Source organism: Urtica dioica, chromosome 3, assembly GCF_054948205.1.
Source record: "Urtica dioica subsp. dioica isolate 48M chromosome 3, U.dioica_male_clone48M_v1_H2, whole genome shotgun sequence".
NCBI lineage: Eukaryota > Viridiplantae > Streptophyta > Magnoliopsida > Rosales > Urticaceae > Urtica > Urtica dioica.
Window position 1 is genome coordinate 2,944,513 of NC_142758.1, and position 72,089 is coordinate 3,016,601.

Below are 72,089 nucleotides of genomic sequence, written 5' to 3' on the forward strand. Positions count from 1 at the left end.
AGACCCTGTTCCTATATCTCTCGGTGTCTGCTAGAGCAGTAAGCGGGGTCCTCGTCCGAGAAGAAGAAATAATGCAATGGCCTATATACTACATAAGCAAGGCTCTCCTAGATGCAGAAACTCGATATCAAGAGATAGAGAAGTTAGCCCTTGCTTTGACAGTGGCGGCAAGAAAACTTCGACCATATTTTCAAGCGCACCAGATCATGGTAAAGACGAAATACCCAATCAAGAAAGCCTTGCAAAAAGGGACCTCAACGAGGATGGCAATATGGTCTCAAGAATTGGGGGAATACGGAGTAGAATTCCAGCCAATGGTTGCAATCAAGGGACAAGCTGTCGCCGACTTTATAGCTGAATTCACGTATGACGTGAACCTCCACCAATGCGAAAGAGACGCTGAAAATCCAGAGGCATCAAAGAAAAGGAAAACTACCCCGGACGGGCCTATGTGGTGCCTCCACGTGGACGAAGCATCTAACATCCGCGGATCCGGAGCCGGAATCGTATTTGTCAACCCAGAAGGAGAAAAATTGAAATACGCAATCCATTTTCAATTCAAAGCCTCAAACAACGAGGACGAATACGAGGCCTTATTGGCTGGGCTCAAGATAGCTCGAAAGCTCAGGGTAGTTAACGTTAAAATTTACTGCGATTCTCTGCTTATCGTTAACCAGATCAAAGGCGAGTACCAAGCAAAAGAGGAAAACATGGTCGCGTATCTCGAAGAAGCCAGACTCCGATTAAAGAATGTCTTGTGGTACGAGATCACCCAAGTCCCCCATGACTCAAATGCTGAAGCAGATGCTCTGGCTCGGATGGCATCTGGAGCTGACAACGAAAATCTCGAGAAAATACCTGTAAAAACCTTGATGCACCCATCAATCAAGAATGAGGAAGTGAACACGATTAAAAGCGATCCAAAGCCAAACTGGATGACACACGTCGTAGACTATCTTCGCAATGAAATCCTTCCAGCAGATTGAGCAGAAGCTAAGAGAATTAAATACCAAGCACAAAGGTACAATCTGCAAGGAACCATACTATACAAAAGAGGATTTTCACAGCCACTCCTTCGGTGCTTAGACGAGGACGAGGCCAATTACGTCTTAAGGGAAATCCACGAAGGAATTTGCGGAAACCATTCCGCAGGACAATCTCTGACGCTAAAAACCCTGAAACAATGTTACTTCTGGCCCACACTTAAGAAAGATGCATTCGATCTTGCTAGAAAATGTGACAAATGTCAGCGGTTCTCGCACATCCCAAGACGACCCCCGACACCGTTGTGTCCGATCCTCGTTGCTCGACCGTTTGCCAAGTGGGGGTGGACATAATCGGAAAACTACCTATGGCATCAGGACAACGAGTCTACGCGATCGTGGCAATAGATTACTTTACCAAATGGGTAGAAGCAGAGCCTTTGGCAAAAATCACAGAAGCCAAGACAACCAACTTCATGTGGCGATCGATCATCTGTCGCCATGGTATCCCTGCCTCCATAATCACCGACAACGGTTGTCAGTTTGATAACAAAAAGGTCAGGGAGATATGCGAACAACTAAAGATCAACAAGACATTCTCATCACCACGCCACCCAGAGGCGAATGACGAAGTTGAAGCGGTAAACAAGACTATCAAGGAGACATTAAAAAGAAGCTAGAGGAAAAAAAGGGTGCATGGGCCGACGAGCTTTCCCTCGTCCTTTGGGCCTATCGAACAACAGCTCGAACTGCGACAGGTGAAACCACATTCTCACTCAGCTACGAAGTTGAAGCTGTCATCCCTGTCGAGATCGGGACTCCAACTTTTCGAATGGGACCCTTTGATGAGGAAAACAACAATGAGGCGCTCAGAATGGAGTTTGACGTAATTGAAGAAATGAGGGTCGAAGCGTTCACCCGCATGGCCGCCCAAAAGAGAATCATTGAGAAGCACTACAACTCAAAAGTCAAGGCCAGACGTTTTGTTGAAGGAAGCCTTGTCTTAAGGAAGGTATTCCAGAACACGCAGGTGTACGGAGCTGGAGTACTTGGGCCAAACTGGGAGGGGCCATATCGAGTCTGGCAAGTGATACGCGACGGAACATATCGCCTAGAAGAAATGAACGGAACAGAGATTAAACACCCATGGAATGCAGAGCACCTCCGCCAATATTTCCAATAGACAATGGCGCCGAAGTATCCATCTTTCTCAAGATGGCAAGCACCGCCGCCAAAACTTTCGATTTATCTCGTTGTATTTACTTTCCAAAAGTGGCCGTAGAGCCCAAGAATGTATTAAAAATGAAATCGAATATCGTGACCATTTTCAAAAAACGGATTTTTGAATTTACATAGCTTCATTAAATTATATAAAATAAGAGAGCTCGTGGAGTCGATATCTCTCTCACAAAAAATAAAGTGGAGCTCGGGGAGTCGAGTTCTTGTCATAAAAAAAATAAGAGAGCTCGCGGAGTCGATATCTCTCTCATAAAAAAAAGTAGAGCTCGGGGAGCCGAGTCCTTCTCATAAAAAAAGAGAGCTCGCGGAGTCGATATCTCTCTCACAAAAAATAAAGTGGAGCTCGGGGAGTCGAGTTCTTGTCATAAAAAACAAATAATAAGAGAGCTCGCGGAGTCGATATCTCTCTCATAAAAAAATAGTAGTGCCCGGGGAGCCGAGTCCTTCTCATAAAAAAAAGAGAGCTCGTAGAGTCGATATCTCTCTCACAAAAAATAAAGTGGAGCTCGGGGAGTCGAGTTTTTGTCATAAAAAAATAATAAGAGAGCTCGCGGAGTCGATATCTCTCTCACAAAAAATAAAGTGGAGCTCGGGGAGTCGAGTTTTTGTCATAAAAAAATAATAAGAGAGCTCGCGGAGTCGATATCTCTCTCATAAAAAAATAGTAGTGCCCGTGGAGCCGAGTCATTCTCATAAAAAAAGAGAGCTCGTGGAGTCGATATCTCTCTCACAAAAAATAAAGTGGAGCTCGGGGAGTCGAATTCTTGTCATAAAAAAAATAAGAGAGCTCGCGGAGTCGATATCTCTCTCACAAAAAATAAGTAGAGCTCGGGGAGCCGAGTCCTTCTCATAAAAAAAAGAGAGCTCACGGAGTCGATATCTCTCTCACAAAAAATAAGTAGAGCTCGGGGAGCCGAGCTGAGTTTCTTTTCATAAAAAATTGAGCTCGCGGAGTCGATATCTCTCTCGCAAAAAAAAATGTAGAGCTCGGAGAGTCGAGGTCTTCTCATAAAAAAAATCGAGTGACGTCAAAATCTTGTACGCACATTGAAACCTTACGCGGAGACAAATATACAAACAACCAACATAAGCACTAGACATAAAGATAAAAAGGTCACAAAATGATCCGGAAGTTTAATAATACATACAACTGTCGATGCAAAGTGGGAAAACGTTCATTTGTCAAAAAATGAACCCAGAACTGGGGCCCGCGAAAGGATGGCGAGTCAAGAAAAACGTACGGCAGGCTATGCCTTCAACAGAAAAATATCGACAAATGACTGTTTGCCCAGAAGCACAAAATACAAGTTCGGGAAGATTTTAACCACCATACAAACAAAAAGCGATGATAAACTCAAGCTTCCGTAAACGAGTCATCATCCTCGTCACTACAGTCATCTAACGCCGACAGTCGCTCCGCATCCACCGGAGGGACTTCCTCATCAGGGAAGTGGGCAACTGAAGCACGAAGCGCCCTTTCGGCAACTAAGTGATCCCGCTCTGTCCGAAGAGTGTCTCGTTCCCTTCGAGTGGCCTCCAACGCGGGCCGTAGACGACTGAGCTCAATCCTTTGATCACGAAGCTTCGACGAAGATGTCTCGGCCTCCGCCCTAAATTTGTTGATCAAGGCGATACCTGAGTGTCTTACGGTCCTCTCCCGGGCCTCGCCGTCCTCTCTTGCAGCCTTCACACGGGCGTCGCCGTCCTCCCTAGCAGCACGGACAGCCGTTGCCGTCACCCTCGACCCCCTCAACAAGTCACCAAAGTTGCGCTGAGTAGCAAACACCGAGATGCAACACTGAAAATATATGTATAATTATATTAGGAAAATAATAATAGCATGCGAAAGGAGAGCCACGTGCATGAATCTGGCACGACAAAGATCCCGAGCAAGTGCGTCGATGAGAGAGTCTCCGGGCATTCGATCCACTTTAGCTATCTCCGGCGGGGAAATCAGCCTAATTTGCTCCACAACCTTGGAAGCTATCGGGTGCAACTCCCGAGTCGAAGGCGCCATCAAAATAGAGGACGATCGGCGATGAACCATCTTCCGCCTTTTCGAGGAAGAACCGCTACGGGGCTCGGCTGCAAGCAAAACGTCGTCCCTCCTCCTCTTCAAACCCACGTCCTTCTCCTCCAGCTCAGGTCCAGTACCCCCTGCAACACAAAGTTTCGACGTACCCGGTTCGGGACGGCTTCCCTCGATCGGAGCTTCGGGCTCACGATCGCCCCCGACCATGAGAATCATTGTACCTACAAGAGACAAACAATACACACACACAGACTAAAAAAATAGTGAAATTAAAGAGTTGAACTGGAAAAAAAATAGCAATACAAAAGTAGTTGTACTTTTATCTCATTCTCTCCCTCTCAACGTGTTAAAAATTGTTGAACACTGAAGGAGAACCAACTTTTTCTTTTCTCTACTTTGTATTACTCCCCTTTTCTGAGAGGGACTTTCTTATATTAGAGCAACGTAATGGGTATTTTCCCATAACAGCATGAGGTTAAAAAGCTATATATAAAAAAAAGATGACATTGGTAATACCATCGTGTTTCACCACAGGATACGTAGGAAGAAGCGGAGCCGACACCGAATCGGAGAACTCAACAGGAGGGTCCGGAGACACCACCGAAGACTTCGGCTGCTTCGTAGAGGAAGACTCGAAGATCACGGCGACGCCTTTTGAAGCTCCAGAGGCGAGAGAAGTGTCGGCAAGGACCGTTGGAGCTGTCCGGCCCCTTGCCCCAGTGAACGCCACATTTGACCCGCTCCAAGATCCCGACCAGTCGATCGCCCCACCAACGGATGTCGTAACCACCGCATTCCGATGGCCCCTCGATCCAATGTCGTTGTGAACAAATGACGGCATATTTCCGGACGCCATTAAACCTCCTACGCCTCCAAGGGGCTCGTGTCCGAACCTGAAACGTATGGGAAAATCGACCGCCAAAGCCGTCGTCCCACTCAACGATATACCATCCGACGAGTTTTTAACAGCCAGAGGGTCGCAAGGAGCGGAAGAACAACCCATCTCGCCTGGAAATTTTCCAATGCCTCCACCTCGCAAATCGCCGGAGAACCATTCTCTACCGATTCCGGCCACTCAGTAACTCCCCTCGCTCAGACTAGGAATGCTCGGATCAACAAATTCTGACCCACGTGATACGGCTCCGGCGACGATGACCTCGTCTCGAGCCCGCGAGTCACGACCAGGAACGGCACCGAAGGTTGAGTCCCCGATCAAAGGAGAGACTGTCGACTCTTCCCTGCTCATTTCGAAGCTTTCCAATAGGAACTCGCGAATGTCGATATCTCCACTCAGAGAGAGGGAGAAATTGTCAATGTTCTCTTCAAGAGAAGTAAAGATTTCAGGGGTGAAGAATTTTTGAGGTGACGATGGTAAAACTTCAAGGGAATTATGTGGACCAACGTCATCAGGAGGAACGGAACCGCTGGCCTTTGGATGGTTGGAAGCCATTGATTGAGATGGGAATTTTATTCTCTTACTTTTTCTCTGGTTTTTGCTTCCACAAAACCAAGCAGAGAAGAAAGTGATATAAAAAACAAACAAAAAAGAAGAGAGAAGAAGTGATGTGACGATGGATAAAAATAGATAAAACAAAAAAAAAAGTCTCACTCAACAAAGACAATATTGCATTGTGGAAAGTCTCACGAACGGTTAATATCCGTACCTAAGACTTGGGGGGTGTTGTTATATGGTCCAAGAAATAAAAAAAAAATGTTTCAAATAGGATACGTAAGCCCCACCAAATCTCTTACATCTCATGCTTAATTGGCTTGGGCCCCATAAAATCAAGGGTAATTTAGCAAAATAGCCAATTTAAACGTTGGCAATTGCTAAATAGCCAAGGTTTGGTAAATATTAGGTAAATAGCCAATTTTATATATTTACAAATGTAAATATTAAGTAAATATTCAATGTCATATTAAGTCACGTCATCATTTATGGCTATTTACCTAATATTTACCAAACCTTGGCTATTTAGCAATATCAAACGTTTAAGTTGGCTATTTTTCTAATTTTTTGTAAAATCAATTCATTTCTACACAAAATTCTTATATACTCATACCTCACATATCACACCATACCTGCCCTACAGAACTTTGAACGACGCTACACCAAAGTAAACCCAATATCACAAGCTTCTTCATGATGATTGTTTAGAAAAATATATACAAAAAATAATAAAGATGTCTCAAAGCAAATGGGAATGAAATCTTGTAGCCTATAAATACTACACCATCAGAACAAAGGAAAGGTGGCAGGACGGAAGAGAAAACAAAAAACACAGAAAATAAAGAAAAAAGAAAGAAAAAAGGAAGAGAAGAGGAAGAAAAAAATAAAAGATGTACAAATTTGAAAGCAAAAAAAAAAAAGAATTATAAGTCTAATGCAAATTCAGGATTCACATTTATAAGAAATTAGAGGTAAAAGTGAGGTCGGAGCGACGGAAATAAATTTTCCGCGCCCCCTCTAGCTCGATTAACAGAGGTAAATATGAGGTTGGAGCGACGGATATAAGTTCTCTGCACCCCCTCTAGCTCGTTTCCTCTCTCTCTCTCTCTCTCTCTCTCTCTCTATATATATATATATATATATATATATATATATATATTTTACAGGCAAAACAAAAAGGATCGAATTGTGATAACACTAAGAACGGGGATGAAGAGACGAATTCCAAGGCAAACCACACCGCCCTCCTCGAATTCCCGAAGGCATCCTCGCAGTCGTAACGCTCAAGATATTTTAACTCGTTACGATGTTCCCGGAGCCGTAGGAGATTCTACGCTCGTAACCTAAAAACGAGACACGTCACAAGCTCGACACCTCGACACGTGTCCCGTGAATGTTATCCGAGAAATCGCATTAACAATGGTGATCAATCGGAGTCGTCCAAAAAACCAGAAAAACTTATCTTATAGATCAAAGCATTCTACATATTTTTAGAGAATGGATTTTTTCAAAATAAAAATAAAAAACAATGAAATCGGGAAATGAAAAATTGGAAAATAAAAACTCCAAATCGTTATGGTTTGATAAAAACTCCTAATCGATCTAGGCTCGCGTTGGCCTTCTTTGCGTTTTGGCGAGATTTGAAACCCTTGTTGTCATCTCCACAACTTTCATTTTCTGCGGCCTTGCTCGTGGGTGCCTCTCCCTCGGCCGTTTGTTGTTGCACTAGATTTTCATTTGAGATAAAGTTTCTTCTTTCAAGTACTCATCGTACCCAATCTCGCCCGGTTCGATTAAAATAGATATGAGACACCGCATAGATTCTTGGCTAGGTGGCAGGTAGTTCTCTGTCGGCGGCGTCGTGGTCTCCTCGACCGTTTTGGCTGATGTGGGAGGGGCTTTGAGGAACCTGATTGAGTAGTTCCATTATTGAGCCTGAGATATCCAATTCGATGATGAATTTGAAGAAGAAGAGGAGATTTGTGTGAGCTATTGGAATTGGTTCTTCTTCTTCCTTGATCTGGCTATGCTTCTGTAGGTGTTCACAGCGGTGCTGACGGTGGTCGATGACGCCATGGATTCTCTTTCCCTCTATCTCTCTCTCTCTCTCTCTCTCTCTCGCTCGATTCGATGAACGAAAACGAAGATGAATTTGGAGAGATAAAGAGAGAGAACTGGATAACGTGACGAAGTTTTATGGTGTTGTTTGTTTTGGCGGAGAGAGAGAGAGAGAGAGAGAGAGAGAGAGAGATAGATGCTATTTTCTATTTTCTAATACTAATATGATACCATTAGATTTTCCTAAAATATCCTTATTTTGAGTGTCACGTGAGAGCCACGTGATTACTTAACCGAGGGTTTTTTTTTTAAAAAAAAACTTGACGAAAAGACTACACTTAAAAAAAAACTGAAAATTAGGGTAAAACATCGAGATTTTAATGTACGAGGGGTGAGTTCTCGTGACCACCACAATTCAGAGGATAACGATGTCTTTTTTCCAAATATTTATTAGTGGAGAAGATTAGGGACTTAAATTGTGTAATAAAAGCACTCATTTAAAGAAAACTTGTTTAAAGGTCATTATAATTATCTATGTTGTAAATAATTGGTATGCTCAAAGGTAAAAAATATAGGGTAAATTAAAGTAAAAAATATGGGGTAAATAATTAATTACCCTACACCTAACTTATTGACTAATGTACACAAATTTTACTACAAATACATGATGATGGTGAAGGGAAAATTCATCCCTAAAATTCCTACAAATTTACTCTCTCATTTACTCTCCATAATCTTCTCCTCTAAATTCTCATCTCATTAGTGTTTAAAGAGTATTCAATTCAAGTTATTCATTTGGTTTTATAACACGTTATCAGCACGATCACTCTCGTCAAGATCAATTCGGAGGTATAATACTCTAAACACTAAAACTCGTATAACTATTATTTATTGTATAACACCAGATTACTATACACAGGAGGCTCTGCCACCTTATGGTAATATTATGTGATTTACAATATTTTTAACTTCGTTAATGTATAACATCATAATACTATATACATGGAAGGCTCTGCCTCTTTATAGTAAAGTGATGTGAACTAGATTTTTCTTATAATTAATATCAATTTGCTATATATAGGAGGCTCTGCCACCTTATAAAAAAATGTTATTAATTGCAAATTTATTTTAACTGCTCTAATTAATATTTTACTTTGATTGGCTATATATCATTTCAATACTCGAACATATACATATTGTTTATTACACATTGTTATACTTAAATACAATAATTTTTTACCACAAAATTAATAAATACCCAACGGTAATATAACGGCTATAAACGGTTATATTTTACCTTATAAATACATATCTATTCAACTCATTTTTAACCACACAAAAATCTCAAATTTTTCTACCTCATACATATTTTTCTCTTCTCCTACTATTTTTCAGTACAAGCTCAAAATGTCTCGCTTACTACTACTCTTTATTGCCATATTTATTGTAATGTTTAATGCTTATACTTTTACCATAGAAATTTCACCGAAATAATTTTATTTCGGTAGTAATGTTTGGATTCATGTATTTATTTTTATTCCTTACAATTCTTGTAGACTTATATGTCTTTAATTATTAATCTAAGAAATTTTATATTTCATAATAGTTATCATCATGGCAAATCTCGTCAAGCTCGATTTCAGTCCTCTAGACATCACATGCCAAAACTACATGCCTTGGAAGGTGGATGTTGAAATGCATCTGGAATCTTTGGGTTTACTGGAAACAATTTCTGAAAAAAACACCTCGTCAAATATAGACAAGGCAAAATCTTTAATTTTCCTTCGTCGACATCTTGACGAGGGACTTAAAAGTGAATACCTCACCACCAGAGATCCAAGTTTACTCTGGAAGGAGTTGAGGGATAGATATTTTCACCAAAAGGAGATCATGCTTCCAGTATATCGTGATCAATGGAACGCTTTACGATTCCAAGATTTTAAAAAAGTCAGCGAATATAACTCTGCGATGTTCCGAATAGTATCTCATCGGAGATTTTGTGGAGACGACATGCTGGAAAAAACATTCACCACTTTCCATGCATCGAACGTAACCTTGCAACAACAATATCGTGTTCGAGGATTTACGAAATATTCTTAACTAATCACTTGTCTTCTAATCGCAAAGAAGAATAATGAATTGCTGATAAAGAATCACCAATCTCGTCCGACAGGTTCAAAAGCGTTACCTGAAGTAAACGCTGTCAACTCCGAAGAACCTGAACAACGAAACTATATTCCGGGTCGAGGACGAGGTCGAGGTCATGGTCGTGGTCGTGGTCGTGGTCATGGTCGCGGACGTGGATACGGACGTGGTCGGAGTGGTTATAATCATAACCATTCTTACAATACCACGAAAGATTATCATAAGACGCAGCAAGATGAAAAGAATCACGATTATCCCCACAAAAAGGGAAAATACCCAAGTACTTCCAAGGGTAGTGAAGATGTTTGTCATAGATGTGGCACAAAAGGGTCTAGACTTTGCCGTGTTTCTCAACATTTGTGCAATCTATATAAAGCATCATTGAAGGGGAAAGAAAGGAAGGTCAACTTTATTGACCAAGAACCTTTAGATGACTCCACTCATCTTAATGCTTCCGACTTCGATGGTGATCTTGCGCACACTGTTGCTGATTCTGCTGCTTTCATAGAAGACTGCTAGATTAATGATGCATGTATGTTTTTCCCATGCTGGGGAATGAAGCAAAGTCTAATATTTTACCTAGCTACTTAAATATAAATATGTATAATATGTGTAATATTTTTCAAGACTATGTAACACATTAGTATTATATAATATATGTACGTCTTTCTCATTAACTTTATTTTTGTTTTAATCTGAAGTTATCATATGGAAAAAGCAAATTGTGAGGCGAACCAAATGGTTGGTGCTGGAGAAATTTGCATACCGGATAGTGGAACAACGCATACTATTTTGAATGATAAAAAGTTTTTCTCAATGATAAAGCCAACGAAAAATTTTGTGAATACAATATCAGGTCCTGTAGATCTGATTGAAGGTATTGGTAAGACAAATTTCACACTGCCAAATGGAACAGAATTCAATATAAATAATGCTTTATTTTCACCGAGATCCAAACGAAACTTGTTGAGTTTTAATGACATATATTCTCATGGATTTAATACTCAGTCTATAACTGAAGGCACCATGAAATATATGTGTCTTACGACATCCAAATTCGGAAAGAAACAAATTTTAGAAAAACTACCTATGCTCCCTACTGGATTGCACTACACATATATAAATGCGATAGAATCAAATTCGGTAGTCATTGAGTCTTCAATTTTAACGACATGACATAATCGTTTGGGTCATCCTGGTTCTATTATGATGCGAAGAATTATTGAAAATACACATGGGCATCCATTGAAGGGCCGGGTCATCCTGGTTGTAACATTTTCCCATGTAAAGCTTGTTCTCTTGGAAAGCTTATCATAAGGCCTTCACCGGGAAATGTTGAAATAGAATCACCTAATTCCTTGAACGTATTCAAGGTGACATATGTGGGCCTATTCACCCACCATCTGGCCCATTTCGATACTTTATGGTATTAATAGATGCCTCTAGCAAATGGTCGCATGTTTGTCTGTTATCAACTCGTAATATGGCATTTGCGAAATTACTTGCTCAAATAATAAATTACGAGCTCAATTTCCTAATCATACAATTAAGAAAATTAGGCTCGATAATGCTGGTGAATTTACATCCCAAACATTCGATGATTATTGTATGTCAGTTGGGATTGATGTTGAGCATCCTGTTGCTCATGTGCATACACAAAATGGTCTAGCTGAATCGCTAATCAAGCGCCTCCAGCTTATTGCTAGACCATTGATAATGAGAACAAAGCTCCCTGCTTCAATATGGGGTCATGCAATATTACATGCTGCTGCATTAATTCGCGTCCGACCAAGTGCATATCATAAATACTCTCCTCTGCAACTTGCATTTGGCCAAGTACCAAATATATCTCATCTGAGAATTTTTGGATGTGCTGTTTATGTGCCTATAGCACCACCTCAAAGAACAAAGATGGGACCTCAAAGAAGGCTTGGAATTTATGTAGGATATGAAAGTCCATCTATTGTTAGGTATCTAGAACCTCAAACTGGTGATGTTTTTACAGCACGGTTTACTGATTGCCATTTTGATGAGGAAAATTTCCCAGTATTAGGGGGAGAAAGAAACTAGCTGGAAAGGGAAATTACTTGGTCTGTATCAACATTATTGCATCTTAACCCTTACACAAAAGATTGTGAAGGAGAAGTGGAAATGATTGTACATTTGCAAGATATTGCAAATCAACTTCCTGATGCGTTTACAGACACTAAAAGAGTGACTAAATCATACATTCCAGCTGCAAATGCTCCTGCGCAAATTGATGTACCAAAAGGACAAGTTGAAAATAAAATCACTCATGAAGTCACAACACGCCTGAAGCGTGGAAGACCATTCGGTTCCAAAGATAAAAATCCTCGGAAAAGAAAAGGAGCAGAGAGACAAAAAGACCCCAAAATGGAGGAATGTATTCCAGAAATACAAAACGAGGAAAATCGAGAAATTTCAATTAATTATGCCAATACATGTATACAATGGAACCGAAATGATGAAATCAATGATGCATTCTCATATAGTCTGGCATGCGATGTCATTGATGAAAATGATGGAGATCCCGAACCAAGGTCTGTTACTGAATGTAAAAATAGACACGATTGGGGGGAATGGAAAAATGCAATTCAAGCCGAACTTGACTCGCTTAACAAGCGCAAGGTCTTTGGACCTATAGTACTCACACCTGTAGATGTGAGACCTGTTGGATACAAATAGGTATTTGTACGAAAGAGAAACGAGAAAAACGAGATTGTGAGATACAAAGCTCGACTTGTTGCCCAAGGTTTTTCTCAAAGGTCCGAAATTGATTTTGAAGAAACATATTCCCCTGTAATGGATGGAATTACATTCAGATACTTGATCAGCCTAGCAGTGGATGAGAAACTAAATATGCATCTCATGGATGTTGTCACAGCTTATTTATACGGATCGTTGGATACTCAAATATATATGAAGATCCCTGAAGGATTCAAGATGCCTGAAGCTTCTAGTTCAAAGCCTAGAGAAAAATATTCCATCAAATTACAAAGATCTTTATATGGGTTAAAGCAATCCGGACGAATGTGGTTTAATCGCTTAAGTGAATATTTAATACAAAAAGGTTATGTCAATAACTCTCTTTGTCCATGCGTATTCATTAAGAAAACAACATCCGGATGTATAATCATCGATGTTTATGTTGATGATTTAAACATCATTGGGACTGATGAAGAGATCAAAGAAGTAATCTCTTACTTAAAGCAAGAATTTGAAATGAAAGATCTTGGGAAGACAAAATATTGTCTTGGCTTACAGATTGAGCACGTGAAAAATGGAATATTTGTGCATCAGTCAAATTACACGAAAAAGGTGATAAAACGCTTCCATATGGATAAGTCAAATCCTTTAAGTACTCCAATGGTCGTCAGATCCCTAGATGTGGTAAAAGACCCATTTCGCCCATGTGAGGAATCTGAACAGATTCTTGGTCCTGAAGTACCATATTACAGTGCGATTGGAGCCCTTATATACCTTGCTAATTGCACCCGACCAGATATAGCTTTTGCAGTTAATCTATTAGCAAGATTCAGCTCAGCTCCTACAAAGAGACACTGGAATGAGGTCAAACATGTGCTTCGTTATCTTCAAGGAACGATTGATTTAGGATTATTTTATCCTAACAAGACAAAACCAGTTTTGATTGGTTATGCAGATGCAGGTTACTTATCAGATCCACACAAAGGGAGATCTCAGACTGGATATGTGTTTACGTATGGAGGCACTGCGATTTCTTGGCATTCTCAAAAGCAAACGCTCGTCGCTACATCATCAAATCATGCAGAGATTATAGCACTACTTGAAGCAAGTCGTGAATGTGTATGGCTGAGATCAATGACGCAACATATCAGAGCCACCAGTGGTCTTTCAACAATCGAAGACCCCATCACACTTTATGAAGATAATGCCGCATGTGTTGCTCAAATGAAGGAAGGATTCATCAAAAGCGACAGAAAAAAACAAAACACATCCCTCCGAAGTTCTTTTCATTCACTCAAGAGCTAGAGAAGAACAATGTTATCAATATCCAGTATATTCGTTCTTGTGATAACTCATTTGATCTCCTCACAAAGGCGCTCACCACTTCAACTTTCAGAAAACATGTTCATGACATTGGAATGCGTAAATTGCAAGATTTGTAGAAAGACCGCATCAATGTTTGCATCAGGGGGAGCTTTACATAGCTGTACTCTTTTTTTCCTTACTGAGGTTTTTATCCCACTGGGTTTTTCCTAGTAAGGTTTTTAACGAGACAACATGAACACGTAAATGTATCAATGAGCATCCCAAAGGGGGAGTGTTGTAAATAATTGGTATGCTCAAAGGTCAAAAATATAGGATAAATTAAAGTAAAAAATATGGGGTAAATAATTAATTACCCTACACCTAACTTATTGATTAATGTACACAAATTTTACTATAAATACATGATGATGGTGAATGGAAAATTCATCCCTAAAATTTCTACAAATTTACTCTCTCATTTACTCTCCATAATCTTCTCCTCTAAATTCTCATCTCATTAGTGTTTAAAGAGTATTCAATTCAAGTTATTCATTTGGTTTTATAACAATCTAGTGTTTTTTTTTTTTTTAGCAAATTGCATGAATCGATCCGGGTTGGGTCAGACCGAATTCAAAATCCGAGCCCAAACGAAGCCCATTCCTCGAAATAAAGGGAAAGCCGTTTCTTAAACCCTTTCGAAACAAATATTTCCCCGACCACCTGGCGCCGCGCTCTTCCGATTCTGCCGGAGGAGAAAAGCCTAACGCCGCTTTCAACACAACCGTGTCTTTTCCCGTTCAGTGACTCTCTTACTCTTAATTGCTCTTATCTGCCATGGCTTTTCATATATAGCTTGATGATTATCCTTTCGTCGTCGTGGTTTTCATCTGATATGGTTTCTGATTGGCTCAACAGGTTCCACAGGATTTAGATTACAGTTGATTCAGCTCGTGAGCTCTTACCATGGCTCGTTTCCAAAACGTAAGTTACTAATTCAGTGTTTTGTTGAAGCTTGTTGAGCGTGCCTGGTATAATATTTTCGTTGCTTTTTTTTTTTTGGAAACAGAATAAGAAAAGGAAGGCTTTTGTGAAGCCAATTCCGAAGAAGGGTGAGCAAAGTGTAGACCACGTCACAGGGGTTAGAATCCCGAGGAGCTTCGTCTTCGCAAAAGGGAAGTTGCCCGGGACTCTTAAGCAGCTTCAAATGGATTTGAGGAAGCTTATGAATCCATACACTGCTCTCAAGCTCAAAGTGTGTTTTTTTATTTTTTATAATTCCCTTTTACCTTATTTAGTTTCTGATTAGAACAAATGCCTTGTGTGGTTACATGAAAGCGTATGCATTTATTTAATTGTTTTTTGTTTTTTTTTTTACTTATCATTAGCAAAAGATTAGGGAGATAAGAAAAAGAATCTGAGCTAATAGCAGAGAAGTGTGGGATTGCCTGAATGGAATTCTGGGTATACCATAAAAATTGTAGAACTTGTCAGGTTTGGGGAACTTTTAAGAGCCAGTGGATGTCTATTAGGTGTATTTTGGATATATGTTGAAGACTTTTACGTGTGCTTAGAGTTGACTTGTGTGTTTGTCAATGTCGATTGACAACTGAATATCACATTTTGATTTTCGCAGGAGAAGAAACGAAACAGCATTAAAGACTTTTTGAATGTCGCTGGTCCTTTGGGTGTATCACATTTCCTCATACTGTCGAAAACTCAAAGTTCTACATACTTGAAGGTTGCGAAAGCCCCACAAGGCCCAACTCTTACATTTAAGATAAATGAGTATTCTTTGGCCATCGACGTTGCTAAATCACAGTTGCGCCCAAGATGTCCTCCAGATCTTTTCAAGAACCCCCCTCTGGTAATGCCTCGCTCGTTTTATTAGTGCAAAATAGGATAAACAACAAAGATTGATTCCGGGCTTTTGAGAGGCCTTTACTCTCTCAGATCTTATTTGAATAGCCCAACAACTTCGAAGTATTTCATATTATCGACCCCTAGTTATCAGCTAATTGTTACAAATCCGGTATTCCTTGTGTCCCATCAGTTTAATGTTACAAATAACTTGCATGTGCACCTTATCTCCTGTAAATTCTTTTATTTATATACTTTTTTGGCTCGAATTTCTTTTATCTATTTAGTTCTATGTCTGAATGGAACCTTGGTTTGTTCTGCGCAGATTGGTCTTTCTGGTTTTGGGACTGGAGAGAGACATCTAAGATTGACCACTGTAATGTTTCAGAATATCTTTCCGTGCATTGATGTGAATACCGTGAGTAGTATTGCATATACATAAAATAATTAAAAAGTGAGAGACAGACTTGTGTAGATGATTCTAATGAGGGTTACGTGTTCACGGACCAGGTCAAACTTTCTTCCTGCCAGAGAATCGTGTTGCTCAACTACAACAAAGATACGAAGCTCATTGATTTTCGGCAGTATTCCATAAGGTTGCAGCCCGTTGGAGTGTCCAGGAGAATCAGAAAGTTTGTGCAGAAGCACCATGTCCCGGATCTGAGAAATCTTCAAGATGTTAGTGATTTCGTCACAAAGTAAGAATTTCTCTTGTTTCCAATTAATTACTTGTACTACAAACAAAAGTACCCATGTTCCATTGCTGCCCCGTGTTCTTGATTTGTGCTTACTCTTATTTCTACATGCTGAGCTATAGCTAGTTCCATTTGTTAATCTATTATCCATGTCAGTCTTATATGCAGAGACTACTTGTTTAGCAAGCATTTATTTAGGCCAATGTTGAAAATGCCCTCAATTTGTTTTCTTGTATACCGTAATATTGTTGTTTTCTGGTGGGTATTGGCCACGGAAAGCAAATAATCCAAAATTTTGATAATTTTGGTGAATATTCAGTGTTCCGGCATAAAGTCACAGAAAACCCAAAATTCCAACAAAATTTTGGCCATTTTCAATACAATGAAATTTATGAATTGGTGTTTTACTCCTGCTTTGTATTTCCTATTTCTTTGGCTTTTGCCAGGTATTAATAAAAGTCCCTGTCTCTTTAAAAAAATTTTGATTTGGCGTTTTTAATTTCATTAAAGTTTCTGTCAGCATTCTCATTGGCAACTGGCCTTTCAATCCTTGGACTCTCGGCCATTTCCCAATTGTTGAAAATGCTTGCTATTATAGGATGGATTGGTTCCTTATTATAGCCGTTCACTTTTTTCTTTACGCTTCTGTATTTGGAAAAAAAGGTTTCTCTTATCAAAAGTGTTGTCATATTTGCAGGGCTGGGTACGGGTCAGAAAGCGAAGCAGACGACGAAGCAGCGACAGTGACTCTTGCTTCTGATTACGGAAGGATTAACCGTGCTTCTTCCAAAAGTGCTGTCAAGCTTCAGGAGATTGGGCCTAGGATGACTCTTCAACTCATCAAGATCGAAGAAGGATTGTGCTCCGGCTCAGTTATCTTCAGCGAATATGGTAACTATTTCCCATTTATTCTCTCTGTCATTTTGGACAGCATTTATTGGATAATCCGGACTAAGTTTCTCTTTCCTTTACCCGTATTAAAAGGTGACGTCGACAAAATGAACAAGGGAAAACAGGAAAAGGAGGAAGAGAGTACGGACGATGAAGATGAAGACGAAGACAGTGAGGACGAAGAGAGCGAAGAGGATTTTGCTGATGTTGACGAGGACTAGTTCAGTAGCCTTGGCCCAAGCCAGAAATTTTAAATCTAGAAAAAAAAAACATTGTCCTAGAGAGACTAGTTCTCATTACCCTGTATCATTAATTTTCCCGAGTCATAATTTAAGTTATATATCCTGAGTTGATTTATTAAATTTGTACTTTTTCCCTGCGTAGATGAAGAATGAAACAAACATATTGAATGACAAAAACAAATATATTGCATCTACAGTGTAGAAGTTGACGCTCCATGAAAAATCTAGACAAAACATAAACCTGGTGAAAACAAAATTAGTTTATTACACAAAACCACAAGGCTCAATCAATCAAGCAAACAAAGCACAACTACTATTAGCAACGGCTGGTCTTTAGTCAATACAGTGAGAATTTCTGTCTTTCAGTGAGTCTTCTTCTCTCTAGTTTTTTGTGTCCTCGTCCGTACCTGTTCGTGGTATTTTGTTTGAGGCTAGCGGTCTTGGTCAGTTTGTCTAGTTTTTTTTTCCGGTGAAGGTTTCTCCTTTGTTTTCCCTTGTCTTGTTATTGTTGTTCCCTTTCGTCTGGATTTTAGTCCTTTTTTGTGGTGTGGGAAACAGTGAGTGAGTGAGGTGAGATACACAGGGTTGTTTTTCTTTCTACTCGGTGTTCAGTAGTGTGGCTAGTAGAATGGAAGGTGATGAGTTTGAGGAAGAACTGGCTTATAGAACCCTAGTCTTGTCCTCGAACTTGGTACTTTGCGGAGAAGTTTGAGGAGGAATGTGCGAGGCAGAGCCGTGTCCGAGTTATGGTGTACCACTCGCCGGAAGTGTATATGTACATGACCTGGATTAGGGGACAATTCGAGAACCACTCTTATTTCGGCGACTTGGAACATTTGATTGGCATGGACAAGATTTTGGAAGTCGTGGTGGGTGAAATCACGGCGGCCGGAAATACTTTCGCGGAAGCGTGTTCTTTAAAAAAGAACGTAGGGTTTCGCGCCCTTCTGTGGCCGTTGCTGCGATGGAGAAAAGCTCTGACACATGCTTTTTTCATTGTTGAGTCGCATACAGGAAGGAAAAGTTATCGAGAATATGTATCCCTATAAATGTGCGGAATATAAATAATTACGCTACGAGAGCCAATTAATTATAAGATTATATTAATGATATAAATTTGTTAATTAAATACTAAAAGGTAGAAATCAATTAATCATGCAATAATAGCAGAGAAGAGATTTTTTGAAAACTTATAGGTTGGACATTCCGCTAGAGATTATTTTGCTCGAGTCTTCTGGATACAATTCTGAACTCTGATTCTCAATCTTTAAGCTTTCCGAATCCGGTTCTCTTTCTCGTTTCTGAAACTCTGACAACGACGATAGGATCTCCATCGTTCGGATCTACAAAGATGACACCGTAATCTTCCAAGCCGTAATCGCCGAAAGAATAAAATAAGAGTGTGGCCACACTCGTTATCTCACTACGATCACCGCATTAGTTAGGATTTTGGGTCATGGTCGTGTTTTTGGGATTGGAATCACGAGTTTCAGAGGGAGAGGGAGAAAGAGCGATTTCGATCCTCACAGAGAGAGAGAGAGAGAGAGAGAGAGAGAGAGAGAGAGAGAGAGAGAGGCGGAAATTGCTTCTATTTTGAGTGAGTTTTGGTCCTCTTCCATACTCCTATTTATAGTGGTAGCAAAAAGATATCTTTGAAAAAAATAATATTTCCTTAATTTCTTTATTCTATCCTTGTGTATACAGTCAATTATGATCCAGCGGATCTTGACCATAATTTCCTACTTTCTCTATCAACCATCCTTAATTTCTTTATTCTATCCTTGTATATATAGTCAATTATGATCCATTCGATCTTGACCAAAATTCCTACTTTCTCTCTCAACCATCAGATTAACATCTACTTATTAATGTTTCCTTATTTCTTTCTATAATATAATGAAACCATTTATAAAATATCAAAAGAAGAATATATCACTTCCTTATTTAATGTTGAGAAAATATCTCACCCATTATTATTTTCTCTCTGCTTTATTATTAGTTACCTGATTTTCTCCATAAATATAACAACTAATTAAAGAGAGAATATTGAGTAATTAATACCCACTGTAGGCGCCCACATAGCTGGTATTGGGTCTAGGAATTTCGAGTTCTACAGTGTCCAAGAGGTCCAACTTAAAATTCAATTTAATTAATTAATTATTTTGTCCAACAATAATTAATTAATTCTACCATAAGTAATTAATTCGGCAAAAAAATATTCGAATGAATGCTGCCAGACAATTTATAGCGGTGAGATTGTAATCGTAAATTTTATTATTATTTGAGAGTTCTTATTCAATTTAATTAGAGCTGACTCGGGGATTATGGACCTAGAAACAGAAGCTCTCACAAATCCGAATAAATAGACGAAAAAGTCCTTTCTCATATTTAAACAATTCGTCAATCTCGGAGTCACTCCACAAAATGAGCCGGACTATACTCTTCTTATTACTAGAATTATGTTTTTACTCACCATATGAGTGTCTATTGATATAATTAGTTCATGAGCTCAATCCTCTAAGTGCAACTCGTATTGAGAAACGTCAATTATTCCGGTATACATTTCTTGATACATACGAGCCCTAAGCACTGTTTCTTCCCCAACGAAAGATTCTTTCGTACGTACTTACTACTAAATGCAGTCAATCGGTTCTGCAATCAACTCTTGGGTGAGTGAACATTGACCTTTTTCATTAAGGCTGCATTCCATATATGTGAATCACTTTCCGCTCAGATCATATCTCGAATTCTCAAGACATAATTATTTAGGAATTTGTGTGTAACCATTAGCGATGAGTTAAAGAATCCAGTAATACAACCTAAAAGTGATTAGAAGCTAAAAGCGCAATTGATCCTAGTGCGGGTGGCCTTTTTGTCCATAAAAAAAATTCAATAAAGCAAACCAATCTAAAGAACATCAGATACAAAGCTTATATCGACTGGAGAGCTCCATCCTCCATTCATACCAACACCGCTGTTTCCCCGAGCAATAGTGACAAATTAAAATAATGAGCATGGAAAACACAAGGGGATTTTGGAGCAATATTTTGATTTATTTTCTTAATAATTTATTCTGGTGTTCGTACATGGTATTTAGTTCTACGAGTTCCCTTTGTGATCTCTTCTAGAGGACTAATGAAATGACAAAGAAAGAAAAAGAAACTACAGTCCCTTATAAAAACGACATATTCTGACTCAACAAAACAGACGACCTTCTTTAAAGAAAACGACGAACTCGTATGACAACCAACATTCAGTATTCTATTTAGATTCATAAGTAATATTTGGATGAGGAAAAAAGCTTTACAATGTGGATATGATAATGTTCTGTTGGAATTGATCTAGGGTTAAGAAAAGATTTAACGCTTCGAGCAAGCGGCGGAATTTAAAAATTTTCTTTTAAACAAGTAAAACGATTTTACTAACCTAGACAAAGAGCAAGTACATGTTCATTTAAAACAATTACTCATTTACTAACTTTTGTGAAGCTTGAACGTTGAGAAGCTTTACGAAGGTTGAAACGTTCGTCTCCCCACGCAGCTCGTCTTTCTTCGTTCTTCGGGAAACTCGAGCAACCACGAAAGTTTCTATCACAAGAATCACTCGAGAAAGAAATGAATTAGTGTGTGGGCACTTTTAAACACGACGAATCAAGAACAAGTCTAAGAGTCGAAGAGCTAAAACACTAGGTCAAATGTGGACCAAAACAAAAACGAAAAGAACTTAGAGAGAGAGGGAGAGGAGTTGGCGGCCACAAGGTCTAGAGAGAGAAGCTCTCAATCTCTAACTTATGTAGGATGATAAAACAATGAGAATGAGGCCTCTATTTATGGGGAGGAATTACCTTCAATAATGTAGTTTCCTCTTCTATAGAATATCACATATTCATAAGCAAATATTGCCTCTTTCTCCTTCCATTTGGATGTGCAACCTAATAGTGCAAGTCATTGGATTTGTTTCCTCTTTTATCTTGCTTCTCCCTTGACTTGCTTGGCCGCCCATATTCAATTTCCTTCTAGAGGAAATTTGTTTCCTCTTTTCCTTTTGGCAAGTATCTTTATACATCAATGCACAAAATCGGTCTCTCTTTCTCTATTTTGGACGTGCAAGGCCTTCTAGATTTTTCTTCATTTGTTCATGACAACATAAGAAAAGTCCATTAAGAATTTTCATGTAAAATTTCATGAAATGGAATTAATCCTCAAGGCCCAAAATCTTATCATGGCCGAGTGGTTTATTTGTCATCATATGACAATGTCAAAAAAATTTATTGACATTCATTTCATCCTATGTCCAAAAAGACAAAAATACCATTTAGACAATTTTAGTAAAACTTGTCTAGTTCTTGTTTTGACTTAGCTTCTAGCTTAACTATTCCTACTCGATATGATTTGTGACAGTAACCTCATGGATCCAAATGAACAAAGCTTGAGCTAACATACTTGGACTCAAAAGTTCACAAACCTTTTCCAAGTTTAGCTTAATGTCAACTGAATCCACTAAAGAGTTTACACTGAGAATTTCTCGGTTCAAATGAATTTATTTTCTACTCAAGAATTCAACTAAATTGTGATGAGTGGATCCACTAAATATTATCTATGTTTACCCTTCATGAATATCATTAGCTAGTCGGGATTTACAAAAATTACCATTTTACCCTTCTAGCTGTTATTTCCTCAACTCATTTGTCGCTTGTGAATAAGTTAGAAACAATGTATTGATGAGGAGCTAACAAGTCACATTGATTCATCCAAAAGAGTCATGACTCAATTTGGGCACTGGTCAATTCATTTATTCACATTCCAAGGAACAAAGCATGAGGTGATATACATTGCATTTCAACAATCTTGTACATGAATTCCATATTTATAAGAACTTCACAAAGTTACTCATGACATCTTCATAACTTAGTACTTCACCAATAGGTCCTGTTCGGAATCACATAGTGAGTCCGAACTCCGACTTTCTCAAATGAGAATACGTAAGCTATGAAATGACATGTCTCATTTCAGGATTAAGGTAAACATGATGCAATTCATACGTAGTGACTTCGAGACATAAGAGGTTAAATAGTTTGTTCTTATTCTATCTCTAGAAGTGCACTTGTCAATTCAGTACCTTCAGAAGATACCTAGAAAACTATAGAGTCTCCAACTCTCAATGTCCCATAACCTGAAATAAGAGATTCTCCTAACAATCGTACTGAGATCAATAGTCCTTTGATCCTTAGATTGTGAATATGTAGTTTTAAGCAAACCATGAAGAGTTTGTTCATGCAAATCTACATTTGTCTCTTCATGTGTTGTTAGGTTTGTTTAAGGACTAAAGACTATAGATTATCATAAAGCTTCAAACAGACAATGAAGCATGAATGAACGTTTTAACTTTTTTATTGATTATTCAGCAGTTACAAGCAAGAGTCTTCGTAAGACTATATGACATCAAATGTACATAAATAGACACTACTACTCTTCTTGTGGGCACCATTAACAACATGTTCTATATATAATTTAAGAAAGAATTGTCGCATGGGCAATTAATATCCGGTATTTATTTAGCTTGAAATTATAGTTAAGACAAAAGACTATATGAGCATTCAAAACATAAGCGAAATATTGGAATTAGGAATGACAATGGGTGTGGGTATGAACATGTTAAGAATGATAAACTAGAAAATAAAAACTCTTATCTAAGTGTATCGCACAATTTGAAGTGATAAATAATAAAAAGGTAATCAAAATTCAAAAGGAAAAAAACGGTTATCCAATTCCAACAATGTCCAAGGAGTTACGATTATACTCCGATGGATTGTTTCTAAGAGCTTATTAGTTTTCTGCGGGCATTGTAAAAACTCTTCATTCATCCTGACTAAACAAGGAATAAACACAACACATATACACAGGTTTTAAGAACTATAAAATAAAACTACAATAATAACATAATAAACAACACACAAAAAGATGTTAAGTAGAAGCATTATTTGACCCATATAGAAGAAGTGCACGACGTATAGATCTCTTTCCATGAAAGTAGACATCTTCACAAAAAAAAAAGATCACAAGTAACACATTGAATAACGTTGAATGCTTGCTCTGATACAAATTGAAGTTATGTATCTAATTTTGTGTGTTTCCAGTGATAATGGTAGTGACAGTATGTGTGACTATGTAGATTATTATGATTAGATGCACAATAATAAATGCAAGAAAGAAAGCAAAGCAAAAAGATTGATAACCTAGTTTGGTCAACGATGCCTAGGTCTCGACGGATCGTATTCCCAGTGCAGAGAAAATTCACTTTTTAACGGTAGAAATAATACACGAAGGTCTAAGATGAATGATCCACCTTATAGTAACATTTTCTTAATACTACGTGTGCATTTCAACTCAGGTTTCACTTGAATCCAAGATCCCTTCACTTTTACTCAAACCATTCACAAAGTGTTTATCATGTTTATAAGAGTACGTAATCTTTGCAATATCACGCTCAACACAACCAACCACTATCATTCACAAATAAGTAGTTACGAACACAATAGAGATTATCGCACTCATAGTCACAAAACAAATTTTTGCCGTAGCTCTCTCGAAGAACTTAAAATGTGCAAACAAGCCTCTTAAAGGTAACATATCTCTTATATATGAGTCAAACCCTAGACACGATGTTTTGCTAGGGTTTTGGAGAAGATCGCTACAAATTGATTAAAAGAGGATTTATTCGGAAGCAAATCTCTTTAAAACATAAAATGCGCAAAATCGAATCTGGCCCTGGAAAACACGCCAACTTTTTTTTCAAGATGTTAAGAACATGATGCACGGCATCTTTGAGCAGTTTTGTTAGACTACAAACTTTTCGAATCCATGTAACAACACAATGATTCTCAAACGCCACGAAACTTCCAACCATAGTGATATCAAAAGGCAACGGCGAGAAAAAATTGAATTAGATATGGAAGAATTTTAGCCCCCATGATGTTGGTTGAAGCTCTAGGGTCTGTCTTGTACTTGTTACACGCTTGATTGTGGCAGGATGAAAGAAAGAGAGTAAGATTTACTTATGTTCGTGAACATTAATGATCTCTCAGATTATGAGAGGTGTTGATGATCGTTGAAGTGGAAACCATTGTAGTTAGCCGGCTTTTGAGTTTTGGAGTAAGAGTGGTAAAACTTTTATATAGTTTATGATATTTTGATGACATAAATAAATAAATAAATTATATATTAGCGAAAAGATTAAGGATAAAAATAATGAGATTAAAAAATGGAGATGTTTGAACCAAGGTTCGAAATGCCATTATCGACGCCATTTCGAGCCTCATGATTTACGAAAAATTGACATGTCGACGGAAAATCTAACGGAAAAAATGCGGGAAAAGGAACTAATATGCCGTTTTCAAATGCCGTTTTCCATGGATATCGACATGCCGATGGAAAACCGAACATAAATAATGTTACATAATATGTTATATATATATATATATATATATATATATATATATATATATATATGTATCCATACATATCTTTCTATAATTAAACTTGAAATTTATGCCAACTATATTTTATAATCTTCAATACCTTATTTTTTTTGCACCAATATAGTATCAAATACTCCCGTTAATTTCAATCTCAACGTATTTATATCCAATATATATATATATATATATGTATATATATAGTTGTACAAATGTGTATATACATATGCACATATATATATTTTTATAATTTATAATTGACACATTTTTTTATAACTTAATTCATAAAATTTATAAATTTATTATTTTATTTTTCTTTTTATATTGATTCTTATATTAAAATTATCGATTTATATATCTTATATTATAATTGTATAGAATATAACAAGTCGGCAACTTGGTCTATTGGTAAGCACTTGTGCGCCCATAGCGTAAGGCTTGACTTCGAATCTCAAGTACGCCATCTTTTCTCTAATTTTTAACAAAACAACAATAATTTGAAAAAAAAAATGACAACAGCGGCGTCACCGTCGATTTTCGTCAGCCGTTTTTGCTCCGTTGGCCGCTGCCGATTTTTTCGGCATTTAAAACATTGGTTTAAACGAGTGCACTGTATGAAGTTAGCGTAGAATTAGTTCAAAGCTTTTATGAATATTGATGAGCCTAAGACCATCTCCAACCCAAAACTCAATAAATGCATATTTTTGCACTCTAAAATGCATTTTATGTCACTTCAAACAGTATATTATCTCCAACCTCGTACTGCATTTTTTACACCAAAAAATCATAATCCATATTTTCTCTAATATTTTAATAATTAACTTCCTAATTATTACATTGTAGTCCATATATATATTTAACCTGTATCTTTTGTATCCAATATGCTAATAGCATATAATTTTACACATATTATATAAATTTAAAATAATTATGTGACTCTCCAATAAATACAAAAAAACGTAATATTTTAAAAAAATAAACACACATTGCATATAACATTTAAATACTCGACAAACAATTATAAAAATAAGTGAGTACTAAAATACTAATTAAGACTTACATATATATAGTCTTACTCATTAATAAAGATACAAAAACAAAAACTACTTATTATTTAGTCTTACTCATTAATATATTTTTCCCAACAACAAGGGGTTTCTTCTACACCAAATTCATTTATCAATGAGAAACCCTACATTCTTAAATACTAGATATTTCTTATGTGTATCATTTTCATAATATGCACTTGACTCTGTAATGTATTATGTTTTAGCAATTTATTTTTTTAAAGTTTCAGTTTATACATTACCTTGTACTTTAATGATTTTTTTTTTAATCAGTGTTCATACAAAATTAGAAAATTAAAATGATTTTTGTGATAAATTAATATAATTACATGTAAAATATTAAAATACATTAAATTTTGGGCTCATTTAATAATCAATTAAAGTATTATAATGTGATTAAAATCTCACCCCAAAAAAACTCCATATTTGAAGTTTTCGTATTCACAAGTTGAAAATCCAACCTTATTTTATCATTTTCCATTGTATAATGAAGTAGGTTGGACCCTCAAATCAAGGACACTCATGGAATGAACTTTTTGTCATGCAAGGTAGCTTATCGTAGTGTAATATTTTGCCCATTTTGTCTTAGTTCTTTGCTTTTTTTGTTTTATTTTCATTTCCCTATTAGTCTTCATTCTCCATTATAACATCATCGACTGAAATTCAATAAAGTTGACTTTAGCTTCAGATGTTTGTAATGCAGAGGAAGTAGTTAGAGTGTACTCGCTTGTCAACAGTAAAGTCAATACCAAATCGCAAGTATGGATTTGATATATACTCCCTCAAAACATGAATTTGTTACCGCACAATCCCTTTTCTTTCATTTATCTAAACTTTTTTAGCATATTTTTAACATAGTAGCTGATTAACATTTAACCCACCCTTCAGTTACACGAATGGCCACTTTTATTGTGTCTTAGTATCAACTCGTTATACATTAAACCTATTGCATGATGCTTTCGTGTTCGAGTGTGATATGAGCAACTAAATATATCAAATAATGATGTACATATTTGGTAGACGATCACTATCATTAAAATAAGTATGCTTTTCTCTATAATTTTATATTTTTCGTAATTTATTCTATAGTCTAGTTCTCTCATTTGCATAATTGTTGGAAGTACGTTTCAATAATCACCAATTCGAATATTTGGAGTTGAACTTGTTAATTAATTTACTTGGTATGAGCATGAATATTTATATAGTATATGTTTCCCTCAAAGCAAAAATCACTAATTAAGCTAGCTATATACACCATAAAGTACCAAACTTTCATAACGTATAATGTAAATGACCAAAAAGTACAATTTCCACCCACATAACCTATTTCTAGTATGTACAACCAACGAGAAGAGAGATAAAAGGAAAGGAAAAAAAAAAACAGAAATATAAAAACCATATTATACAAAACATATGACCAAGGCTATATATGAAATTGCCTCATAATTTCCTTTTTCTACATTCGTTAATTGAATATTAACCTTTAGTCCTAATAATAGTTATGGTGCCTCTACCTCGGGTTTGAATTTTGGTTAGTGCAACAACAGCTTTTCCCGAGAGGCCCGGGCCGTGAGGCGACACACAATTAGGGCGGCACGCGAAAGCCCCGACCGGATGCCTCACGGGCCTTGTTGGCGGCATGAGAATCCGTTCATTAATATCATTCAGTGTCACATCGCCTTCTCTACCGCCTGGCTTCACCACTGCAAAAGGGTACACAACCTTCTTTATTACCGCCCCTCTAGGACTCGTCTTCTCATCGCAATCTGCACCCAATCGAAGAGTTTGAAATTTCTTAATATTGATAAATAAATAAATGAATCCAAAGCTATATATGAGCTTTTATGCACAAAATGTGATAAGATAACATATAATTCAAAAATTAATTGATGCCAGCTACTTACCTGCGTTTGAAATGTCCTTAATTAGGCTTTAGGCCCACTTGTTATAAAAAAAAAACTACACGGGAATTAAACTAGATCTATACTATTTAGAATGATTGTGATTATGATTATAATTAATGGTAGAAGAATCAATAAGCACACAATTGCTATATTTAGCTTTTCTCTAACAAACAAAACTATTGATCATTATTACTATTGACTGGTCCACGTTTATGATTCGTCAATATTGCAATAGCGTACTACAGCAAATGGTAGTGCGCGCGTGACTTCGTGGGTATATCACGTGCCATGAAACTTGACATTATAGCGAGTCATGATATACACAATTACACATACATACACACACTCTCTCACTCTCCCCAAGTCACCACTATACTACTATCATTAAAAAAACTATTTATATTTTAAAGGCCATTGATTTTTTACATATTAAAATATACTCGATATTTTTGCACCGAAACAAAATTTGTTCAGTCTTTTTCTATAAGAAAATAGTCGGTACGTGCCGGTAGATATTGACTTTTTAGCTCTTTAAATTAAATATGTGTAAAGAAAGACCAAAAACTCAGTCACAAATAATGCGGGAAAAAATGGTACTAGTTCTTTTCCACAGTGATGATTAACAAGTTCAAATTCAATAGTTACATTGTACAACTAAAATGTTTGAAGAGAGAGAGAGAGAGAGAGAGAGAGAGAGAGAGAGAGAGAGAGAGATGATTGAATTACCAAGAGGGTCCAAGGAAAATATGGTTTCTCTGTAAGACATATTAATGGACTGATCATTTGCACTGTTATTTGCCGAGTCTTTGTATGAAGAAGAAGAGGCCGAGGAATCTAGAATCTCGGACACTGTTTTCACTGGATCTGTAGCCATTGTATTTTCCTCTTCTCCGACGCTACAAAAGGACGTCGTTGTCCCATCTGAAACCATATCCCAAAAGAAAAAAAAAATTAATTGAAAGACTTCATTATTTAAAAATATTTAATTAACACATACCTGATAAGTCATTGTAGCCAGCCATTTCGCCAATGAAGCTGAAGTCGTGCGCCAATTCCCAGCTTGACGAGCTCTGTAAATTTAAATACATTTTTTTTGTTCCATAATTAGGAATGCCACGTCATCATACTAACAACAACAAAAAAAAAAGACAAAAAAAAAGCATACCTTGTGATGAAGAAAATCTGAGTCATCATCTCCGTCACCGAACATCAACAAACGTCTTCTCTTTGATCGCTTGGTGAACTCAACCAAAGCATCCTCTAAGTACCCACTTGAGTGATCATCTTCGCAGATTAAGCTCGAAGAAAGTAACGTCGGTGTTGAATTACCATCTTCCATTACTACCACAAACAAGAACGATAAAATGTAATTAAAGACAATGACAGTATATGTGATGTTAAAGGAAGATAAAGTGAAAAAGTGATCGTTAGGAGAGAGAGTGAGAGAGAGTTGTTTTTTCTTAGACCTAAAGACATAGATTCGGTGTCGTTGAGAACTCCAAAGCCGTGGAAGTATTGATCCCAATGACATAGGGAAGAGTTATGGAGGCTATTCATGTTGTTGGTGTCATTGTATTTGTAGGACGACATGGGAAGACGATGCTCACTCATATCTATGATGTATGTATGCTATGTATATATATATATATATATACAGAGAGAGAGAGAGAGAGAGAGAGAGAGAGACCTCTATCTATAGTTGCTATATAGTTCTCTAGTGGTGGTGTATATATAACTCAATTGTTCTTTAACGACAAAATAATTTGATAGGGAATTGGGTATATTTCGCGACTTCTGTGCAAGGAAAGGTAAAAAAAAAATTTAAATTTTGGCTAGAAACTTGTACTAATATCTGTTCCTTTTATTATTTTACTAGTGTTATGCGTTTTTGCGGTAGTCAGTCAACGGCTAGGTAAAGGAAATGAGAAATAAAAGTAGGTGCTTATTGGGATACGTGAAATGGGGTCACTTTTTTTTTTTTTTTTTAACTTTAATTTATAATTTTGTGTGTATATATATGGGGAACTAAATAATTACAAAAACTATCATATAATGCTGTTGTGTGCTGCACTGCATGAAAAAAAAAAAAAAAAAACACAACAAAAAAAAACACAAAAAAAAGGCAAGGAGAAGAAAGAAAAGACATGCCTGACTGACTGTAGTCACTGACCAGCAATGCCAACACACAATTCAAATTTCAGCTTTACCTTTTCACTTAATTTCTTCTTTTATTTGTATATTGTTATTTTTTTTCTTCAAATTCTCTATGATGCAAATGTTCCAAACGGTTTCTCCATCTTTATTCTTTAAACAACTTTTGTGCTTCTATAGGCACAAATTGTGGTCCTTGTGGGGGCACGTTATGGAAAAGAAATATTGTATTTTTCTGTTGGGCTGTTGGCCAAACACACCGAGGTTTGAAATTCCGGGGAAACCGGACGGAAACCAGTTTGAAAATCATTTTTTCAAAGTCCCGGTACCGGTATGTACAAAATCGCTCACTTTTCGTTTTTTCGTGGATTCCGAGGAAACCGTTCCGGTTTCTGGGAAACCGTCCACTTTTCGGTTGTCTTTAGGCAAATTTTCACGCATTCCGACGGAAACTTACCGATAAGTGGTCATATACCGACAATTCTTAAAATATGATGATATTTAGTGTTCTTCACAAAAATTGTCGTTAGTTTTTGATGATTTAGTTTAAATTCTTAATTTCTAACTTCATTATTGTGTTTAAACTTTAATTGGAGTTTGTATCTAATTTTTTTCAAGTTTTTGGTTTACACTAGAAAATAGGATTTAGATTTGAATGTGTTTTTGACTTTTTTTTGTTAAATTAGTTGTAGAATATGAAATTTTATGTATAATTAGTTGATTTTTAACATGAATATCATCATTATTTGATTTTGTACTTTTTCCTTTTCTTTTTTTGCTTTCCACGGTATTCTTTTTGGATACCAGTGGTTACCAGTAAATTCTGAATTTCGGAACGGTAACGGTAACGGTATTTCGATCCTTGAAACACACATATATGGAAAGGAGGTTTATTCATTGTTTAACAGTTAGAGCAACCACAAGGCATCACTAAAGTGAAGATAGAGATAGAGATCAAGTTGCAATGCATCTTCAAAAACATCTATATTCTTCATATTTAGAGATGAATTGAATAGTGTATCTACAAATATGAAGATGCACTATTTCATCTCTATATTTGCCCAAAACTTTTAAAAATTATATTATTAGCCCAAAATTTAATTTATAACAACAATTTAATATTTTATATGTATTATGTATTTATTTGTAAATTAGTGTATTCTAAAAATTATTAATTAAAAAACAACTCATACTTGAAAAAAAAATTAAAATTGCTACAATGGAAATCACAATATTTTACATAGACAATGAAAAAAAGAGATTTATTAGTATCTAGCTTCTATTAAGAGGGGAGATTAAAATACTAGTCAAACTATCAATTTATTTTAAAAGATAGCTAACATTGATTAAAGTCTCAAAAATACCATTCTCTCTCACATCCAAATACCCAAACACCACACCACAATCTTCCTCTCCGATCCACCGGATCTTCGTCGGAGACTCGCCGTCGCCGACAACGAAGAAAGAGCTTCGGACTCGGTCGCCACCGCCTCGTGTCCCTTCCGGAGAAGCTCGCACCGGTTCTCCTCACCGGTGGTTCCGAGATTGATTCCGACGTAGTTTGTTGCTCGGCTCGCCAAATTCTGGGCTAAATCGCGTGTCGAACCCGAGGGCGACGGAGGCGGGGCTGGCGCACGCGGTGGTGGAGGTGCAATTTCAGATTCTAGGGTTTTTCGTACGACAGTTAATCGGATTAACTGTCTGTCACAATTAATCTGATTAACTGTGACGAAATTCTTCCGAAAATGATTTCGGACATCGGCGAGTCTCGCAGTTGCGCCGATCCGGCCGTCCGAAAGTCGCAAGCTCAGTTCTACATATTAACTGTGATAGTTAATCAGATATATTGTGAAGGTTAATTCGATTAACCGTGACGATCCTCCTCCAGAAACGATCTCGAACATCAGTGAGTCATGCGGCTGCACATATCCGACCGTTTGAAGGTAGGGTTGATAGTTTGCCGTATTTGAAACTTTGATGAAAACTTGGATTCGGGCGATGGAGACGGCGAAGATGAAAGTTAATAAGATTTATTATTGTTCTTGTTATAGTTAATAAGATTTACTGTTGTTCTTGTTATGGGTAATGAGATTTACTATTTTCTTGTTACCGTTAATATTATTTACTCTGACATTTAATAATAACAACTCTTAAGGGTATTATTGGAATATTGGAATGTTATTATAACAAATTGGCTACATTCCTAAATATGTTAATAGTTGGGCTATAATTTTAAAATAGGGGGCTGTTTGGGCTAGATACCTAGCCCGCCCTTAAAAAAACATCAAGACATTTAAAAATTACATAATTAAAAAACTTAAGTCACAATACTACATAGAAATCAAAAATAAAATAAAAAAGATCAAGACATAAATAAAAAATTAAAGGCGCAATAAATAAAAGCAAATTACTTAGACTTATATGAAAGTCTAATAGCTCGGAAATTCTTATATGTCTATATTTATATATTTGTTAATCAATTAATAATATATTGTGGTGTGTTTTATTTATTTTTATTAATGTAATGCATTCACTTATGTTTTGGTGTGTTTTTATATTTTATTATGAAATGTAATATTTTAATTTATGTACTCTATTTTCAGTTAATATATTGTCATATTTGTGCAATTAATGAATAATTTTTTTAAAATTTTTGGATATATTATTAATAATATCTATGTATTTGGACTAATATGAACAAAATTAATGGTGTTGGTAAAATTTGTAATACATAAAAACAATAATGAGTTAAAACTCAATTATAAAAAATTATGGTTGGAGAGGATATACTTAGAATATTCTTTGAAGAAGATGTAAAATAAAGATAGAGTGCAGATAAAAAATAATGTTCACTGATGTAAATATGTAAATTAAAGATGAAAAATAGAGATGGTGTGGAGATGGTCTTACTGTCCATATTTCTAAGTCTATCAAAATTATCAAATTAAATACAAACACTACACAAAAACAAAAAAACTATAGGGAAAAAAAATCGCGCATATTTTAGAAGGTATATTGCCACTGCTGTGTAAGGTCATCTAGTTTTGTTAAACTCTTTTGTCTCATATATATATATATATATATATATATATATATATATATATATATATATATATATATATATATATATATAATATATTCACTAGGAGAAAACAGAAAAAGATGTTGCGCTCCTAAAGTTTTTGAAGCGATATTTGCTGCTATTAATTTTAGAAACGACACATTTAAAAATGACAACTTACTTCTACCGTTGCTCCTAAAACATCGTCTATTTCTTTGGAATTTGTCTTTTAGAAGCGACATGGTTTTTCAACTTATTGCGGGAACCGTTTTAGAAATGTCGTCGCTTCTAAAATCGTTCATGCCTGTTAGCAAGAAGCGAATTATAAGCGACATGCAATGTCGCTTTAAATATTTTCATTTTTTTTTATAAAATCATTTGTTTTGTTTACAAATTGTATTTACTTTTCTTTAAAATTTAAAATCAGTAAACTTATACACCGAAATTTCATTCATTTACAAAAAATGAAAAATATATATTTCAAACGGTTCAAGCATACAAAGATAGCCGAAAGTAGAAAAGCATAAAGGAAATGACAGTCTAATTACAATCTAAATAACCTCTCGTTTTTCGGTCCAAAACGTCCTCCTCCACGGCTGTTGTTGGGACCATGCACACCTACTGCCGAGACCACGACTGGTGCTGGGACGATCCCTTTGATGTGGGATCGATGTCGACGCAGGTTCCTCGGGTTGCGTATGTGTCTCCGTTGTCTTCTGTGAGCTACGAGGGACGTTCGGTGACTCTGAGCTTCCGACAAAGTCCATCGCAATCAAGATCACCCTATCGAAAAGTCTCGAGTCGACCAGTCCACTAGTCCTAGATTGAAATGCGACTAATGCATCGCCAGATCTCTCACTGCACTCTGTAGTAAGTAAATTTTGCTCTCCTGATCTCCAGATGATGAAAATCCAACCTATAAGTCGTGAGATTGGGCTTCAAGAAAATTTGAACGAGGGATCAACAGCCTTAACCCTGAAGCCCAGTCGTGTCACTCATTGAAAACCTGCGCCAACGCATCCTGCTCCATATTGTCTAGGTCATGGGGCTAAAATTTGCTCCTTTGCTTGCCGATGAATATCAGCAAGCTATGCCACGATCCGGATCTGCATATGAACATCAAGAAATAACTAATTAACTTAATGTAAATTATTGTCGGTCGTTCTCGAAAAACCCAAAGCATTAAATTCGATGCGACTTGCGTCGAATTCTGGATCTGAAAAGCCCATTGGGCCAGGTTACCAAAGGCCTATCAAATCCCAAAAGGAGCCAAAAGCCATCCAAAACGGGCCCAAACTGAGTCCACGCTCACACATTCCAGAACCGTGCAAAAAGCACCTGCGCGCACAGCGCGGACCAAGGCGTGCGCCGCGCTGGTGCGATGCTGCCATCCTCACGCACGCGCTTGAAAAAGACTACCGTGCACGACACGCAATCAACATGGCGCGCCACGCCTGCTTCTCTGAGGCTTGCGCGCACACCGAGGCTTGTCGCGCGCGGCTTGTCGCGCTGCCTTGCTGCCGCCCAAAGTCTCTTTTTCAGCCCTCCTAAGCACTATAAATACCCTCCTCAGAAGGAATCAAATACACATAATTCTCACCTCTCTCTACTCGATTTCAAAGTTCTGAAACGTTGTCGATGACCTTTCACACACAGTTTCCTCTGGTCAAGCCACAAATCTCCTAATATTCTCTAATGAATACTGCCCCCCACCTCAAGCATAGCAATCAGACTAATGTTGAGCATCGAAGCGCGCGCCAAAGACATTGCCTCTCTGTCCCTCTAAACTTATTTTCTGTTCTTCTTGTTCTCATATCTCCGCGACGAACGAAGAACGTTCTGGAGCTAGATGAGCGACACTTGTGACTTACGGGTTTCTCACACTTGGTTCAGGTGCGGCCACTTGGTCCGGCCTTGGGTCGAACTGTCCGAAGCTTTAAATAATTGTTCAATTTTCAGCGACAATATAAACATGAACCATTATCCAAACATTGTCTTAAATTCAAATTTCTTTCTTCCTCTTTCTCTATAAGTATTTCTTTGAAAAATCTCATTCGTAGAAATATGTTTTATTTTTCAACGAACCTCTCAGATGTGATTAAAGCAAACAATTACTAAGCCCATGTTATTTGGGAATGGCTTGGAATAGACTAGTATGTCTTTCTGAGAAAGAAGAAAATAGTTCATGCCTGCAACAAACTAGTGTAGAGAGATGTATCATCATAAGAAGAATCATATAGGTGTTATTATGTCAAATTAATTTGAAAAGTCTACTAATGTTTTTTATATTATTTTTTTCATGAAATAAATACAAATTGTGGGACTCATAATTCCACATTCTTAATTTCTTATTATGTTAAATACAATGAGATTATTTTGTGAAGGTAATAACCTAATTGATTTTTATATGAACGTATATTAAACGTTAGATAAGCAACCATTTCATCACCACAGCATCTTGTAGACGAATTCTATTATGTGTATGTGTATGTGTATGTGTTGTGTTCTTCTTTATATATATATATATATATATATATATATATATATATATATATATATATATATATATATATATATCAAATATGTGTATGTATGCGTTCGTTTTAATTTTATTTTAAGAATATACATGTTTGGTTTTTTTTTTTTTTTTTTTTTAGCTCTATGCACATATTTAGTGTCATAGATATGGCTGATATTCGTCGTCTTGTAAATAGGTCAACACCCCAAAGTTTCAAACGCCTGAAAGTTCAAGACAATATCTAACATGTGGGACCGAAATCAACCATCAAAATTACACCAAAAGAATCCAGATAATGCATAAATACACAAACACACAATATTTTAATTTTAATTTTTTATGTTAGAAAGGACACTATTAACTAAAATTAGATGATATCATTTCAAGCACATCACTATTAACCATGATTACATACAAGATTTAGTACATAAACATTGAGCTAAAAGATGATAAATTTTACACTTGTAAAAGAGTATGCATTCTACAACTTATGAGACTCGAACCTAAAACATCTCAATCGAATTATGTACGAGATTATCACTAGACAAAACTACTTATCACAAACACACAATATTGTATTCATACTATTATGTTGTTTTATTCATTTTATACCTCTTTTCCCTTTAACTACGCAGAATGCACGAACTTCAAGTATTTTTATTTATTTACTTATGCAACATTATTCTTTTTGGGTAAAAAGAACATGATTATATTGTTTGAGTTTTAGCCGAATACTAATTTTATTTGCGTTACATTAATATATCACAATCATACTTTTAATTATCTATATATCTTTATTTGTCGGTAAGAGTTTTATTGATTATATTTTAATTGTTTTTTTTTTTTTTGCATGATTACAAAGTATACATAATACAAATAGATAATATCATTACAATGTATGTTACAAATCGAGGACAAAATTGATTAAAAAAATTAATTTAAATTAATAAAATAATATATCATTTTATATCATGCTCATGTGGTATATTAACAATGAAAAGTTAATTATATTATCGCAATAAATTTTTAATAATTATGAATATACTATAATTATGTCTATTTAAACATATTAAGACAAAACATTTAAATTAAATATTTGTAAGATGAAGTATAATTTGACAACAAATAGATAATCGGTGATATTAACGATATATTTTTTTTATCGGGACACTACACATGTTCATACTTATCATTGTACGTATTATCATTTTGCAAATGAAAAAGTACATACTTGACAATGTTGAGGAAGTACCAAACAATTTAGAATTTAATAAAATATGTTAATGTCATTTTTGTTATCACAATTAATATTTCACATGGTTCGATTGAGGGTCGGAGTCTAAAACCGGGACCATATAGTGGCTGAGTCTTTAAACCTAGATATGTAGCGATACAAGAGACAAACTCTCATTTTGCTTCACGGAAATACATTGAATGTATATCGTTGCTTGAAACAAAGTATAGAAGTCAAATTAACAACATGAATAAGCATTCAATACTTCTATGTTGTCTTTTTCTCAATGCAACAACCAAAAAGCGGTATTTCATTATTTATGATGCGGGCATGATATGGTCCCGTTTCAAGTAAGTCATCCAGGCAGGCGGAAAAGGTTGCTTTACTTCCGACCTCGAGAGGACGTGGTGATATAGAATGAAATTGAAAACTTTACACTCGCTAAGGAGCCCTAGTAATCAATATGAGAACAACGAGTCTTTTTCGACAATCTTGAAAAGACCGTGACGATAAAGTGTAAAATATGAAATGCCATAATTTCCAAGGCATCCTCACAAAGACGATCAAGATGCAGGCGGTGGTTATCGGTCTCAGTATTCTTTTTGTCAAGAATTTTGTTTTCTGCTATTCATAACGAGAAATAGACAAGAATATAAGCTAAGAGAGCACTGATGGATTTCCCTTGACACGCACTCTAGCACACAATTTTAGTTTAGGGAGCTAAGTGATGAGGGGATCTGAGTCTTATGTCTATAGCTAGGGAGAAAAAGTGAAGCCATTGAGAGAGAGATAACTAGTATAGTTTTCTTAAGCTAAAAGCAAATTACTTGATTCTTGGGTTGAATATGGTATTACAGGGACCATGAGGCTTTGGGCAAGCTCTAAGATGCCTTGGACATGATTTTCTTGGGCGAGATTCATCCACGACGAGATTCATCTTAGTGATTCATCCTTAGCAAGATCCATCTTCGGGGAGATCCATCCTCTGCAATGTCCATCATTGGCTTGGCGAGATCCATATTGGCGAGGTCCACCATCCGCGATATCCGCCTTTTTGTGAGATCTATCCTCGGCTCGGTGACATCCATCATTGGCTCGGCAAAGTCCATTCTCGGTGAGACCCATCTTGGCTAGATCCATAATCTTCGCCCTATTCCAACACGGGCAGACGAGACCCAACCTCGGTGAGACGGCGAGGTCCATCCCCGAAGAGATTGAGAGGTGTTGTCATTGTCTTCTTGGTAGATCATGGTTTCTATATTCATTTTTGTCGTTAGATCGTCTTTTTTTTAGGTCTCGTTTTTCTCATAAGATTGAACGGAAATTAACTAATAACATTTGGAAGTATCATTCCGTCTAATATTTTTCAAAAATCACTAAGGAACTTATATATTTACTCTTGAAGACGTAATAATGTATGAATTAGACTGTTTGAATCCGGATCCCTTGTTCTTTTTTGGTGTCTCTTTTTGTGTCAATCCAATCAAAATAAGTCACATCATCATTTTATTTCATTATGAATTTATATTTATTTAAAAATAAATTAAAATGATTAGAATAATTTATTTTGATTGGAGGAATATTAATGGAGACACCAAAAAAGACAGAGGATCTGAGTTTCAAGGCAAGTAATAAGGAAGAAAAAAAATCATTATCATGAAAAAGGGGACACACAGCTGGAATATTATTGGCAAATAATAAATAATAAAATCCTAGCATGTGCAACCTACGTGATTGCATAATTCATATTTTGTGGGAGTGATGTGGTTTTGGGGTTTTCTCACTTTATGAAAATGATTATTCATGTTTAGGTAAGGAAACTTTTTACTTAAAAAAACATTTCTTTTAGTTATACATTTGTCTTTGTATTTCTTTCTTTCTTTTAGCATTGCCTGCTACTATATATTTCAAAATTTGATAGTATAATAATATGCCTATTTATTCCAAAGATACAAAAGAAAATAAAAGGAGAAAAAAAGAAAGAAAACAAAAAATCAAAGCACTGTTGGTCTGGAAAAACTTGAACGACACGAAAAGGTCACAAACAAAAAGTCATTGACACAATTATGAGGTCTCAAACCATGCGTTTTGAATTTAATCCATTAAGCTGAAAGTGAAACCCTTACTAAGTTAATTTTCATTTCTATTAGTGTTTCTTTTTCAATTTTTATAGTGACATTGATTCAATAATAAATTACAATTTCTTTATTATTTAATTTTGATTAATTGCTGGAATTAAAAATCTTTATTAATATATATAATTCAATAGCTTTTTTTTAAGGAATTTTATCATTGACAAAACAGAACTGACTAATAGCCTTACAAAGACTCTAGATAAAGGTTGATACCTTATACAATAAAAAACATGTTCTGAAATGAAAAAGAGCTGCAGAAGACTGTCAAATAAATAAATAAGAACAAATGAGATGAAAGTCTATTTGGTTGAGTAATAATAAAACTCGAGTCCATTTGGATGTCACTATAAAAATTGAATCAGTGTCACTATAAAAGCACGTATGGATTAAATTTATAAAAATGTCACTATAAGTTGTCTTCATCCACTCAATCACCCGAGTCCATTTGGATGGAGACAATTTATGCTTCATCAACATGTGGATTCATATTCACTCTCTATCAATCTTTGCTATGAATTTGCATACTGGTAAGTTTACTTTTAATTGGTCAGGTGATACAAGTTCTTCACGTCAAATTGAACGATCAATGGGGTGAATTGTGCCTCATGAGGGTACACAACGAGAAGCACATTCTTTGGACGCTAACAGAGGTATTCGGCGGGTTGAATTTTGATATGAACTTACCTTACTAGTGCTTTGCCTTCAGACGCCTTAACCACACCATAAAGGACTGCCTTGCATAGGGGCGATATATTTAAGAAAACATAATTTTTTAGTTATTGGTGTTTTTCTGTCCGGGTCTAGCCACTTCACTTTTAAAAGATGAGAGTCCTAAGACGCTAGCCAAACCCCTTTTTGTGAGAACCTTGTTAAACAACTTCAGGAATATGTGCTCATCCGAGAATGTCGATGATGACTCAACTGCTTTGAATAAATATTCACCGACTTTATGTGCTTACGCCCTCACAAAACTTATGTTTCATCTAGCATAAAGAGATACATTCGATCCAAAAAGTGGTTGATGTGGCTTTTGGGCTTTTTTTATATAGAAATAAATACTTTTAATTTAAAATCCTTGGGACGAATTCCAATTTAATTCCCCACCCCCAGGTTTTGCTTCTCTTTCTTGAGAGCCAACAACTTATGTTTTTGAGTTCTTCCGATCTCCAATATCACATCTCCATCATTAATTACTATAATCAATTGAGCTTCCGCACAACGAAATCTCCAAAGTGTTCTAAACTAACTAGTCTTCTTCGGTGAACCAAACAAAGCTAGTTGCAAGAAAATTGCTCACGTAAAGATTCATGAATTTTCTCGGGCCCGAATTCGCCTGGAAAAGACATCGATGTGTTCTTGTAGCCGAGCGTCGAGGAACTGAAAGAGTTGTCGAAAACAGGTGCCCGACATCGAGACGGGGCTGAGAACAATGAAGTCTTCTGATTGCAGTACACACTTCTTTGGACGATCGATGATTTTTCGGCTCGAGGTAATTTATCAGGATGGAGTGGATAATGGTATCTTGCGTGCCCCACGTGGAGAAAAGACATGCATGTGTTGCCCGTTAGAAGCAGAGTCATGTATTACGACCATCGTCGGTACTTCCCAGATTCTCACCATATAAGAAAGTGGAACAGTCACTACAAAATACGTGTTGAGAAAAAAAGGCATCCGAAGAGGTTGACCGCGAGTGAGATAATCGAACAACTGAACAATCTTTCTCGTACGACATCGAGCAAACAATCTCGGGAGGCAAAACAAAAGCAAGGCTCGAGAAAATTTGCTTCTAATAATATCCCGCGAAATTATTCCAATAAAATTTTGTTTCTAATAATATCCCCCTTCCCCCCAGATTGTTATTCTCAAACTTGGAAGCGAATTCAGAGGTGACATGCTGCTTATGAATATGATGCTTCTAAATTTAGAAGCGATTTACTTTAAAGGTCAAATAGAAACGAGTTTTTGACCTTTAGAAGCGAAAAACGTTTTGACCTTTAGAAGTGACTTTTCTCGCTTCTAAAGGTGTTAAAAGATGTGTAAGTGTGGAGTTTTTTTGTGAAGTTTAAAAGAAAAATAGGTCATGATTGTGCAACAACGAAGGAAAGAGAAAAATTTGGAACGCTTTTGTTTGGTAGTTAACTCAAAAAGTTTTTGTTTTCTATTTTCTAATTTTTGTAGTTGTACTGAAAAATTATTTTGCAGTTGTTTTCAAAAAGCTGTTTGGTACAGTTTTCATTTTTGTTTTTGAGAAATTGAAAAAAGTGTTTGGTACAGTTTTCATTTTTATTTTTGAAAAAATGAAAAGAGAAGATGAGGAGAAGGAGGAGAGAAGAGACGAATTTTTTTTTTTTTTTTTTTTTTTCCAAAAACACATTTTATTTGTTTTCAGTTTTCTTTACTCTTTTACAAAACAACTTCAAAAAATTTTGAAATTTTTTTCCAAAAACTTAAACCAAACATAAATTTCACTTTTTGTTTTCAATTTTTTCCACTCAAAAACTGTTTTTTAGATGAATACCAAACATCAAATTTGTTATTAGAAAATCCCAAATATTTTCAAAACTCTAAACACTTATGCATAAGATTTCCTCATAATTAGTTCTTCTCCATGTGAGGTGTATATATGCCGTCAGGGCTCGCTCTCTTGGAGCTAATATTGGCTTCTAAAAAATTTTGGCTGTGAATTGTCTAGGTCGCAGTGGTATGTCACTTACATTATGATGTATTGACTTGCGTGTTTTGGTGAAGAGTTATTCTGTAGGGCACATTGACGCCTAGCTTTCATATTCATACAAGAGACAGTACGTTTTGGCTTGCTTCTCAACCTTCATAGCTACTAAGGTCCACTGTCCCCGTTTCGCTTTTTTTATTATATATATATATATTTATTTATGGGAAATTACGCAAGTACCTCTAGATGGACATATAATTTCTTAAATACCTCGTATTTGAAATCATTCCTATAGTATCTCACGAGCAAAATTGGACAAAATTGCTCTTGAGATTATATTTAATACCCATTGTAGACCTGAGAACCCGCACATCTAAACATTCCGAACTTTGATTCACGCCCAATTTGAATTTTGAAATTGGGCCTCAAATTCTTGTTTGAGAAATCTGTATTGATCAACAATAATTATAATATAATTTGCAATATATTAAAGTGGAAAGAAAATGGGGATTGAATGAACGAATGTTATTGCAACGAGCTCACTATTACAAAAGAATGAGAGAACAAGAGGATATTGGATTTCTTTAACATTTTAATATATATATATATATATATATATATATATATATATATATATATATATACGAGGTTATTCCTAAACTATGACATACACACTACTTTATGACCAAAATTCAATATGCCTAATTTAATCCAAAACTATGATTATCTTGTATTTTTTGGTACAAAAATACCCTCAATAAAATATTATTCTCTTATCTCTCTCTCTCTCTCTCTCTCTCTCTCTCTCTCTCTCTCGTGCTTAACTAAGAAGAATTTTACGTTTTTCAGTGGCTAAATGCTCAAGAACGATTCTTTGAATTTCGGAAAGTCTATAATTTTTTTTTAAAAAAATCTGGAAAATCGTTGAAGATTTATGGACATCGTTGTCTTTTTATTGACATTGATGTCAATAAATCTCCAAACGATTCTGGGAAAATCCTTTGAAGATTTATTGACATCAATGTCAATAAAAAACAAAAATGTCAATAAATTTCAAACAAATTCCCAAATTTTTATTTTTTTTCCTGTATTTTCAGATTTAAAAAAAGTAATGTCAACAATGTCAATAAATCATATAGATTATTGACGACCATGTAAATAAACTAAATAATTTATTGACAATAATATCAATAAACTAGACAGATTATTGACAACAATATCAATAAATTAAACAGATTAATGCAAAAAAATTGAAAATCAATTCTCAATTTAATTACTCAAATGATTTTATGTAACTTCACCCAATTCTATCTATCAAGTAATGAACAATAGTTTAGGAATATTCATTTTTTAACACAGACAAACGAGGTATTTTACACTATCCTCAATGACAAAGTAAACCAAACATAATCACATAAGGAGATCATTCAGAAATAAAATACTAATCTTCAGAACCACATGATACACTCTCTTTATTGTGTGTTATTAAATACAGATTTGACAATAAAAAACAACAATAATTAAATACTAACTCCAGAATCAAATCATCATTAACAACGATACAGACCTTCAAATAGAGAGCTCAGTGGGACAAATGAGGATATCGTCAGTGTCGGTGTAGAACCACTCACCTTCGCGGATCCTCGCCCGGCGATCGTGATCGGAACATGCTTTTCTCAGTGGCCCTTCTTGTTGGCCTTCATTGGATGAGATGCGATGGCTCAGACGCCGATTTCGCAGCTGTTGATCTCGTCGACGTCTTTGATGCACCTGTTGACCACAATCCCGGCCCACCCGTTATTCTGAGCCTGCAGCGCAAGATTCCCGTCCAAGATGGCGCAACTCAGGCTTCCTCCGCCGTCCACCATCGGATAAATCAAAGCCATTTCGGATAAATAAACCAAAATAGATATGCATAAATCTCACGAGACCAACTCTAAATCAAAACCCTAATAAGAATAGAAATCGTGGTACAACGGCATGGCGAGCTTCGAAACGAACATGGTGATGCGAGGCGTCGCGAGCTTCGATTCTGATTGCAAAAGTCGCGAGCTTTGAATCCCATTTTGAGACATCGATGAGCTTTGACGGAGAGAGCTGCTCAATCCTCTTGGGGGTGTTCTTCCTCTTGATTTTGCATCGACGCCTTGTGAAGTGAATATTCTGTTGTTTTCAAAGATCGCCGAGTAGAAGAGGAAAAAAAATGGTGGATCGAGAGAAAGGAGAAATAGAGAATCCAATGAGAAAAAATTGAAAGAAAGGACAGTATAAAAACGTAATTGTTTAAAAAAGCAAGTCATATATTTTTGTATTAAATTAGACATATTGGATTTAGTTTAAGAATAATCCCTATATATATATATATAAATATATATATATATATAAATATATATATATATATAAATATATATATATATATTATCTCAGCTTCTTTCTTTAGATATTTTGGACAACATCTCATTCCATACTTTGATTGTTTGTGCTTTACTACTCTCAGATTAACTTTCAACGTTAAAAAAAAAAAAAAAAAAAAAAAAAAAAACGTCATCCTCGTTTAATATGTATTGGGCCGTTAGGCCCAATTTGCCCAAATCTTGATATAAAACTCTATTCAATAATTGAGGGGACATTTCCTTAACTAGGACTAAATTAAGGGACATTTCCATTTTCCTACTTTTTTCAAAAATTTACCAAACTAGGACTAGTAAAAAAAAATTCTTTTTCTCGATGGGTTGAGCGGGAAAATAGAAAGAGAGAAAAAATAAGAGATTTTATTGAGAAAGATTGTAGGTTGGTAATTACTATGATGGTATAATAGGTAGAATTTTGTGTATCTCTCATTTGACTTTTTTTTTACCGGTCCTAGTTTGGTAAATTTTTGAAAAAAGTAGGAAAATGGAAATTGACCTTGATTTAGTCCTACTTTTGGCAATTTTCCATAATTAATTTAGACATGGACGATTTGTAGAACAAGAAAAATGGTCTTTCCACTTTTGTTCATTTTTTTTTAAAAGAAACTAACATAGTCTTGAGGAGAGAGAATATATATTTTCCTAATCTACCATTATCTCAATTAACATATTTTTCTTTTCTTTTATTAATTTTTCCAGTTAACCCAAAAAAACCCTATCCAATCAAAATATCTTTCCTCTCTCTTCATTTCTCTTTTCTCTCGTTTCTCTCTCTTTCACATCGTCTCTTTTTTTTTCCTTCATCCATGCTCTTTCTCTCTCTCTCACTTTGGCAACGACCACTTCCGCAACAAGCTCCAACCTTTCTCTCACTAGAAGATACCTTCTTTCTCTTCCGATGTGTTTCTTGATTTATTTTAATTTTTTTTCATTAGGTATTAAGTCTGGGTAGTTCTTGTTCGAATGGTTCAAGTTGACCTAGGTTTTTGTTAGTTGAATGGTGTCCCAAAATCTGTTAGATTCGTTAGCGATTAAGTCCGAAAATAACTCAACAGATTTAAATTTCCGTGGAAAATTTTGTAACTATGTTGTCATAAAATAATGTCTTCATGACAACCATAGTCACAAAATCTTCAACCGAAACCCAGAGTTGGTTAAAGATTTCGTGACAATGATGTCACAAAAATATTTTTTCGAAACCATGTTATCAAGAAATCTTCAAATAAAACTCATATTTTGTTTGAAGAATTCGTGACACAATTTTCACGAAATCCATATTTCGTTTGAAGAATTCGTCATAACATTATCACAGAACATTGTTACTAATTTTTATTTGTTCTATATATTTGGATTATGTGCAGTGATGAGAGACATTCATACATTCGTCAAGCATAGCGGTAAATGAGTGAAATCTGAACATTACGAGATCAAAAGTAGTGAGAAAGTTATAATACCTATGAAGGCGACGTACGAGGAGTTCTTGCAAATATTGTATGTCACGTTAAAACTCTCACCTTCTACTCATTAACCTCCATTAAACACAATCAAATAAGGTCAATATATTAAACAGTAATAATTAAAACATTAAACACATACAAATAAGATCAACTTTGTCACAAAAATAGTTGTTTAATGATCGTGTTGTCGCAAAATTTCTTATTTTAGTGACAACACAATCACGAAATTAAAGTTTTCGCGACCACATTTGTTACGAATTCACTTGATTTCATGATCATTGTTGTCGCGAAATCAAGATAGTTCGTGACATTGTTGTCAATAAAAACAAGAAATTTCGTGACTATGTTGTCACTAAAGCAAAAAAACTAAATTCTACATCAACCCAACCCATCAACATGGTCACGAAATCATGCACTGAAATCCACATCAACACAATCTAGCAAAACTTCTATACAAGCCACATTTCTAACAAACAAAGAAGCAACATTTAGGAAATTAGAAAACTGAAACATTTCGTGACTTAAATCCATGAAAATACATCACATTTTTAACAACATTTATACCAAAACAGTATGTTTTAAAATTGAATCAGCCGTAGTTATAATAAATCAGCACTATCAGATTCCCACAAGTTGAAAAATGAATCAACCATAAATCTACAAACTAGTCACAATATTATAATCATGAAAATAAATAAATAAAAAATATCAATTTCTAACCTAAGTCACAACAACAAACAAAGAAATTCAAACCTAACTACAAAAACTCACCTTTCGTGCTCTGTTCTGCACGGGGTCATGACAAATGCATCCACGTCGAATTCAGAGGAGGAAGAGGTTCCAAGGACCTCAGTTTTCAGGCGTTTTCCAGTAGACTTCGGCAGCACGGAAAGCTTTAGCTTATTTGCCGCTGACGCTTTCTTCGACTTTGAAGGCGCCTTCTTCTGGACAAACGCAATAGCATCCTACTCGTGAACTCCGACGCTGGGATGCATGCATCTCTGGCGAAGGTTTTTATTGTAGTTGTTTGATGAGATTGATGTTTAGAAGGCTTTTTAGGGTTTGAGGGACGTTTGAAAGTGGGATTGGACTTTATCTTCATTTCAAATCGACCGAAGAAGAAAGGAGAAAGGAGAGTGAAGAAGAAGAAGAATGGGTCGGCGAAGGAAATGGCAATTTTGGCGAAAGAAGTTGAGTGGTTTTTGATTTTTGGGTTTGAAATTTTCTTCTTGCAGGTGAAGAAGAAACGTCGAGAAAGAGGAAGAGTGAGTGGAAGAGAGAGGAGGTAAGTGGTGAATGGAAGAGAGGGAAGGTGAAGGTGCGAAGTTAATTAACCATTCGCGTGTTAATTCAAATTAATTATTTTTAAACAAATTAATATGTTATATTAAAATAAAGAGGGGAAAAAAATAAAGTTAAAATGGTCATTACAACCAAGGAAAAAAATGCCGATTTCGTTGCCGTTTCGAGCCTCCTGATTTACGGAAATTCGTCGTGCCGATGGAATTTCCAACGGAAAAATTGTGGAAATGGGCAAGTAAAATGCCGTTTTCAAATGCCGATTTCCATGGAAATTCGACGTGCCGACGGAAAACCGAACGGAAATAATGTTGCATAATATGTTATTTATATATATATATATATTCAATTTTTAACTATATTTTATAATATTTAATATTTAATTTATTTTGCACAAATATAATGTCAAATACATTTATTAAATTCAATCTCAACGTAATTATATTTAATTATTTATATCAAATACATATATAAATATAATTGTATAAATATGTATATACATATTTATATCTCTCTATAATTTGTAATTATATTTATATCAAATATATATAGTTGTATCAAATTTTAAAATTTATACTAACTATACATTATAATTTTTAATATTTAATATTTTTACACAACTATAATATCAAAAACTCTCATTAATATTAATTTCAACGTATTTATATTTTATACCAATATATATAATTATATAAATGTTCATATGTATATGTATAATTATATAAATGTTTATATACATATGTATATATATCTCTAATATATAGATACATATTATATATTAAATATGCATAATATAAGCAAAGTTGTTGTCTGGTGTGGTGGTAAACGTCTTGACGTATGCATCAAAGGTCCTGAGTTCGAATCCCAGATGACACTCAAATTTTGCTTATTTACTAAACGACATTTCGGCGAAAAAACGACAAAAACGAAAAACGACGAATTTCGGCGAAAAACGACGACGAAACGAAATTTTGCTCTTCGTCGGCCGTTGACCCACCGAAATGGAATTTCCAGCCGAAATTCCTGGAAATTCGGCGGCATTTAGTTCCTTGATTACAACAATTCAGAGTAAGAGGAAAAAAGGTAAGAAAATATTCTCTTTCCTCATTTAATCCTATTTCATACATTTTTTTTTTCAAAAATGAACAAAAGTGGAAAGACCTTCTTTTTTGTTCATAGAATGAGCAATTTTTTTTAAAAAATGCACAAAAGTGGAAAGACCCTTTTTTTTTGTTCATAGAATGAGCAATTTCTCTCTATACTTCTGCATGATCAGGCCTTGCTTTCTTCTCTAATTTTACCACCCAAATTTTTGTCATACCACCATATTTTTGTCATATCACCCAAATTTTGCATGTACGTTCTAATAAGACAAAAGGGATAGTGTAGAAAATTAAAAGGCAGTGAATATAAATTTTTAAAAAATGTAAAAGAAGAAAAAAAATTAAATTTATCATACAATAAGTTTAATTCATCTAATAAAATACAAATATAAATTTATTATTCTGGTTAAACTCATTATTTGTGTGTTTTTATGGTATTTTATACTTTGAACTTATGTATGAACATAAGTATATTTATTTATTTGTTTATTATATTCTGCATTATATTTTTTTGTTGGTATCTAATTGGCATGTCGATTTTTCGTCAAAAAACACTTTTTTTTATTCGCACTTTTTTTTCGTTTGATTTTTTATTGGCGTGTCAATATTCTGTTTGAGCCTACATTTGAAACCTTAATGCCGTGTCAAGGATATTTTGTCTTTCTCATGGACCATTTGATATGTAAAAGTGAATGTTCGGTTAATTACATAATTTTGATTTATTTTTTTACCAAAATTATTCGGTTAAAATTAACCATAAAATTTCGGTTAACTTAAGTTAACCGAAATTATAATTTTTTGTTTCGTTTTAAATAATAGTTGTAAATTGTAGTTTTGGCTTTTGTAAATACTGATTATGTTATTAAATGTTGTAGTAATTATTTTCTATGCACATTTATCATTTTCAATATTTTGTAATAAATGTATATAAAATGATAAAAGAGACAAAATAATTGAAATAGCGAGTAAAATGGATAGTTCTAATTTTGGAAATTTTTAAAATTGGCATTCATCTATTTTTTTCCCCCTTAGTTATTCAAGTTTATCTTTCTTAAAAAACATATCGTCACGTGTCACGTGATATTTATGTATACATTTTTTTTTTACAGTATTTATGTATACATTTATAACCCAACCCTTTTCTTAACTCAAATGTTGGTCAATTATTGACAAAATACCAAACTATATGGTAAACTTATATGGACTTATATGGCAAAAAATTGATGGCTAGTGATAATCCGGGCCCACTCTACAAATACCAAACTCAGGTCAATCCCAAGTACTCCTACTCTATATTTTATAGAAAATTATTTTTGTTAATTTGAGCCACATGTTCTCCGTCCATAGTATATACTATATGTACATATATACATATGACCCATGAATATATTCTACACGGAACGCAACACACTCGCAGCGAAAAACCTCGACACAATATTTCTGTCGTGAGTTGATTGTTTGCGTTGCTGTTCGTATTTAGTCGAAAAGGGACTCAACTCAAGAGATTGGTTTCGATGGACTCGACTACTGAGACTGTCTCGGTGGTCGTCGTTGACTCTGATGCCACCATAGCGACTTCTTCTCCACGGAACAGGCAGGTCAGATAATCCTTCTTCTTCACAACATTACACGTTCTGTTTCACTGAATTACGGCTTTGTGGGCGTTTCAAAAAAGTTTTCCTATTTCTCATTCAGTTTTCTTACGTTAATGTTATATATTACGTTTAATGGGTTTGATCCTTCTTCTTCGCAACATTACACGTTCTGTTTAACTAAATTACGGCTTTTAGGGCGTTTCGAAAAAGAAAAAGAAAAAAAACTTGTTTTCCATATCTCTTTCAGTTTTCTGACGTGACTGTATTTCGTTTAATGGGTTTGAATTGGATATTGGATTTGAAGTTGTTCATAGTCATGATTCCTGGGAATTTCGCACTGGATTTTACATATAATTTTTTTTTTTTTTGCTGTAGAATAATCTTGACATGAATTTGATATTTTGGTTCAGGAGAATCGTAGAAGAGAGACATTAATTATGACTTACAAGACAATGGGAGTGGTTTTTGGGGGACTCGTGACATCGCCGCTGTATGTGTACCCTTCGATGCCATTGAAGTCTCCGACAGAGAGTGATTATTTGGGAATTTACAGTATTATGTTCTGGACTCTGACGCTCATTGGGGTAGTCAAGTATGCTTGTATAGCTCTCAGAGCAGACGATCATGGTGAAGGTATGGACCGGACTTAAATCCCTTTGGTAATTGAATTTTAATCGTAATGAGAGCTTGGTCATAGTTTGTTTTCTACTCTAGAAATTTATTTATCACTTTTAAGGACTTCTTGGTTTTCACTCATTATACAAAATAGCCATTTGAAACTAATTGATTAACAAAATAAACAAAGTTTCAAGGTTTGGCGATTTATATAAGCAATTTATCACTTTCATAAACTTTAATCTCAGGGTAAAAAAAAACATTGAAACGTGATGCTTGAACAAACCTACTATTCTACTATTATGCAAATCCATTCATTTCAATTGGCTTTCCCTGTCATTCTTTAATAATACCTCACCGTTTCTCTTAAAAAAAATTGATTTCAGTTGTCTATTTAGCTATTTTAACAATCACTCTCTCTTCCGAAAGTCCATATTCGAGTTTATTTGTTTATATCAAGGATAGTCCCACATCGATTGGGTATTACGATCCTGGGCTCTTTATAAGGCTTGTGGGTTACTCCTCTAATTACCAAGCTTGGTTTTAGATGGAACCCCACACCTTTAAGAGTTTATCATGGAATTTAGGACTAACTATATGTTTTAGTTTTTCAATCTTGTTTAAAAGAAAGATTTTATGTGCTGTATTGAAAGTAGAGATTTTCAAGGATATATGATTTCATTGATTCTCCCATATACTGTGTGTCTGTGTCTGCTTTTTTCATATACGAACTTCACTTATTCATTGCAGGAGGAACGTTTGCTTTGTATTCCTTGTTATGCCGCCACATGAACATAGGAATCACCTCTCGAAAGCATTCAAACCCAAATCCCGGAACGCAAAGCGCGCTCGAGAAGTTCATAGAGAGAAGCATTGTGGCGAGACGAGTGTTGCTTTTCATTGCGATGTTAGGGATGTGCATGTTGATCGGAGATGGTATTCTTACACCAGCAATATCTGGTATGTTTGTTTGTTTGTTCGTTCTCCGAACTAGTTTTTCGCACTTTTTTTCATTCTATATTATTTCTGTTTTCGCAATTGTTTTTTCTCAGTTTTGTCAGCCATGGACGGAGTTCGAGGACCGTTCCCTTCTGTCAGTAAATGTAAGTTACACTATCACATCATTGAGCTTTGAATGTTTAAAGAAAAGAGAGAAGGAAATAAAAATATGTTGTAGTTATTCTTCGAATGTGAAAAGAAAATGACAGTTTTCCTAACAAGTTGAGTTTTGTCACCACTAATTGAATCGGTTCCAAACCGAATTGGATTTCAGGCCTGAACTTTCTACGGCAAAAACTTATTATCTATTGGAGTTACTGTCAAATTTCAGTCTGAGTTGTTACTATGCGTGCTCAATGTTTGCACATTTATATTTCTGGGGCTCTTTGATTGAACAAGGATATATCCAGGTTATTCGAGGACTCTTGGGTCTCCTATTACGATCCCGATCAAAATGTTCAATACATTTTCTATTCTAGTCTCTCACAATTATAAACTAATATAGCTTCAGATGATTCTATATTAACCTGTCCACAAATTACTACAGTTACTCCACTGGCACTCCTAAAGCATCTTATCAAACGACTAACTATAAGACATTCAGTAAACAATTTAGTAGACATGTATAATTACTATATAGATACACACAAGTTATACTTTTTTTTTTTCCTTGTATTTTTTATTCTAAAGGAGCGTTGTAATTTATCTGCTAGAAAATATTGCAGCTACGGTGGAAGCATTATCTGCAGCGGTTCTGATTGTCCTGTTTTTATTGCAAAAATTTGGGACATCTCGAGTGAGTTTTATTTTTTCGCCGATAATGGGAGCATGGACTCTTTTCACACCGATGGTGGGCGTTTATAGCATCGTGACGAACTATCCGACCATCTTCAAAGCCATATCGCCTCACTACATCGTCAACTTCTTTTTGAGAAACGGAAAGGAAGGCTGGTTGATGCTCGGCGGGACTGTCCTGTGTATCACAGGTAAATGCGTGTATATATATATATAATGAATCATGGCTCACCAGTTAATTGATGTTTATTAGTTATAATCATACTATTATAATGGCTCGAATTTGGGTTGTGAATGACCCATCTTTTTAGTGATACACCTCAGTCTTGGCATTTGGCATTGCATTTTATAGTACAAGAATTGGTAATAAAACTGAAGGCGATTGAGTAATTTTTTCTGTTCTTATTCTTGTAATGATGCCTCACAATCAACAATAATATTCCTAAAAATTTATTGTCCAATTTGGTGTAGGAATAATTTACTTTTTAGTATTTGATTTTTTTATTATTAATTTTAATTTTTTTTTATTTATGTAATGCCTTATATGATTATCTCAAGAACAAGATCATCCACTTAACTAGTCTTATTTGATCTCCTCAGGTTCTGAAGCATTATTTGCTGATCTAGGCCATTTCAATCAAAAATCTATTCAGGTTTTCGCCATTAAACAATAACGTTTCTCTCTCCTACTTTACATGAAACTATCTAGATATGAAAACTCAAGTTTTTCCATAAAGCTCACCTTTGATCAATTTTAAGTAAATAGCTACAAAATTTTATTAGCAAAACTATAAAGACAATGCTAAAAATGTCTAAACAATGCCACATCATCATAATGGTTATTTACTAAAAATTTACGAAAGATTGGCGCTATTTAACAAATCTCTAAATTTTGGTGGCTTAGTTACTCAATTAATTGTATATTTTATATTTATCTGTAACAGCTTGCATTTATGTTCACAATATACCCATCTCTGGTGCTGACTTATGCGGGACAAACAGCGTACTTAATAAAGAACCCGAACGATCACAACGACGGGTTTTACAAGTTCATACCTACAAGGATATACTGGCCAATCTTTGTGGTCTCCACTTTGGCCGCCATTGTCGCAAGTCAATCGCTAATATCAGCAACGTTTTCGGTGATCAAGCAATCGGTGGTCCTTGATTATTTCCCTCGCGTCAAAATCATTCACACCTCGGCTAAGAAAGAAGGAGAGGTTTACTCTCCTGAGATCAACTACATACTTATGGTTCTATGCGTTGCTGTTATACTCATTTTCGGAGACGGAAAAGATATCGGGAATGCTTTCGGTACGTCACTCTACTCAATCACTCACGTTTCAAGAATAGTATACTTTAATCTTAAGTGTTGGTTCAGTGGTTGGGAAAAGAGAGATAATAATCATTCGGGTTTTTTTTTTATAAGGTGTTTATCAATAATATTAATATAAATGATCTCTGATCCGGTCAATATTTTTTATCCCAGGTGTCGTTGTAATCTTAGTGATGCTGATCACAACCATTTTGCTGACACTCGTGATGATCATAATCTGGAGAACCCCGCATATTCTCGTCACTCTCTTCTTCTGTGTGTTTTTCACAATGGAGGGCGTTTACGTCACAGCGGTGTTCACGAAAATCCCTGAGGGCGGCTGGATTCCCTTTGCCATATCTCTCATCCTCGCCCTCGTCATGTTCGGCTGGTTCTATGGAAGGCAAAGGAAGATGGATTACGAGCTTACACACAAGATAACCCTAGATCGGCTCTCCCAGCTGATATTGGACCCGACCGTCCAGAGAGTCCCCGGACTCTGCTTCTTCTACACAAACATCCAAGACGGTCTAACCCCGGTCCTCGGCCACTACGTCAAGAACATGAAGTCTCTCCATAAAGTCACGCTTTTCATGACCCTCCGATACCTTCTCGTCCCGAAAGTCTCTCCCCATGATCGGATCGTGATCACCAATCTGGGGCTCAATGGGGTCTATGGCTGCGTGATCAGCTACGGGTACGCTGATCCGCTCAAGGATGAGGGAGAGGATTTCGTCGGGGAGATCATCAACCGCCTACGAGATCACATAAGGAACCGTTTGGGATCCTTTCCACCGTCCGATGATGATGCTATCTCTGATCTCGATGCAGCGAGGAGCGCCGGGGTGGTTCATGTTCGGGGAAAGACGAGGTTTCACGTGGGGAAACAGTGTGGATGGTTTGACCGGGTTATGCTCGGTTTCTATGAAGTCATGCACGGGAACTGCCGGTCCGCTCTTCCGGCATTGGGGGTGCCATTGCCTCAGAGGATCGAGGTCGGAATGCTCTACGAGGCTTAGAAATTTTTATTGATATGATTCTACTGAGTTAGTAATAATATAATAGGTAGAGCTAGGCTTTTTAAAGAGGGAAACTTTACTTGAAGAACAAGAATTCACTTATTTCGTCTTTCTTTTCAAGGTTCTATTATTTGAGAACGGCACCTTGGCTGTGAAGTGTTGTTCCTAATTAAAGGAAAGGAACTCTATTACAAAAACCAGATATTAAATAACATAACATTGAATACATCATTAAATCAGAACTTATCCTAGTATGTCTCTTCCATGATTTATTCTTTTCTTTCTCGATTCTATACTTTGGATTAAGAGCATTACAGAATTTTGTTGTTGTGGAAGGGATATGAATTCGTAGAAAACTGTAAACGTGTTAATAATTAGTTAGAGTAATTAGCTGTTATTTATTCAATTACTAGATAATTATTAGCGGTTAGTTAGTTCCTATTCTATTAGCTGAGTCATGGTCAAGTTGTTATTTTCTCATTCTATAAATGTAGATGCCGTATGGCTTGTTCATATATACAAAATATATTTTCTCCAAACTTACATGGTATCAGAGCATTAGGTTCATCATCACGATGGAAACCAATAGCCCTAATTCATCTTCCCAATCACAAAACATCTCTTTCCCTACCTCACAAATTAGCTCGATAGCAAACCACCAGCCTTCTGTTCATTCGTCTATGCTCATTACTGGTCATGTATCTGACACTCCTTGTCATGTATCTACTTCTCCTCGAAAAAGAACCGCCTTTTGGGCCGAGTGGCATCCGCTAAACATATCCCGTCGAGTTTCAGGAGGATTGGACAGTGATCAGAAATGGAGTACTCCAGGTTATAAGCCCGGAATGCCGGGAAGGTTTAGAGCCATAGTTCATTGGCACAGAACCTATCCAGCCGCTCCTGGATGAACCTAGGTGGGTCCCAGCCATTGGCCCACGTGAACCGTTGCCCGAAGAACCCTAAATCCTCTAGCTTGGCGTCCCCGAGGGCTTCCTGAAAGTCGTTCATAAGAGCCCAGCTCCTTCTGGCCCCACCGTCATTCTCTCCTTCATAAAGGATCTCGTTCCAATCTCATTCCACGAGCCACGCCTCTGGTTGATCCACTGATAAGCTAGCCAACTTCCGAAGTAATTCCCAAGAGAATCTTCGGTTCTCAGGTCTTGGGTTCCCATAAAAACCTGTGAATTGCCATTGACGGCCTCGTTCGTTGACCACGGTATCAATATGGCCTTTCGAGAAAGATTTCACGCTCACCGAGACTCGATCAGACCACATAAGAATTAGCCCACCACTTCGCCCTTCGCTATTGACAACAAAAAACCCATTCATTCCCAAGATTGCTTTCCACTTGTTACACTGGTGAGACTGTAACCTTGTTTCAACAATGAAGAAAATATCTAGGGACACCTCCCGGACAATCTTTTGGAGATTATGGAACGCATCGGGGTTGCCCAGTCCCCGATCGTTCCAACAGAGGGTATTCATGGCGACCTGCGGGTCTGGCCTTCCTCGCCAGCTCCTGTCGATCCCAGAGGCGCTCCTTCCTCTGCATTGTAACCATCTTCTTCCAACTTCTCATCAGACCCTTGGGCATCATGAATCTGGCAGCCTCCTCCTCCTCGAGTTTGCCCAGGCAGGGGGGGAGGCTTTGGTGGTGAGTGACGGGTGATACTCTAGGCTACACTTCTGCTGTTCGGCCGGTCTTCTTCCCAGCACCCCGAGCTGCTCGTTTCAGTGTCGTGAATCTTTTCCTTGCGTGGGGATCTGCAATTTGGCAGGCTTTGAGTTCCCCAGTCTTGGAGACCACTTTCCTCTTCTTCTTCGTTGAGCCGCTTGCATTCTTACTCGAGGTTTCGCTGATCTGGAGACTCCCCCCTGGTACAGTTCCTTCGCTTGAGGCTGAGTCGCGACCAGCACTTCCAAAAGATGGGAACATTGTGGCCTTCCCAGTCTTGTTGGCATTTGGATTGGTTGTGAGGCCTGCTGGGCTTGTGAGATGACTTGGCCCAGGATTGGCAGCAAGTTTTGGGCTCGAATTGATTGGGCTCGGACAGGATTTAGAAGACACATGCTTGTCACGTGTGTCCTCGCCAGGCGTACCTTCTTGGGGGTGTCCCAACTTAGTCTCGAGAGTAAGAGAGGAATTATTGCGCCGACTTTGATCCTGATTGGCCTCGGAACTAGGAGCCAAATGATTATGCTTGCTGCGATTCCCCATGTCAGTTCCCAACGGATTCCTGTGTTGTGTCATCTGACCACCGTCCATGGCTGTTGTCGGGGTACCATCGCCGTCAAAACACGATCTCCTGCTGTCCTCGAGGCGTAGCCACGGACCCAGCGACTGTCGAGTGCTCTCATCGGTGCCTATGATGGTGATTGGGGAAGCCGGACAACTAGATTTATCGTGGCCAATCAATCCACAATGGAAGCACATAAGGGGTATTTTTCATATTTGAACGCGACCCAATGTGGCTTCCCTGCCACTGGAATATAGCGACCCGCGCTGAGGGGTTGAGCCATATTTATTTCAACTTTGCATCGGAAGAAATCGTTCAGAACCGACATAAAGCTCCCATCCCATTTGAAGCCAAGAGGTTTCCCCGCCGTAGAGGCCAGCCGGAGTGTATTCTTTTCATTCCTGGCTCTCAGAGGGACTCCGTAGATTCTCATCCACAGCGAGATGGTCGAGAATTCACACTCCTCCCACCTCTCAGACTCCGGCCAACGCTCCAGCAGAAGAAATCCCCCATTGAAGCACCAAGGCCCTCGCTCGATCATAGTCGTACAGTCTTCGGCTGATTTAAACTCCACTCCAATGAGCAAGTGCCCATCAACCTTGCCGAGACTTTTAATCCTCCATCCCGTCGTATGCCACCATATTCGTGAGAGGATAGAGGCAAGGAGTTTCATCGTCCCTATTCTTGGTGCAAACACCTTCCCAACTGCGGCTAAAGCGTTGTTAGGTACATCTTCATCTGGCTCCCCTGTTTCTCCACCAAGGTCCCAATCTTCCTCCTCCATGTTAAGCGCTCTAGTGAGGTCCGTGAGAGAGTCCATCTCATTGTTTGCCATTCCAGTGACAAACCAGTAGGTCTTTGTCGATCTCTTAGGTCTATCCTTCCACCAGTCGTTGACCAGTACTCTTCCTAGGAAAAGTGACAAAGGTCAAGAGTAGTAGAAAGACACAACCAAGATAAGAAGGCTGAAAGAAAACTTTGTTTGTTTCTGACTAATTCTCAGAGGAATGTTCCAACTAGTGGTAGGGCCCTTCTAAGACTTAGAGAGCATTTTTTGAGTGGTAAGTAAAACCCAAATCCATAATGGTTTTTGTTTTTTTTGTTTTTAGGTTTTTTGTTGTTGTATGGTTTTAATTAGGATAATGATAACGTTTATAAGAGAAAGAAATATAGATAAGGATTGATTAAAAAAAAACTACACTTATCAAATATGTATGGCGGTGTAACGATATATATGTTTCATTTTTAACGTAGATTACTTAGGTATTGATTAAATGAATTGGATATTTTTAGATAGGTTTGTGAAAATATTATAAAAAACAATAGACTCTTGCACCTCTTTTAGTGGGACCCTTAGGTAATAAATAAATAAACAATGGACACAATCCTTTTTATTTTCTCTATCCTGGTAAAACATGAGTATGCCACTTGAATTTTATGTCGGTTAAAAGAATAAAAATATATAGTCATCGTGATAAGATACAGGAAGATATTACACAGCGTATATGTATTGCTTGTTTATAAAATGAGATAGGATTTTCTCAAAAAAAAAAAAATTGAGATAGGATTTTAGAAAACTAAAAAGATAAACTTGAAGCATTGAAGTCTGAACCCCACAAATATTTATAGTATTGGCAAAAATAAAAAGACAACTTTTTTTTTTAACTTAAGTTATCTAAATGAGATGATATAAATATATATATATATATATATATATATATATATATTGAATTTATTTAGCATTAGGTGCCGTAATTGTGTATAGAACTAATTTGTTTTATTAGGTTCATCTTTATCTATAGATATTATTAAGTGGGGCCTACGCGAAATTTTATGATTGCTTATGAGTCGGTTTGTTTTTTTTTATATAAAAGTGGGACCAACATACTAAATATCATTGGACGCTTGAACAAAAAAACAGAATGCTATTGGACGTCAAATTACTGTTCTAACTACAGTATTTGCGTGAGTGCGGTAAGCCTTCCTATTAGTGATAATCCGGGCCCACTCTACAAATACTCCTAAATATATATATATATATATATATATATATATATATATATATATATATTGAATTTATTTAGCATTAGGTGCCGTAATTGTGTATAGAACTAATTTGTTTTATTAGGTTCATCTTTATCTATAGATATTATTAAGTGGGGCCTACGCGAAATTTTATGATTGCTTATGAGTCGGTTTGTTTTTTTTTTATATATATAAAAGTGAGACCAACATACTAAATATCATTGGACGCTTGAACAAAAAAAACAGAATGCTATTGGACGTCAAATTACTGTTCTAACTACAGTATTTGCGTGAGTGCGGTAAACCTTCCTATTAGTGATAATCCGGGCCCACTCTACAAATACTCCTAAGTCCTCCTACAGTCCTACTCTATATTTTATAGAAAATTATTTTTGTTAATTTGAGCCACATGTTCTCCTTCCATACTATATAAACATATGACCCATGAATATATTCTACACGGAACGCAACACACTCGCAGCGAAAAACCTCGACACAATATTTCTGTCGTGAGTTGATTGTTTGCGTTGCTGTTCGTATTTAGTCGAAAAGGGACTCAAGAGATTGATTTCGATGGACTCGACTACTGAGACTCTCTCGGTGGTCGTCGTTGACTCTGATGCCACCATAGCGACTTCTTCTCCACGGAACAGGCAGGTCAGATAATCCTTCTTCTTCACAACATTACACGTTCTGTTTCACTGAATTACGGCTTTGTGGGCGTTTCAAAAAAGTTTTCCTATTTCTCATTCAGTTTTCTTACGTTAATGTTATTACGTTTAATGGGTTTGATCCTTCTTCTTCGCAACATTACACGTTCTGTTTAACTAAATTACGGCTTTTAGGGCAAGAAAAAAAAAACTTGTTTTCCATATCTCTTTCAGTTTTCTGACGTGACTGTATTTCGTTTGATGGGTTTGAATTGGATATTGGATTTGAAGTTGTTCATAGTCATGATTCCTGAGAATTTCGCACTGGATTTTACATATAATTTTATTTTTTTTGTTGTAGAATAATCTTGACATGAATTTGATATTTTGGTTCAGGAGAATCGTAGAAGAGAGACGTTAATTATGGCTTACAAGACGATGGGAGTGGTTTTTGGGGGACTCGTGACATCGCCGCTGTATGTGTACCCTTCGATGCCATTGAAGTCTCCGACAGAGAGTGATTATTTGGGAATTTACAGTATTATGTTCTGGACTTTGACGCTCATTGGGGTAGTCAAGTATGCTTGTATAGCTCTCAGAGCAGACGATCATGGTGAAGGTATGGACAGGACTTAAATCCCTTCGGTAATTGAATTTTAATTGTAATGAGAGCTTGGTCATAGTTTTTTTTCTACTCTAGATATTTTATTCATCACTTTGAAGGACTTCTTGGTACAAAATAGCCATTTGAAACTAATTGATTAACAAAATAACCACCAAAGTTTCAAGGTTTGCGATTCACCAAAGTTCAATTGGCTTTTCTTGTCATTCTTTAATAATACCTCACCGTTTCTCTTAAAAAAATTGATTTCAGTTGGCTATTTAGCTATTTTAACAATCACTCTCTCTTCCGAAAGTCCATATTCGAGTTTATTTGTTTATCATGGAATTTAGGACTAACTATATGTTTTAGTTTTTCAATCTTGTTTAAAAGAAAGATTTTATGTGCTGCATTGAAAGTAGAGATTTTCAAGGATATATGATTTCATTGATTCTCCCATATACTGTGCGTGCCTTTTTCATATACGAACTTCACTTATTCATTGCAGGAGGAACATTTGCTTTGTATTCCTTGCTATGCCGCCTCATGAACATCGGAATCACCTCTCGAAAGCATTCAAACCCGAATCCCAGAACGCAAAGCGCGCTCGAGAAGTTCATAGAGAGAAGCATTTTGACGAGACGAGTGTTGCTTTTCATTGCGATGTTAGGGATGTGCATGTTGATCGGAGATGGTATTCTTACACCAGCAATATCTGGTATGTTTGTTCGTTCGTTCTCGGAACTAGTTTTTCGCACTTTTTTTCATTCTATATTATTTCCGTTTTCGCAATTGTTTTTTTCTCAGTTTTGTCGGCCATGGACGGAGTTAGAGGACCGTTCCCTTCTGTCAGTAAATGTAAGTTACACTACCACATCATTGAGCTTTGAATGTTTAAAGAAAAGAGAGAAGGAAAAAAAAAATATATGTTGTAGTTATTCTTCGAATGTGAAAAGAAAATGACAGTTTTTCTAACAAGTTGAGTTTTGTTATCGCTAATTGAATCGATTCCAAGACCAAATTGGATTTCAGGCCTGAACTTTCTAAGACAAAAGCTTATTATCTATTGGAGTTATTGTCAAATTTCAGTCTGAGTTGTTACTATGCGTGCTCAATCTTTGCACATTAATATCTCTGGGGCTCGTTGATTGAACAAGGATATATCCAGGTTATTCACTCTTGGGTCTCCTGTTACGATCCCGATCTAAATGTTCAATACATTTTATATTCTAGTCTCTCATAATTATAAACTAATGTAGCTTCAGATGATTCTATATTAACCTGTCTACAAATTACTACAGTTACCCCACTTGCACTCCTAAAGCATCTTATCAAATGACAACTAGAAGACATTCTGTAAACAATTTAGTAGACAAGTTTACTTCTTTTTTTCCCTGTATTATTTATTCTAAAGGAGCGTTGTAATTTATCTGCTATAAAATATTGCAGCTATAGTGGAAGCGTTATCTGCAGCGGTTCTGATCGTCCTGTTTTTATTGCAAAAATTTGGGACATCTCGAGTGAGTTTTATTTTTTCGCCGATAATGGGAGCATGGACTCTTTTCACACCGATGGTGGGCGTTTATAGCATCGTGACGAACTATCCGATGATCTTCAAAGCCATATCGCCTCACTACATCGTCAACTTCTTTTTGAGAAATGGAAAGGAAGGCTGGTTGATGCTCGGCGGGACTGTCCTGTGTATCACAGGTATATGTATATATATATATATATATATATATATATATATATATATATATATATATATATAATGAATCATGGCTCACCAGTTAATTGATGTTTATTAGTTATAATTATACTATTATAATGGCTCGTAATTTGGGTTCTGAATGACCCATCTTTTTAGTGATACAACCTCAGTCTTGGCATCTGGCATTGCATTTTATAGCACAAGAATTGGTAATAAAACTGAAGGCGATCGAATAATTTTTTCTATTCTTATTCTTGTAATGATGCCTCACAATCAACAATAATATTCCTAAATATTTATTGTCCAATTCGGTGTAGGAATGCTTATTTTCAATTGATGACGTTAAATTTTAATTTACTTTTTAGTATTTAATTTTTTATTTTTTAATTTTTAATTTATGTAATGCCTTATATGATTATCTCAAGAACAAGATCATCCACTTAACTAGTTTTATTTGATCTCCTCAGGTTCTGAAGCATTATTTGCAGATCTAGGCCATTTCAATCAAAAATCTATTCAGGTTTTCGCCATTTAACAATAAGTTTCTCTCCCGCAACTTTACATGAAACTATCTAGATATGAAAACTCAAGTTTCGCCATAAAACTCACCTTTGATAAATTTTAAGCAAATAGCTACAAAATTTTATTAACAAAACTATAAAGATATTAATAGTTGTAAATATTCGTTAATAATTGTAAATAACCATCAGACTCCAAGGACATAAATGAAATGCTAAAAACGTCTAAACAATGCCATATCATCATAATGGTTATTTACTTAAAATTTACGAAAGATTGACTATTTAACGAATCTCTAAATTTTGGTGGCTTAATTACTCAATTAATTGTATATTTTATATCTTATTTTATCTGTAACAGCTTGCATTTATGTTCACAATATACCCATCTCTGGTGCTGACTTATGCGGGACAAACAGCGTACTTAATAAAGAACCCAAACGATCACAACGACGGGTTTTACAAGTTCATACCCACAAGGATATACTGGCCAATCTTTGTGGTGTCTACTTTGGCCGCCATTGTCGCAAGTCAATCGCTAATATCAGCAACGTTTTCGGTGATCAAGCAATCGGTGGTCCTCGATTATTTCCCTCGCGTCAAAATCATCCACACCTCGGCTAAGAAAGAAGGAGAGGTTTACTCTCCTGAGATCAACTACATACTTATGGTTCTATGCGTTGCTGTTATACTCATTTTCGGAGACGGAAAAGATATCGGGAATGCTTTCGGTACGTCACTCTACTCAATCACTCACGTTTCAAGAATAGTATACTTTAATCTTAAGTGTTGGTTCAGTGGTTGGGGAAAGAGAGAGATAATAATCATTCGGGTTTTTTATAAGGTGTTTATCAATAATATTAATATAAATGATCTCTGATCCGGTCAATATTTTTATCCCAGGTGTGGTTGTAATCTTAGTGATGCTGATCACAACCATTTTGCTGACACTCGTGATGATCATAATCTGGAGAACCCCGCATATTCTCGTCACTCTCTTCTTCTGTGTGTTTTTCACAATGGAGGGCGTTTATGTCACAGCGGTGTTCACGAAAATCCTTGAGGGCGGCTGGATTCCCTTTGCCATATCTCTCATCCTCGCCCTCGTCATGTTCGGCTGGTTCTATGGAAGGCAAAGGAAGATGGATTATGAGCTTACCCACAAGATAACCCTAGACCGGCTCTCCCAGCTGATATCGGACCCGACCGTCCAGAGAGTCCCCGGACTCAGCTTCTTCTACACAAACATCCAAGACGGTCTAACCCCGGTCCTCGGCCACTACGTCAAGAACATGAAGTCTCTCCATAAAGTCACGCTTTTCATGACCTTCCGATACCTTCTCGTCCCGAAAGTCTCTCCCCATGATCGGATCGTGATCACCAATCTGGGGCTCAATGGGGTCTATGGCTGCGTGATCAGCTACGGGTACGCTGATCCGCTCAAGGATGAGGGAGAGGATTTCGTCGGGGAGATCATCAACCGCCTACGAGATCACATAAGGAACCGATTGGGATCCTTTCCACCGTCCGATGATGATGCTATCTCTGATCTCGATGCGGCGAGGAGCGCCGGGGTGGTTCATGTTCGAGCAAAGACGAGGTTTCACGTGGGGAAACAGTGTGGATGGTTTGACCGGGTTATGCTCAGTTTCTATGAAGTCATGCACGGGAACTGCCGGTCCGCTCTTCCGGCATTGGGGGTGCCGTTGCCTCAGAGGATCGAGGTCGGAATGCTCTACGAGGCTTAGATATTTTTATTGATATGATTCTACTGAGTTAGTAATAATGTAAGAGAAATTTCTTTAATTGGGCTTAAAAATGGTTTAAATATCAAGATTAGACCCTAACTTAATTAAATATCTGAAATTGGACTTTTGGGTTAAAACCGGACAAAAATACCCTTAGACCATTTCAAATAAAAAAGAGCGCTATCTCTCATCTCCTCTCTCTCTACTCATATGAAAAAAAAACGAAATCAAACCCACACGATCAATTACGATTCCATACGATATATTACGACCTTGTACGATTCAATACGATATACTACGATGGCGTACGATAAACAAGCTTCAATATCCGGCGGCGGTGATGCTCAGAAATCCCGACATCTCAAAACGTCGAAAAAGGTGAGTTTTTCAACTAATTTCTTGTTAAATCTCATAAAAAATAGTCAGAATAGGTATTAGGACTTAGGATTTATCTGATTTGTGGTTATTTGAGCTGTTTTTGATCGGATTTAGAAAGTTAGGGTTAAAAATTGGGGGCAGTGTACGATGATATTCATGCATCGTACGATATCGTACGATGCTGTACGATGTTGTACGATGAAATGCATAGGTCTGTACGATGCGATACGATGGTGTACGATGGGTTTATGTTTTTTAAAAAAAAGTGTCGTACGATGCTGTACGATTCTGTACGATGGTTTTTAAAAAAAATTAATTATTTTGTTTTACGATGCTATACGATGATATACGATGTTATACGATGGTTTTTTTAAAAAATAATTTTTTGTCATACGATGTTGTACGATGCTATACGATGATGTTTTTTAAAAAAATTAATTTCTTGTTTTACGATGATATACGATACTGTACGATGCTGTACGATGTTTTTAATTTCTGACCTAATTTTGTTGTTTTTTTAGGACAATTTGAACTACATGTACAACGTCTCATTCTCGGGGCGTATCACGTACGGTGGGACGGGGATCTTGAAGCTTGTACGGAGTAGATTCGATGAGCTCGGGATAAAAGAACGAATCCTCGGGACTCCGCTCGAGCATACTCTCCTTCAGAAGAAGATCGAGGCGACGGTACGCGGCGAGATACATTTTGGTATCGGAGGCAAACGGGTACGATTTGGACGCCTCGAGTACGCACTCGTCTCGGGGATGACTTATGAAGACGGTCCGACCAAAGCCGAACAAGACGAGCGAAAGAATGATGGATTGATCACGGATCACTTGAACGGCGTTGCCGGAAGCAAGTTGAGCGCATTGATCAACGCGTTCACCATATGTCGAAGCCCTGACGCTGCGTTCAAGCTCGGGCTGCTCGTATTCGTCTACGGGTATCTTCTGGGGCAGCCGGGACATCCCATTGATCTTCATTGCCAACCGGATATATGGCTTCCTTGTACATCTCAATCCACGTCTCCTTCAAATAAAAGTCACTACATAACGAGTACACGTCCACGCTTCGATGTTGGGCTGCTGCGATAGAATGCTCGCACGGGATATTCAATTGTTGTGATAGTCCGCAAGTGCATGTCTTCGCCATAAGGTCTACATCGAAATCACCTCTTACGTCTTTGACATGACATTCATATAGACCAAGTCCGTACGCATTGACGAACTGTGCCTTATTATTTAGCTGTGCGAGATCATTTTGCCACGTTCGTGTCAATTTTGTGTTCAACTTGTTCGCTATCTCTTCTCGTTCAAAAAACCAAGTTTGGAGTGTGAATCGAATAAACTCGAGCAACGTCGTAATGGGAAACGTCCTCGCATTCCTTGTTTTGTTGTTGAAGCTTTCTGCGTTGTTGCTCGTCATTAGGTCGTACCTATATAAAACATACTTGATTTATATAATCAACGACATAAAAAATTCAGTACAAAAGAAGTTCTAGACTCTTACCGTTTTCCAGGAAAGAAAGCTCTGGCCCACCGATCGACACCAACTTCTTCAAGATACTTTGCCATCTCGACATCCTTACGTCTCAACTGTCTAAAATTAGCTTCGAATGCTGTTTTACTGAAGGCGTAAGCCGCATCGTAAAGTTCAAAGCGACAATGGTCTGTCTTGAACTTGTGTTGGACATTCAGTTGTAAATGATGGTAACATGCTCCGTGAGGGATACCAGGAAACACAACCTCGACACCATGTATGATGCTAACGTGGCGATCGGATATGAACGCCAAATTAGGTACGTCTTCACCGATAGCTTCTCGCAATCTTCTCAAAAACCAAATCCAAGAAGCATGACACTCGCTATCTACAACTCCGAATGCAAGTGGATATAATTGTGAATTCGCATCCATTGCAATTGCGCAAAGCAACTGTCCCCCGTATTTTGTCTTCAGAAATGCACCGTCCAATGATATGACCGGCCGACATGCTTTGAAGCCTCTACGACACGCCCCAATGGAAAAGAAAGCATACTTGAATTTATCACCATCTCGCACAAAGTCTGTTAACGTCCCAGGATTCTTTTGCTTCAACATGTACAGCCAAGACGGTAACTTCTGGTACGATTGTTCCGGCGTACCCCGCACGTACCCAATAGCTTTCTCCCTGGATCTCCAAGCTTTCAAATACGATATGTTCACACCCCATCTTGTCTTCACTTCTTCCCTGACGTTATGCGCCGAATACTCCGCCATAGAGTTAATTGAGTACTTGTCTTTAAATACGTGACCGATGACCCATGGTGCCGCTCCTCGATGGCCCTCTGTTCGAACAACACGCCCACATGAGTGTTTACCCTCGTACGACGTAATCTCCCACATCTCAGACCACTGCACGACACCCCTCAACCTCCATGTGCATCTCTCGTTTTTGCATAGAACATACCATCTCTTTTTCGAAGAATATTTCACTCTAAATTCGAAATTATGTTTCAACGCGTACAAGTGGATATGTTTCTTCAGTTCATGCTTGTTTTCAAATTGCTGCCCAATATATATTTCTTCTGAGCTACCTGTTACTTTCAAAGGTTAGTTAAACAATATGTGGTTTCATATTATACTTGAATCTCATTTGAATCCACTTAAATTACCTGTAGAAGAATGACTTGGATAATGACTCGGGTTTTCCTTCACAACATCATCGGCGCTGAACTCGGGTGCTTTCCATAAATAAGGAACGACAGGTGATCCGATCATCGGAGGCTCACGCTGACATTGACCCGATGGTTCACAATGACCCGTTGGTACCGTAAACGTTTCCACAAATTCTTCATATTCTTCGGGATTGGCAAATTCTTCAAATTCTTCACCTCTACCATTGTTATCTCCGTCATATCCATCACTATTCTCTTCATCACCATCGCAACCTTCGTTTTCATCACCTTCGCCACCTTCGTTTTCATCACCTTCGCCATCTTCGTATTCATCACCATTGTGTCCATCATATTCGTCACTGTTGTGATTACAATCTCTATCACGCCTGTATACTTCGTCACCGTTTCCGGCACCCTTGTACTCGTTAAACAAGTCATCGTCACAGCCACCGTCTTTGTTTTCAATTATAGGATCTTTTTGTCGATCCTCGATAACAAGAGTATTCCGTCTCTTCTTCGGTTCATTGCGAGACACCATTCCAACTTCCACATCTTTCCCTTTACATAGTCCTCGATACGCAATAGGTGCAATGACCTCGATCTGTTTCGGTACCAAACTTACACAGAGTTGAAATCTATTACGATATTTGTGCTTCATAAAATGCGAAACATCACCATTGTCCTTCAATACGGCAGGACCTACTGGAATTGTACCGACTTCGTATGGGACTTCGAGTTTTAAGTCGAACGCGAATCTGTCTAACTCGAACTTCTCGTATAAGAAATCTACTAACTCCGTGTACGTTACCTCTTTCGGAATTACGAATGCACGAAATTCTGCATTGGTGAAAACCCATTGGTGTCCTTCCTTCTCCCAAGTGCCGTTAATCATGACAAAAACTGCAAAAAAACAGTCAAACTATGCAAAATAAGCTTCTATATCGCACATCATCGTACTGCATCGTACAACATCGTACACCATCGTACATCATCGTACATCATCTTACTGATAGACATCGTACTGCATCGTACAGCATCGTATACCATCGTACAGAATCGTACATTGTAAAAGAGGCATCGTACGGCATCGTACAACATCGTATACCATCGTACACCATCGTACAGCATCGTACAGAACCCAATTTTTTTTCTAAATTTCATCGTACACAAATTTAAATTTCATCGTATACCATCGTACAAACAAGTTAAACCCAGATTTTGGACTTTGTTTTCAGATCTGATCGATTTTTTATGCTACATTCTATCATATACATTCATAAACTTTGTAAAAATGATTAAGTTAGTAATCTTACCCATGATTCTTTTGAAACCCGCTTAAGTAGAGAGGATTTGAGTGGATTTGAAAGAGTTTGAGCGAGTGTGAGAGTGAGAGTGAGAGGGAAAGGCTGAGCTGATATAGTCTCAGGGGCATTTTTGTCCATTTTCGGTACAAAAGTCCATATTTAGATATTTTTAAACATTAGGGTCTAATCTTGATATTTAATGGGTTATTAAGCCCAATTAATGAAATTTCTCTAATATAATGGGTTATATAGCTATATAGCCACACGGCTATAGAGATTTTGGATTTGGCCAACGTTTTGTTAATTTCCTGTTAATAGCCACAGCAACTTATTTACGGCCTAATGAAATTCCAAAATGTCCCCACATAATTCCCGCCCATTTACACACCAAATATTAAAAAATTTAAACCAAAATATTCGGCCATAACTACTCTCATTAATTCAAATTGAAAAAAAAAATCGGCCATAACTACTCCCACAAATTGAGGGAGATTTTAAACTCCATTAATGCAGATATCTATACTCTCTCTTTATCTCTACAAAACCGATAAAAACAAAAATCAACGCTCTGCAACATTGGCCGACACTCCACTCTTTGCAACTCGCCCACCCTCTGCAACATCGGCCGACACTCCACTCTTTGCAACTCGCCCACCCTCTGCAACATCGGTCGACGCTCGTCGATGGTGACGGCAAACGGGCTGTGCCTATCGGATTGGATTGGTGGAGGGATTACAGGATTTGTTGTATTATGATGATCTTTCATTTTTTTTCTCTCTTCTTCTTCTTCTTCATCGGAATTGCTGGTGGTTTTGAGTGTATGAGATTTGTTTCATTGATTGTGAATTTCTAAAATATTGGTTCTGGTGAATTCTTATGCAGTATTGTAAATACGACATTGATTTACAGTTAATACCAATTGTTTCATCGAAAAATGCATTGTAAATACAAAGATGATTTTTTTCTCTCTTCTTCTTCTTGTATGAGATTTGTTTCAGTGATTGTGAATTTGCTGAGATTTTGGTTATGGTGAAGTATTGTAAATACGACGTTGATTTACAGTTAATATTGTTTCATCGTAAAATGCATTGTAAATACAAAGATGATTTACAGTATATTCGTGTAAATAAACTGAAAAAAATTCTGGAAATATTTTGGACGTTCTAAAATTATGAAAACAAATAACAAATTATGGACGTTCTAAAATTCTAGAATTAAAAAACACGTTAAGAAAGAATAAATTTTGAATGTAAAATTGGATCAAGAAAGATCTAGTCAAAATAAATAACAGATTTCCAATAAATGGAAAATATTCTCAAATTGTAATTTAATGTTATTTACCGAAATTAGAAAACAAATCAACAATAAAAATGCGCTGGAAACTTTCAAAATCTGCTGGAAAATTCAAATTTGAAAACTTCCCTATTCGGGTTCAATATTTGATTCAAAATTAAAAAAAAAACTGCCTAATTAAAAATAGCGGCCGAATTAAATAAGGGCAAAGATGTAAAACTAATTCAATTAATAAACTGCCACGTAAGCAAGATGGCTATTTACGGGAAATTAACGAAAGGTTAGTTAAAACCAAATTGCTAGTGTTTAATATAGCTACGCAGCCAATTAGGTAAAGCTAGGCATTTTTAAGAGGGAAACTTTACTTGAAGAACAAGAATTCACTTATTTCGTCTTTCTTTTCAAGGTTCTATTATTTGAGAACGGCACCTAGGCTGTGAAGTGTTGTTCCTATATATAGGAAATGAACTCTATTACAAAAATCAGATATTAAATAACATAACATTGAATACGTCATTTAATCAGAACTTATCCTAGTATGTCTCTTCCATGATTTATTATTTTCTCTCTTGATTATATACTTTGGATTAAGAGCATTACAAAATTTTGTTGTTGCGGAAGAAATATGAATTCTACTGGAAAAAGCGGAGCTCGCGGTTCATAGTTTCTTCGGTTTCAGTGTTGGGATTTATACCTATAAAGAGATGTGAAAAGAAAAATATTATATTATGACTAGTGAGACTACTCTATCTAGTGTGATTACTTTGTGTAGTATGACTTTTCTGCAGATTGAAAATATATTTATGTGTAATGTTGAAGAGGGATGCGTTCTCTTTATAATACTTTGGTGTTTAGATATGTGTTTACGCCCATGAAACTACTCACAACGACTGAAGAAGAAAGTACAGACTTGAAAGACTCATCATATGAGTTAGTTCAAAGCATACATTTGCAATATGAGGATCAATCGCGTTGTTGGGACAAACTTTTGATGTCAGGTCTTGTGAGACTCTATTGCTTCTCCCAATGAAGCTGTTGAATGAGATTAGTGATGTTTCATCGTTCGAAGAGCAAACCGTTTAAATGATCAATGCCTTAATGTCACAAAAAATGTACTTTCGTAGTTACATTAATCTTGAGTGAAGACACAGTTCCTTGTGACCCTTCATATCATATGATTTGTCAATGGCCAAGATCCTAAGTTCTGGGTCGATAACCCGACCGTTGGTGATATGACTTAATCTTGTTGGATTTGTGGGTTTTATTGATATGAATTTTGTGTCCAAGATTGCTGGATTAATGCAATTTATATCACCCATTCTTTGTTATTATTTGTTGTGGATAAATAAATCGGGCAATCTACTCAGTGAAGAAAATCTTAGTGAATGAAATCATTGAATAAAACATTGTCACATGTATGATTGTATGTGACATCTCACTTAATATACTTTTTTTGGTGTCAGACTCTATCCTCATTCAATAAAAAGTGAATTTGGGGTATGCAATATCGACTAGGACAAGCTGACTCAATGTAGGAATTAATTGGCCAAACGAAAAAACTAAAGAGTTTATTCATCTAAAAAAAAGCTATTGTTATACCTCACCTTGAGAGGATGGAAATCAAACAAATTAAAAAATTAGTGGCAGAGCCCAACACAAGCTTGGGAGTTGTGAACTCACGAGTCCATAGCTCAACAAGCTCAACCCCCAAGATCGATCTTCTTATCAAGGAGACGAGGTGAACTCCTTTCATAAACGATTTAGAGACATGCAACTCCATAATTTTTGGAAAGAACTCAAGATCCATTACCATGAGGGATCCGGAGATCCCAAGGCCCATACGACTAATTTCATATTCACCATTTGGCGAGCTCAACTCGACGATGGCGAGAAAGAAGCAGGGTAATTCCCTTAAATGGTTCTCAAAGCTTAAGGAGAACTCGATTGACGGCTTTGACCTTATGTCGGCCGTGTTTATGAAACATTACACAATGTGTGTCGAGGAACATACCACCTTCGCCAACCTTTGGCGCATTCAGTAGGAGCCAACTGAATCCCTCCGAACTTTCATGACTCGATTTATAATCGTCATGACCAAAGTAAGCGGAATTAGCAACTCAAGAGCGATCTCTGCCCTTAAAAATACACTTATAGACACGAGTTGATGTATCGAGAAGAAATCAATATTAATATGCCATCAACAACAGAAGATGCCGTCCATCGAGCATCAAATTTGGCCATCGCTGAAGATGAATGAGTAGTGTTGTCCAATATATTCCTTCCAAAGCCATGTTAGAACAATAACCAGCACAATAGAAACAACAACCATAAACAAGGTTTCCATCAACCATGAAAAAATATTGATGGTAAAAGGAACTTGCCCGTGTTCACATTCAACATAACCGAAGAAAATAAGCCGAACATAAATTTTGTTCAACGATGAAAGACTTGGACTCCATCAACCTACTATATGCATCATAAGAATTGTGGCCACAAGACCTATACGAGAGCTCCTCATTGC

General features: G+C 36.6%; 5 protein-coding genes across 10 annotated transcripts; 3 read left to right on the forward strand and 2 right to left on the reverse strand.

Moving 5' to 3' along the window:
• The first annotated feature begins 14,636 nt into the window (after positions 1 to 14,636).
• On the forward strand, positions 14,637 to 17,744 carry PPAN (PETER PAN-like protein). 3 transcript variants are annotated; one of them, XM_089610077.1, is made up of 8 exons: positions 14,637 to 14,734; positions 14,855 to 14,920; positions 15,006 to 15,191; positions 15,573 to 15,803; positions 16,122 to 16,214; positions 16,307 to 16,494; positions 17,189 to 17,382; positions 17,476 to 17,744. In XM_089610077.1, the coding sequence occupies exons 2-8, from the start codon at positions 14,903 to 14,905 to the stop codon at positions 17,601 to 17,603; spliced, it is 1,038 nt and encodes a 345-aa protein (XP_089466203.1). In that variant the 5' UTR covers positions 14,637 to 14,734; positions 14,855 to 14,902; the 3' UTR covers positions 17,604 to 17,744. The 3 variants fall into 3 exon arrangements, with proteins under 3 accessions (XP_089466203.1, XP_089466205.1, XP_089466204.1); XM_089610079.1 differs by having other exon boundaries at positions 14,640 to 14,739; XM_089610078.1 differs by lacking the exon at positions 14,637 to 14,734 and adding an exon at positions 14,753 to 14,770 and having other exon boundaries at positions 14,854 to 14,920.
• A 9,646-nt stretch (positions 17,745 to 27,390) lies between these two features.
• On the reverse strand, positions 27,391 to 29,856 carry LOC149402066 (XRI1-like protein). Its single transcript, XM_089609487.1, has 5 exons — positions 29,536 to 29,856; positions 29,235 to 29,410; positions 29,067 to 29,139; positions 28,796 to 28,990; positions 27,391 to 27,931 (listed from the first exon to the last, which is right to left on the reverse strand). Exons 1-5 carry the CDS (start codon positions 29,678 to 29,680, stop codon positions 27,642 to 27,644), a joined length of 879 nt encoding a protein of 292 aa, XP_089465613.1. The 5' UTR covers positions 29,681 to 29,856; the 3' UTR covers positions 27,391 to 27,641.
• A 19,634-nt stretch (positions 29,857 to 49,490) lies between these two features.
• LOC149402067 (putative potassium transporter 17) lies at positions 49,491 to 54,924 on the forward strand. The gene is made up of 8 exons (XM_089610163.1): positions 49,491 to 49,707; positions 50,115 to 50,337; positions 51,070 to 51,279; positions 51,372 to 51,422; positions 52,044 to 52,304; positions 52,714 to 52,766; positions 53,058 to 53,427; positions 53,603 to 54,924. The coding sequence occupies exons 1-8, from the start codon at positions 49,624 to 49,626 to the stop codon at positions 54,445 to 54,447; spliced, it is 2,097 nt and encodes a 698-aa protein (XP_089466289.1). The 5' UTR covers positions 49,491 to 49,623; the 3' UTR covers positions 54,448 to 54,924.
• Positions 54,925 to 56,859: 1,935 nt separating this feature from the next.
• Positions 56,860 to 57,519, reverse strand: LOC149402068 (uncharacterized). Its single transcript, XM_089608231.1, has one exon. The coding sequence runs from the start codon at positions 57,517 to 57,519 to the stop codon at positions 56,860 to 56,862; it is 660 nt and encodes a 219-aa protein (XP_089464357.1).
• Positions 57,520 to 59,172: 1,653 nt separating this feature from the next.
• Positions 59,173 to 69,034, forward strand: LOC149402069 (putative potassium transporter 17). Of its 4 annotated transcripts, none has more exons than XR_016296073.1 (9): positions 59,173 to 59,366; positions 59,756 to 59,978; positions 60,469 to 60,678; positions 60,768 to 60,818; positions 61,410 to 61,670; positions 62,139 to 62,191; positions 62,551 to 62,920; positions 63,093 to 64,315; positions 64,837 to 65,430. XR_016296073.1 is itself a non-coding variant. In XM_089609102.1 (9 exons), the coding sequence occupies exons 1-8, from the start codon at positions 59,283 to 59,285 to the stop codon at positions 63,935 to 63,937; spliced, it is 2,097 nt and encodes a 698-aa protein (XP_089465228.1). In that variant the 5' UTR covers positions 59,173 to 59,282; the 3' UTR covers positions 63,938 to 63,972; positions 68,508 to 69,034. The 4 variants fall into 4 exon arrangements, 2 of the variants coding, with proteins under 2 accessions (XP_089465228.1, XP_089465227.1); XM_089609102.1 differs by lacking the exon at positions 64,837 to 65,430 and adding an exon at positions 68,508 to 69,034 and having other exon boundaries at positions 63,093 to 63,972; XR_016296074.1 differs by having other exon boundaries at positions 59,276 to 59,362.
• The last annotated feature ends 3,055 nt before the right edge of the window (positions 69,035 to 72,089 follow it).

Coding starts and splice junctions, on each gene's coding strand:
- PPAN (XM_089610077.1), top strand. Junction 15,192..15,572: donor ACACTGCTCTCAAGCTCAAA/GTGTGTTTTTTT, acceptor TGATTTTCGCAG/GAGAAGAAACGAAACAGCAT. Junction 16,215..16,306: donor CGTGCATTGATGTGAATACC/GTGAGTAGTATT, acceptor TTCACGGACCAG/GTCAAACTTTCTTCCTGCCA.
- LOC149402066 (XM_089609487.1), bottom strand. CDS start 29,680: ATGAGTGAGCATCGTCTTCCCATGTCGTCCTACAAATACAATGACACC. Junction 29,411..29,535: donor CACCGAATCTATGTCTTTAG/GTCTAAGAAAAA, acceptor TGTTTGTGGTAG/TAATGGAAGATGGTAATTCA. Junction 28,991..29,066: donor TGGCTACAATGACTTATCAG/GTATGTGTTAAT, acceptor ATATGGTTTCAG/ATGGGACAACGACGTCCTTT.
- LOC149402067 (XM_089610163.1), top strand. CDS start 49,624: ATGGACTCGACTACTGAGACTGTCTCGGTGGTCGTCGTTGACTCTGAT. Junction 50,338..51,069: donor AGCAGACGATCATGGTGAAG/GTATGGACCGGA, acceptor TATTCATTGCAG/GAGGAACGTTTGCTTTGTAT. Junction 53,428..53,602: donor AGATATCGGGAATGCTTTCG/GTACGTCACTCT, acceptor TTTTTATCCCAG/GTGTCGTTGTAATCTTAGTG.
- LOC149402068 (XM_089608231.1), bottom strand. CDS start 57,519: ATGGCAAACAATGAGATGGACTCTCTCACGGACCTCACTAGAGCGCTT.
- LOC149402069 (XM_089609102.1), top strand. CDS start 59,283: ATGGACTCGACTACTGAGACTCTCTCGGTGGTCGTCGTTGACTCTGAT. Junction 59,367..59,755: donor CTTCTCCACGGAACAGGCAG/GTCAGATAATCC, acceptor ATTTTGGTTCAG/GAGAATCGTAGAAGAGAGAC. Junction 60,819..61,409: donor GTTCCCTTCTGTCAGTAAAT/GTAAGTTACACT, acceptor AAAATATTGCAG/CTATAGTGGAAGCGTTATCT.